Source organism: Lineus longissimus, chromosome 15, assembly GCF_910592395.1.
Source record: "Lineus longissimus chromosome 15, tnLinLong1.2, whole genome shotgun sequence".
NCBI lineage: Eukaryota > Metazoa > Nemertea > Pilidiophora > Heteronemertea > Lineidae > Lineus > Lineus longissimus.
In genome coordinates, this window is record NC_088322.1 from 2,941,815 (window position 1) to 3,013,903 (window position 72,089).

Consider the following 72,089-nt stretch of genomic DNA (forward strand, 5'->3'; position numbering starts at 1 on the left):
AGACCCCTGCTGATTGGACAGTTTTCGAGATCTGAGCACTTTTATGCCCGCCTACCCCCCTCGACCTGGGCCGATTTTCGACCGGGGATGGCTTCACACAAAAGGTAAAAGATGTCCCCGAGGTTTTACGACGGATTATTATGCTCAGACTACATGCCTATCACCTCCAAGTGTGCTAGACCCCTGCTGATTGGACAGTTTTCGAGATCTGAGCACTTTTATGCCCGCCTACCCCACTCGACCGGGGCCGATTTTCGACTCGGGGATGGGCTTCACGCAAAAGGTAAAAGATGTTCCATAGGTTTTACGACGGATTATTATGCTCAGACTACATGCCTATCACCTCCAAGTGTGCTAGACCCCTGCTGATTGGACAGTTTTCGAGATCTGAGCACTTTTATGCCCGCCTACCCCCCTCGACCGGGGCCGATTTTCGACTCGGGGATGGGCTTCACGCAAAAGGTAAAATATGTCCCCGAGGTTTTACGACGGATTATAATGCTCAGACTACATGCCTATCACCTCCAAGTGTGCTAGACCCCTGCTGATTGGACAGTTTTCGAGATCTGAGCACTTTTATGCCCGCCTACCCCCCTCGACCTGGGCCGATTTTCGACCCGGGGATGGCTTCACACAAAAGGTAAAAGATGTCCCCGAGGTTTTACGACGGATTATTATGCTCAGACTACATGCCTATCACCTCCAAGTGTGCTAGACCCCTGCTGATTGGACAGTTTTCGAGATCTGAGCACTTTTATGCCCGCCTACCCCACTCGACCGAGGCCGATTTTCGACTCGGGGATGGGCTTCACGCAAAAGGTAAAAGATGTCCCCGAGGTTTTACGACGGATTATTATGCTCAGACTACATGCCTATCACCTCCAAGTGTGCTAGACCCCTGCTGATTGGACAGTTTTCGAGATCTGAGCACTTTTATGCCCGCCTACCCCCCTCGACCGGGGCCGATTTTCGACTCGGGGATGGGCTTCACGCAAAAGGTAAAAGATGTCCCCGAGGTTTTACGACGGATTATTATGCTCAGACTACATGCCTATCACCTCCAAGTTTGCTAGACCCCTGCTGATTGGACAGTTTTCGAGATCTGAGCACTTTTATGCCCGCCTACCCCCCTCGACCGGGGCCGATTTTCGACTCGGGGATGGGCTTCACGCAAAAGGTAAAATATGTCCCCGAGGTTTTACGACGGATTATTATGCTCAGACTACATGCCTATCACCTCCAAGTGTGCTAGACCCCTGCTGATTGGACAGTTTTCGAGATCTGAGCACTTTTATGCCCGCCTACCCCCCTCGACCGGGGCCGATTTTCGACTCGGGGATGGGCTTCACGCAAAAGGTAAAAGATGTCCCCGAGGTTTTACGACGGATTATTATGCTCAGACTACATGCCTATCACCTCCAAGTGTGCTAGACCCCTGCTGATTGGACAGTTTTCGAGATCTGAGCACTTTTATGCCCGCCTACCCCCCTCGACCTGGGCCGATTTTCGACTCGGGGATGGCTTCACGCAAAAGGTAAAAGATGTCCCCGAGGTTTTACGACGGATTATTATGCTCAGACTACATGCCTATCACCTCCAAGTGTGCTAGACCCCTGCTGATTGGACAGTTTTCGAGATCTGAGCACTTTTATGCCCGCCTACCCCACTCGACCGGGGCCGATTTTCGACTCGGGGATGGGCTTCACGCAAAAGGTAAAAGATGTCCCCGAGGTTTTACGACGGATTATTATGCTCAGACTACATGCCTATCACCTCCAAGTGTGCTAGACCCCTGCTGATTGGACAGTTTTCGAGATCTGAGCACTTTTATGCCCGCCTACCCCCCTCGACCGGGGCCGATTTTCGACTCGGGGATGGGCTTCACGCAAAAGGTAAAAGATGTCCCCGAGGTTTTACGACGGATTATTATGCTCTGACTACATGCCTATCACCTCCAAGTGTGCTAGACCCCTGCTGATTGGACAGTTTTCGAGATCTGAGCACTTTTATGCCCGCCTACCCCACTCGACCGGGGCCGATTTTCGACTCGGGGATGGGCTTCACGCAAAAGGTAAAATATGTCCCCGAGGTTTTACGACGGATTATTATGCTCAGACTACATGCCTATCACCTCCAAGTGTGCTAGACCCCTGCTGATTGGACAGTTTTCGAGATCTGAGCACTTTTATGCCCGCCTACCCCCCTCGACCGGGGCCGATTTTCGACTCGGGGATGGGCTGCACGCAAAAGGTAAAAGATGTCCCCGAGTTTTTACGACGGATTATTATGCTCAGACTACATGCCTATCACCTCCAAGTGTCCTAGACCCCTGCTGATTGGACAGTTTTCGAGATCTGAACACTTTTATGCCCGCCTACCCCCCTCGACCGGGGCCGATTTTCGACTCGGGGACGGGCTTCACGCAAAAGGTAAAAGATGTCCCCGAGGTTTTACGACAGATTATTATGCTCAGACTACATGCCTATCACCTCCAAGTGTGCTAGACCCCTGCTGATTGGACAGTTTTCGAGATCTGAGCACTTTTATGCCCGCCTACCCCCCCTCGACCTGGGCCGATTTTCGACTCGGGGATGGGCTTCACGCAAAAGGTAAAAGATGTCCCCGAGGTTTTACGACGGTTATTATGCTCACACTACATGCCTATCACCTCCAAGTGTGCTAGACCCCTGCTGATTGGACAGTTCTCGAGATCTGAACACTTTTATGAAAGCCTACCCCACTCGACCGGGGCCGATTTTCGACTCGGGGATGGGCTTCACGCAAAAGGTAAAAGATGTCCCCGAGGTTTTACGACGGATTATTATGCTCAGACTACATGCCTATCACCTCCAAGTGTGCTAGACCCCTGCTGATTGGACAGTTTTCGAGATCTGAGCACTTTTATGCCCGCCGACCCTCCTCGACCGGGGCCGATTTTCGACTCGGGGATGGGCTTCACGCAAAAGGTAAAAGATGTCCCCGAGGTTTTACGACGGTTATTATGCTCACACTACATGCCTATCACCTCCAGGTGTGCTAGACCCCTGCTGATTGGACAGTTTTCGAGATCTGAGCACTTTTATGCCCGCCTACCCCCTCGACCGGGGCCGATTTTCGACTCAGGGATGGGCTTCACGCAAAAGGTAAAAGATGTCCCCGAGGTTTTACGACGGATTATTATGCTCAGACTACATGCCTATCACCTCCAAGTGTGCTAGACCCCTGCTGATTGGACAGTTTTCGAGATCTGAACACTTTTATGCCCGCCTACCCCCCCCCTCGACCGGGGCCGATTTTCGACTCGGGGATGGGCTTCACGCAAAAGGTAAAAGATGTCCCCGAGGTTTTACGACGGATTATTATGCTCAGACTACATGCCTATCACCTCCAAGTGTGCTAGACCCCTGCTGATTGGACAGTTTTCGAGATCTGAACACTTTTATGCCCGCCTACCCCCCTCGACCTGGGCCGATTTTCGACTCGGGGATGGGCTTCACGCAAAAGGTAAAATATGTCCCCGAGGTTTTACGACGGATTATTATGCTCAGACAAAATGCCTATCACCTCCAAGTGTGCTAGACCCCTGCTGATTGGACAGTTTTCGAGATCTGAGCACTTTTATGCCCGCCTACCCTCCTCGACCGGGGCCGATTTTCGACTCGGGGATGGGCTTCACGCAAAAGGTAAAAGATGTCCCCGAGGTTTTACGACGGTTATTATGCTCACACTACATGCCTATCACCTCCAAGTGTGCTAGACCCCTGCTGATTGGACAGTTCTCGAGATCTGAACACTTTTATGAAAGCCTACCCCACTCGACCGGGGCCGATTTTTGACTCGGGGATTGGCTTCACGCAAAAGGTAAAAGATGTCCCCGAGGTTTTACGACGGATTATTATGCTCAGACTACATGCCTATCACCTCCAAGTGTGCTAGACCCCTGCTGATTGGACAGTTTTCGAGATCTGAGCACTTTTATGCCCGCCGACCCTCCTCGACCGGGGCCGATTTTCGACTCGGGGATGGGCTTCACGCAAAAGGTAAAAGATGTCCCCGAGGTTTTACGACGGTTATTATGCTCACACTACATGCCTATCACCTCCAGGTGTGCTAGACCCCTGCTGATTGGACAGTTCTCGAGATCTGAACACTTTTATGAAAGCCTACCCCACTCGACCGGGGCCGATTTTCGACTCGGGGATGGGCTTCACGCAAAAGGTAAAAGATGTCCCCGAGGTTTTACGACGGATAATTATGCTCAGACTACATGCCTATCACCTCCAAGTGTGCTCGACCCCTGCTGATTGGACAGTTTTCGAGATCTGAGCACTTTTATGCCCGCCTACCCCCCTCGACCGGGGCCGATTTTCGACTCGGGGATGGGCTTCACGCAAAAGGTAAAAGATGTCCCCGAGGTTTTACGACGGTTATTATGCTCACACTACATGCCTATCACCTCCAAGTGTGCTAGACCCCTGCTGATTGGACAGTTCTCGAGATCTGAACACTTTTATGAAAGCCTACCCCACTCGACCGGGGCCGATTTTCGACCCGGGGATGGGCTTCACGCAAAAGGTAAAAGATGTCCCCGAGGTTTTACGACGGATTATTATGCTCAGACTACATGCCTATCACCTCCAAGTGTGCTAGACCCCTGCTGATTGGACAGTTTTCGAGATCTGAGCACTTTTATGCCCGCTGACCCTCCTCGACCGGGGCCGATTTTCGACTCGGGGATGGGCTTCACGCAAAAGGTAAAAGATGTCCCCGAGGTTTTACGACGGTTATTATGCTCACACTACATGCCTATCACCTCCAGGTGTGCTAGACCCCTGCTGATTGGACAGTTTTCGAGATCTGAACACTTTTATGCCCGCCTACCCCGCCCTCGACCGGGGCCGATTTTCGACTCGGGGATGGGCTTCACGCAAAAGGTAAAAGATGTCCCCGAGGTTTTACGACGGATTATTATGCTCAGACTACATGCCTATCACCTCCAAGTGTGCTAGACCCCTGCTGATTGGACAGTTTTCGAGATCTGAACACTTTTATGCCCGCCTCCCCCCCCCCCCCCCTCGACCGGGGCCGATTTTCGACTCGGGGATGGGCTTCACGCAAAAGGTAAAAGATGTCCCCGAGGTTTTACGACGGATTATTATGCTCAGACTACATGCCTATCACCTCCAAGTGTGCTAGACCCCTGCTGATTGGACAGTTTTCGAGATCTGAACACTTTTATGCCCGCCTACCCCCCTCGACCTGGGCCGATTTTCGACTCGGGGATGGGCTTCACGCAAAAGGTAAAAGATGTCCCCGAGGTTTTACGACGGATTATTATGCTCAGACTACATGCCTATCACCTCCAAGTGTGCTAGACCCCTGCTGATTGGACAGTTTTCGAGATCTGAACACTTTTATGCCCGCCTACCCCACTCGACCGGGGCCGATTTTCGACTCGGGGATGGCTTCACGCAAAAGGTAAAAGATGTCCCCGAGGTTTTACGACGGATTATTATGCTCAGACTACATGCCTATCACCTCCAAGTGTGCTAGACCCCTGCTGATTGGACAGTTTTCGAGATCTGAGCACTTTTATGCCCGCCTACCCCCCTCGACCGGGGCCGATTTTCGACTCGGGGATGGGCTTCACGCAAAAGGTAAAAGATGTCCCCGAGGTTTTACGACGGATTATTATGCTCAGACTACATGCCTATCACCTCCAAGTGTGCTAGACCCCTGCTGATTGGACAGTTTTCGAGATCTGAGCACTTTTATGCCCGCCTACCCCCCTCGACCGGGGCCGATTTTCGACTCGGGGATGGGCTTCACGCAAAAGGTAAAAGATGTCCCCGAGGTTTTACGACGGATTATTATGCTCAGACTACATGCCTATCACCTCCAAGTGTGCTAGACCCCTGCTGATTGGACAGTTTTCGAGATCTGAGCACTTTTATGCCCGCCTACCCCACTCGACCGGGGCCGATTTTCGACTCGGGGATGGGCTTCACGCAAAAGGTAAAATATGTCCCCGAGGTTTTACGACGGATTATTATGCTCAGACTACATGCCTATCACCTCCAAGTGTGCTAGACCCCTGCTGATTGGACAGTTTTCGAGATCTGAGCACTTTTATGCCCGCCTACCCCCCTCGACCGGGGCCGATTTTCGACTCGGGGATGGGCTTCACGCAAAAGGTAAAAGATGTCCCCGAGGTTTTACGACGGTTATTATGCTCACACTACATGCCTATCACCTCCAAGTGTGCTAGACCCCTGCTGATTGGACAGTTTTCGAGATCTGAGCACTTTTATGCCCGCCTACCCCCCTCGACCTGGGCCGATTTTCGACTCGGGGATGGGCTTCACGCAAAAGGTAAAAGATGTCCCCGAGGTTTTACGACGGTTATTATGCTCACACTACATGCCTATCACCTCCAAGTGTGCTAGACCCCTGCTGATGGGACAGTTTTCGAGATCTGAGCACTTTTATGCCCGCCTACCCCCCTCGACCGGGGCCGATTTTCGACTCGGGGATGGGCTTCACGCAAAAGGTAAAATATGTCCCCGAGGTTTTACGACGGATTATAATGCTCAGACTACATGCCTATCACCTCCAAGTGTGCTAGACCCCTGCTGATTGGACAGTTTTCGAGATCTGAGCACTTTTATGCCCGCCTACCCCCCTCGACCGGGGCCAATTTTCGACTCGGGGATGGGCTTCACGCAAAAGGTAAAAGATGTCCCCGAGGTTTTACGACGGATTATTATGCTCAGACTACATGCCTATCACCTCCAAGTGTGCTAGACCCCTGCTGATTGGACAGTTTTCGAGATCTGAACACTTTTATGCCCGCCTACCCCCCTCGACCGGGGCCGATTTTCGACTCGGGGATGGGCTTCAGCAAAAGGTAAAAGATGTCCCCGAGGTTTTACGACGGATTATTATGCTCAGACTACATGCCTATCACCTCCAAGTGTGCTAGACCCCTGCTGATTGGACAGTTTTCGAGATCTGAACACTTTTATGCCCGCCTACCCCCCTCGACCGGGGCCGATTTTCGACTCGGGGATGGGCTTCACGCAAAAGGTAAAAGATGTCCCCGAGGTTTTACGACGGTTATTATGCTCACACTACATGCCTATCACCTCCAAGTGTGCTAGACCCCTGCTGATTGGACAGTTTTCGAGATCTGAGCACTTTTATGCCCGCCTACCCCCCTCGACCTGGGCCGATTTTCGACTCGGGGATGGGCTTCACGCAAAAGGTAAAAGATGTCCCCGAGGTTTTACGACGGTTATTATGCTCACACTACATGCCTATCACCTCCAAGTGTGCTAGACCCCTGCTGATTGGACAGTTTTCGAGATCTGAACACTTTTATGAAAGCCTACCCCACTCGACCGGGGCCGATTTTCGACTCGGGGATGGGCTTCACGCAAAAGGTAAAAGATGTCCCCGAGGTTTTACGACGGATTATTATGCTCAGACTACATGCCTATCACCTCCAAGTGTGTTAGACCCCTGCTGATTGGACAGTTTTCGAGATCTGAACACTTTTATGCCCGCCTACCCCCCCCCCCTCGACCGGGGCCGATTTTCGACTCGGGGATGGGCTTCACGCAAAAGGTAAAAGATGTCCCCGAGGTTTTACGACGGATTATTATGCTCAGACTACATGCCTATCACCTCCAAGTGTGCTAGACCCCTGCTGATTGGACAGTTTTCGAGATCTGAACACTTTTATGCCCGCCTACCCCCCTCGACCTGGGCCGATTTTCGACTCGGGGATGGGCTTCACGCAAAAGGTTAAAGATGTCCCCGAGGTTTTACGACGGATTATTATGCTCAGACTAAATGCCTATCACCTCCAAGTGTGCTAGACCCCTGCTGATTGGACAGTTTTCGAGATCTGAGCACTTTTATGCCCGCCTACCCCCCTCGACCGGGGCCGATTTTCGACTCGGGGATGGGCTTCACGCAAAAGGTAAAAGATGTCCCCGAGGTTTTACGACGGATTATTATGCTCAGACTACATGCCTATCACCTCCAAGTGTGCTAGACCCCTGCTGATTGGACAGTTTTCGAGATCTGAACACTTTTATGCCCGCCTACCCCCCTCGACCGGGGCCGATTTTCGACTCGGGGATGGGCTTCACGCAAAAGGTAAAAGATGTCCCCGAGGTTTTACGACGGTTATTATGCTCACACTACATGCCTATCACCTCCAAGTGTGCTAGACCCCTGCTGATTGGACAGTTTTCGAGATCTGAACACTTTTATGCCCGCCTACCCCCCTCGACCGGGGCCGATTTTCGACTCGGGGATGGGCTTCACGCAAAAGGTAAAAGATGTCCCCGAGGTTTTACGACGGATTATTATGCTCAGACTACATGCCTATCACCTCCAAGTGTGCTAGACCCCTGCTGATTGGACAGTTTTCGAGATCTGAGCACTTTTATGCCCGCCTACCCCCCTCGACCGGGGCCGATTTTCGACTCGGGGATGGGCTTCACGCAAAAGGTAAAATATGTCCCCGAGGTTTTACGACGGATTATTATGCTCAGACTACATGCCTATCACCTCCAAGTGTACTAGACCCCTGCTGATTGGACAGTTTTCGAGATCTGAGCACTTTTATGCCCGCCTACCCCCCTCGACCGGGGCCGATTTTCGACTCGGGGATGGGCTTCACGCAAAAGGTAAAAGATGTCCCCGAGGTTTTACGACGGATTATTATGCTCAGACTACATGCCTATCACCTCCAAGTGTGCTAGACCCCTGCTGATTTGAGAGTTTTCGAGATCTGAGCACTTTTATGCCCGCCTACCCCCCTCGACCGGGGCCGATTTTCGACTCGGGGATGGGCTTCACGCAAAAGGTAAAAGATGTCCCCGAGGTTTTACGACGGATTATTATGCTCAGACTACATGCCTATCACCTCCAAGTGTGCTAGACCCCTGCTGATTGGACAGTTTTCGAGATCTGAACACTTTTATGCCCGCCTACCCCCCTCGACCTGGGCCGATTTTCGACTCGGGGATGGGCTTCACGCAAAAGGTAAAAGATGTCCCCGAGGTTTTACGACGGATTATTATGCTCAGACTAAATGCCTATCACCTCCAAGTGTGCTAGACCCCTGCTGATTGGACAGTTTTCGAGATCTGAGCACTTTTATGCCCGCCTACCCCTCTCGACCGGGGCCGATTTTCGACTCGGGGATGGGCTTCACGCAAAAGGTAAAAGATGTCCCCGAGGTTTTACGACGGATTATTATGCTCAGACTACATGCCTATCACCTCCAAGTGTGCTAGACCCCTGCTGATTGGACAGTTTTCGAGATCTGAGCACTTTTATGCCGGCCTACCCGATTTTCGACTCGGGGATGGGCTTCACGCAAAAGGTAAAAGATGTCCCCGAGGTTTTACGACGGATTATTATGCTCAGACTACATGCCTATCACCTCCAAGTGTGCTAGACCCCTGCTGATTGGACAGTTTTCGAGATCTGAGCACTTTCATGCCCGCCTACCCCCTCGACCGGGGCCGATTTTCGACTCGGGGATGAGAATAATAAAAAAGGGGTGATAGGAATCCTAGGTATTTGAAGCCATTTTGACCAAAGCCCTTACAGGCCTTTTGTCTCAAATTAGCCTCAAATTAGCTTAGAAACCCCTAAGAACCAGCCACCCCATTATTATCATTCTTAGGGAATACTACAGCTCAATGGGTTATTTCCTTAAAATAAATGGCCTTTTTACTGTCTTCATTATCCAAAACTGAAGTTAAAACCAAAGTTAACAGATGGCAGCACTGACGTAATTAATGTTAAACAGGTGTTACCTTAAACAGATGTTACTTTAAAGGTCATATATCAAGGTTTGAAAACATGCTTGATACTCATGAAATATGTTGAGGGTTAAAAAAACAAGATCCCAGACATTAAAAAAATTCTAATAATAAAGTCATTATTTAGTTATTTCAATTTTCAATTTGAAACTATTTGAATTTCCCACCACACACAACTTTAGATTAGTTCCACATGTGGCCGCTAGGGATTTTTTGATGACGTAGGTCGTGTCAGTCAGAACAAAGCAAGATGGCTTCCGCATACAGTTCAGAGAGTGAGAGCAGTGAATTTGAGGATGTTTTGGTCGATACAGAAGGATATTTAAACGTTGAGCCATACATGTTCGAGCCATTGATATCACTAGATCATAATGAGAGTGATCATTCGGACGAAAGTGATGAGGAAGTGGAGGATGAACGCCCTGAACGTGCAGGCAACAGAAAATGGCAAGTTTTGTTTACATTCTCACTCTGTTCTCTATGCACACAGCACTACATCATGACATGCATCCACTACTACTATACACAATTGGACTTTATCTGATGCTCTGGCACTTCTTGGATGGCTTTGTATTGGTTCAATGGTTGTATGTATTTGAACAGTCTCTGAAGGACATTTGCCATCTGCCATGTCATGGACTCGGCCTCATCATCACTGAGACTGAGGGAAGCCAAGGAGGGCAACTGGCAACTGGTCTAGTGTTAATCATCATTTTTTGTAAATATGTAAACGTTTATCATTTCAGGTGTGACTGTGGAAACTGCACAGCTCAAATCACTGGAACAGAGTCGATGTGCTGCAGTGACTATTCCCCAGTTCTGGCCAAGAAGGAAAGTTATGAGCCAGATGGAGTTGCCTGCATAACTCTGCATCCCGGATTCGCAAGCAACTGCCTTGACCGATATGTCCTGGAAAGTGCCATGTATGAATTTATCCAAGATCAAGGGCCAATAGGAAATGATCAGCCAATGCACAAGTAAGTTGAAATAAGTAAAATAACAGAAACTTGTACATGTACACTTCCTATTTATTTACAAAACAGAAACAACTGCTTTCAGCACAAAGGATTCATGACCATACTACATTGTATGCATTATGTTTCATCTGAACTCAAATTTTCTCTCAAACTGTCTTTTCAGGTTATGGAGATACCTTGCATACCGCAGATTTGTGCGCTGGTGCTGGCAACGTTTGGGCAAAAAGCAAAGACTTCCTCTTCCAGTCTGTGCTCGTGACAAGATTCGCTCTACCTGGCCCTCAGATGAGTACACTGGCTTTCGTTATCCAAAGAGTTGAGCGTCCGATTAAATCGAGTCTTCCGGCTATCCACGACCTCAAGTTTGGTTTGACGTTTCGTGTATTTCGTACAGACTGGCTTGGGTGTAGACTTGATGCGATCTTCGCTATTGGCCAATGCAGTGCTGTACGAGGGCATTTTCTCTCGAAGTCTCAATACCTCATTCAGTAGAAGTTCAATGTATTCTGAAAAGGAACGAATATTTTGATTTTTTTTGAACAATAAATATTTTGTATTTATAGGATGTCCTGTTTGTTTTTGGTGACACAAGATCATCTCCATGAAATACCTCTGGAAATTGAAATGGTGTTCACAGTCAAGTGGAACCTCTCTAAAGGGACCATCTCAAAATTGACTGATGCCAAAATAGAAGAACAGTGTTAGTCTCTCTGTGAACACTGAGCACCTAGAAAACTCCCCCCAGACAAACACTGTTCCTCTTTTTTTGCATCAGTAAATTTTGAGATGGTCCCTAAGGACACCCATGGGACTGACAAGTGCTCTCCTTAATAGAGTACACTCCCACCGCAGTGGTATGTCCCGCCCCTGGTTTCATATACCGTGCCAACCACTGCTAGGCGAGAGTCTTTATCAGCGGCTAGGAAGACGACTGCAACAACACTACTTTGGCACTCTGCCAAGCAATCGGATGTTGTCACCCTTTCTATATATGGCCATTTTCAAGGAGCATCCTCAACCTACATGTATGATATAGAAGTACTTTTTTGAAAAGGTTCCTACCATAAGTCACTGGTACTTTCACTTCCCTTGCCACAGGTTCACCCTTCTTTGCCTTCGGATAGGAGACTGACCATCGCTTAGTCCCATCTTTGTTCGCTGCTTGGGCACGTTTGGAATTCTCGTTGAAGTGCAATGCAGCTAGGAAGAGCCTGGAACAAATCGCAAAACCATAGTTAAAATACATGTAGGTTGTCAGCTATTGCAATGCATTATTAAGTTCAATCCCATAGATCCGGCCTATAGTCCCACTTTTAACTGCAGTTTTTACTTCTTTAATTTTAGATTAGAATTTAAAACAAGACTCGTCAGGGTCTTGATTGTGATACCTAGCACTGAGTTCCACTCTGTTTCAAAGAATAGATGAAAAAGAACTTGCCTTGCTTTCATTCCTTCATATCCGAAATGTAGAGACTTGGGAGCAAAGTGGCAGCATATGTTGTGATAGGACTCCAGCGAGGATGTCTGTTCTGCTGGGGACAACTGTTTGATGTCACGGATCAATGCTGCTTGTTCGAGGATCAGCTTCAGTTCAAGATGAGCTTTAGAGCCTGAAATGGAGACGGTGATATACTGTATGTTAAAAATTACTCCACCAAGACCACCTAAATCTAAAAAGATGAAAATAAATATCACCTTTTCAACAACTGCAGGTTGCCGTTTGTCTGGTTCAACTTCTGTGGAAGCCTCAGGGAATGCAGCATCAATCCCCACATCAAAATGATCATCATCATCTTCAGGTGCAGTGGCAGGGAGGTCACTGGCTGCATCTACATGGACTTCGGGTTGCTGTAGGCCTAAACGAGGGTCTTGGACGGCAGCTCGGAGTGCCTGAAAGTCAAAAGTTAATAAATTAGAATTTGTGGTTAATCAATTTGCATGGCAGACCTGCCGATATAGCAAAGAAGACATTGATAGATGGTTGCAGATGCATAACATGTATGATTTTTGAACAGACTAATGTTGCACAATATTGTTTCGCCTCGTCTGTGTTGTATCGCCAGTTATGTCATGACGCTGAACTACTATTGAAAAGTGACGGTATTATGCACAATCATCTTGACATGACGATATAATGCCGTGCAACGTTAGATAGGCCTAGATGTCAGATGACAATAATCTGTCATTGACAGTGGCTGTCACTGACACTGACCTGTGTCGCTGTCACCTTGCTAATGCTATGGCTGGAACACAAGAAGACACTATGCGGTATCACAGGCCCCAATAGGGCCTACACATTATGTATAACAACCGACCTCAGCAGCCTCACTTCTTGATGTTTACGTTTTTTGGCTAACGAACGTTCCTTTGGAGGCTGTCGCATGTAAGTGGGGTTGGTCAAATCGAATACAGATGGAACAGCTGTTTTTAACAAGTGGCATTTAATATTCAGTTGGATGCAGATATCCCGCTTCATGTGATAATCCGTATCGATAAAGTGATCACTGCAAAGTTTGGCCGAAGGCCCAGGCTTCCAACACTCCAAACGTTTGCACTTCCGAATCCACAGCTTCCTCCTCTCTCGTTCAACTGGCTTTGGAAATTCATGAAAATGGGTCCCATCCGTCATTCGATTGTTCTTTGTGCTAACCTTGACACAATTCGGAGCCACACAATACACCATAGTGAATGAAACACATTACTTCCAGGTGTGCATAACTAATTAAGGCCCTCCTGCTTTTATGATTGCATGACATGATCTACATCACAACTTTTGCTGAACCCGCCGCCTGGCTCTAACAAGCCAGTTGCTAGCCTGATCAGGTAATCAAGTTGTCAAACACATAATTGGCTATATCTTCAAAATGGATGGAGCTAATTGCATTTGGTTTTCTGTATTGTATAAAGTGTTAGGTACACTTTTGAAATCGTCTTACAGCAGAAAATGGCAAAAAACCTTGATATATGACCTTTAAATAGGCATAAATGTTATTGATCTAATAGAAAGTTCAATATCCGAGTGTGTAAAGCATGGAGCTTCCACACATGAGGTTGTGTTTCGGCGTGGGTTCGTTTCCCGGTGAAGGCAACATATGAAAACTGGCCTATGCCAAGCTTGTTTACTGCGTCGGTTGTTTAGTTACATGTTACAATGAAAAATGTCGCTGACTATCGGTTGCCAAGGATGACAACTTCCTGTTGAGATTGTTGAGATTGTTGTCATTGTACAACTAGCAAACAAGTGTTTGCCGGTTGCTATCAAAACAAACTGTCATCGTTTGCGCATGTCTGTTGCCAAGATGACAGGAATTATGGGTAATGACGTGTATGTATGTTCAGCAGGGTGTAAGACAGCACGGATAATGCATGTGCTGCATTTAAGGGATCAATGTGTGATTTACCAGTGTAGTAAGTGGAATGATGTACCAGTTTGACACCATGTGGCGCCACTGTAGTATTGCTCTTTACTGTGGAACCAAGTGTTTTTTAGAGGCCTGCTCTTGGAACTATTATTAATTTTACGAGTAAATAAATACAAGATGGCCACTGGATATTTATTAAATACAGATAGAGCACATAGAATTCCACTCGGTTTGAAAGCTGAGAGGCAGCATCACATCATTACTCATAATCCCTCTTCTGCTAATCCCAAAGAAACTTTGTATGTTAGAATACCGGCATTGAGGGAGAATACATTTTTTGTACCTAAATCTCTTTATTTGTCTGCTGATGTAACCATTTCTGGTGATTCTAAAAATAGTGTTGTAAATAATCTTGGTAGAAATCTAATCTCAAAGATGGTGGTTAAGTGGGGAACAGAGCAGATATTTGACCTTGACGAATACAGCCATTTTTCTACATTTAAAGATCTGTGGCTAACTGGAGAAGAAAGGAATGACAGGGTTTTTCAGGGTATTCAATCAGAAAATCTTAGAGAATTAAGATCGGGAGTAGCTGAAGCTGATGTCACTGGTGAAACAGCTAATGAAAAGACACTAAAGGAAGTGTTTGATAAGAAGTACAAAATACCATTAGATTTTGAATTATTCCACCATCATGCTTCATTTTACAAGTTTCCAATTCAAGAAGATGTGATCATCGAGATTACTTTAGCACCAAAGGAGGAAATCATAGTCACCGCAACCACAGCTAGCATGGGCTACAAACTTGAAAATATTTGTTTTGATTACGACACGGTTACTAATAAGATGATTGCAAATCAACTGAGCAACAAGTACAACTCTGGTTTCTCGATATTTTATGATTGGGTAGACCATTTTAAAACAGTTAATGTTACTGCTAATGAAACACTGATTAATGAGAACATCAACTTTCCAAGAATGTCAATTAAAGGATTATTGTTATTATTTGTGTCTGACTATGCAGATGGAGCTAGAGATTCAGAGAAGTTTGAAAACCCTAACATAAGTAAAGTACAAATCACAATTGAGGGTGTTGCCAATCAGGTGTTCCCAGAAGGAATGAGAATGATGGATCAATGGGAGGAGATCAAGAAACACTTCATGTCTGAAGATTTGAAGAAAACTCATGACTGTAACATGACAATGGAGAAATACTATGGTGATTCTAATCACTATGGTTTATGGTTGGACCTGAGAACTACTGAAGACAATAGATTACACGGATCAGGAAAGAAGCTCCAGAACACAAAAGATGGTATTCAATTATCTATTACAAAGAAATCTGGAAAGGGACCATACAAAATGCACATATTCGTGGTTTCTGATGCCCAGGTAAACATCCAGAATTCTCAGATTGCTTCACTCCAGCACTAAGGTGCTGAAAGAAACAAAGTTCGCTACAACATTAGATTTTCATCCTAATTAAATGGATACACCTGGAAAGAAAGATATCATAAATACACTGTATCAAAGTTTACTGTTGGCATCAACAACAATATTGGTTACTCTATGTTACTGAAAAGGTTCTTGAGAATCAATATCGGTCCCCCAAGTCAGGCCAACCTAGAGGAAATTATTAAACTGGGTGGAACTGTAGCTATTAGTAATGGAACATTAGAGTACCTTTACGATCAAGGAATCCTACCCAGAAATATTATGAAGTAAGAATAATTTACTTAACTAAATGGTAACTGTAATGAACATCGATTCCAGCGACTACCCGGATCAGAGTTCAAGTGATTTAACAGTCAATCTCAAGACTGAAATTCAAGATGCATGTAGCATCACTTTAACTTTTGCAGTAATACCTTGTACATTTTACAACATCAGTGCGGCCAGGGAGAATAACCGAATCAAAGTTAAGGGGTTTGATGTGGCAGAGATTACGCTACCAGATGGTCTCTATGACCTACAGAGCTTTTCAAAAGTATTTGCGGAGAATTTGAAAGAAAATAGTATGAGTCGAGGTGCTGTCAGATTTGACCTTGAAGAACCAACAGGTAAGGCAATATTAAAGTTCCTAAAGAGAAAAAATGAGGAGCATTATCAGATCTATTTTATTGGTAAAAGCAATGAGTTATTTGGCATGAAAACAGAATGGCCTTACCCTTTAGACAATAAAAGTAAGGATGATGTTGTAAGCGAGAAACCCATCAATTTTAGACCAATTAACCATTTTGTTTTTCACTGTGACATAGTCGAATCTACTAGTGTATTAAGTAATGGTGAAACATCTGATGTGCTAACTACAAGACCAATGAAATAAGCTAATTTTGGGGATTTAATAGCATACACCTTTGAGAAACCAATAGCAATTCCCTGTAAACCAAGATTCAATAAGCTGAATATTCGCTTAACGGATGAAAAAGGTGACATCATCGATCTTAATGGTCATAATGTACAGTACCAATTGGTATTAACTCGAGCTATGCTCTCAGGGACACATCATTGAAATTAAAATTCATTGGAATTAAATGGCTTTTGATGTGAAAGAGTAAATCCAAATGGATGTTGTAGTCTAATGATCAGTTTTGATCCTTTTTTCATCTTAAGTTCTTCTATGTAGTACTGTCTTTTCTCCTTAGGAATAACACTGTTTTCTTCTAAGGCATCTTTCATGGCTGATTCATCCTTATTAAAAAATAATACTAAAATTCTTATGTTCTCTCTGTAGTCCTTGACAACTGAATTGTACTTCTGAACTAGTAACCAAACAGTAAGATTGTAGTGCCTGCCAGAAAAGGCAAGATTACATAACTCGGACACCTTCTTTTTTGTGTCTCTCAAATTAGCACAGTCATCAATTAGGAATAATGTGTTAGAACCAGCAAAGGTCAGAGTAGCAAATTGAAGCACAAGGTCCAAATTACTGGCCACCGCTTCGGGATTAACTATGTAGACGCTCTTGTCTTGGTAAATCCATTTCCTGTCATATGTCTTATTGTTGAAATATGTTGGACAGAAAATGACTATGTTTTGGAATTTGTGTCGATACTCCTTTTCTAAGAGGTCAAGGGCAAAATATGTCTTACCACAATTGGTGACACCAGAAATTAGCATGTTATGTGGCTCGTAAATAAATACGTCACCCATTTAAATGGATGTAAAGGATGACACACAGCAGTATCTAAGGGATTTGTACTACAACCCCGAGAGTCCCGTGGCTTACAGTTCTTTGAGTAAGATGTGGAAACAGGTCAAGGAAGATGGTAAACTTATTAAACAAAAAGAAGTTAAAGAATTTCTAGAAACACTACCAACTCACCAACTACACAAACCGGCCATTAAGAAATTCACCTTCAGGAAAACAATGGTATCGTACATCGATCAACAGTGGCAAGCCGACCTGGTTGACATGCAGAAATTCGAGAGTAAGAATAAAGGTTTCAGATTCATTTTAACAGTCATAGATCTATTCAGTCGTTTTTCTTGGGTTCTAGCTGTTAAGAGTAAGAGGGGAGAAGAAATCAGAGACGCATTCAAATTGATTTTCAGGACTTCGTCCAAGGAGCAAAGCTCTAGAGAAGCAAAACCAGAAAAGATCCAGTTTGATGACGGTACAGAATTCTACAACAAACACTTCAAGGAACTCTTAACAGAAAATGACATAGAATGGTTCTCTACAAAATCTGATAAGAAGGCAGCGGTAGTAGAAAGATTCAACAGGACTCTTAAAGAAAAAATGTGGCGTTATTTCACTGCTAAGGAGACAGACAAGTGGATTGATGTTCTGGATGACTTGGTCAGTGGCTACAACAACACATTTCACTCATCAATAGGTATAAAACCTGTAGACGCCAGAAAGATGGAAAACGAAGGAGCTGTGTGGTACAATCTTTACGGTCTTCACCTCAAAAAAACCTTTGGTGATACAAAGTACAAAGTAGGTGACAGTGTAAGAATTTCAAAGTACAAGTCCATTTTCGGTAAAGGTTACATGCCCAACTTCACTGAGGAAGTATTCCAAATCAAACATATCATCTTCACTCACCCTATCGTCTACAAACTTGAAGATTATCATAAAGAGGAAAATCAAGGATATTTCTATGAAGAGGAATTGAGTTATGTTCCTAATCCTGACCAGCTAGAGTACAAGATCGAGAAAATCTTGAGGTACAAGACCAGTAAAGGCAAGAAATATGGATTAGTGAAGTGGAAGGGATACAGTGATAAATTCAATGAATGGTTACCAGTTTCTGATATCAAATCATTGAAATGAAATAAAGTCTCTAAAGTTACTTAAGTCACAAGAACAAGTTCGAAAAACGCAATTAAAAAAAATGTCCTACTAAATAAAGAAAGAAATGGAGGGAGAAATATTTAATGCTACTGTCAATGTGTATCAGCAACAACCTATGTATCAGCAGCAACCTATGTTTCAGCAGCAACCTATGTATCAGCCACAACCAGTAATTTCAGGACCTACTGTGTTTTGTGTTAAATGCTACGAAAAGAAACCTGAAATTAAATTTGGAAAGAACAGACGTAATAAACTACTTGATTACTGTAAAGAATGTGGTTCAACTGAAATCAAGGGATGTAATAAATGTTATGAAAATAAATTACTAAGTGATGGTGAATTTGGTAAAAATGGAAATAGAGGTAACTGCAGATCATGTTTTAATTCATATTACAAAAAGGATTACCTTGACCAAAATGGTAATAGAGACAGACACAAAATTAGGGTTGGTCTTAACCGCATTTCTAAGGGAGAGTGTACTGGTAATTCATCATTCAATCTAGGATGTACAGACAGTTTCTTCTCACAGTGGTTAGAGTACCAGAGGAGTCTATCTCCAATAGTAGAAGAAGAGTTGGATCATGTCTTACCAATCAAGGAATTCAAAGATAAACCTGAACTGTGCTTTGCTTGGTTTAACATGAGACCAATGGAAAAGACAGAAAACATACAGAAGAGTGCTACAGTAGACTACACACTATTTAAGGATCAATTGGATAGGTCAATGGATTTCATGGAAAAAATGAGAAGTGAAAACTGGTTTGTCTCTCGAGACAAGAATGTGATACCAGATTGGAAAACAGTGATATCACAGCATTTCGGGGATTATCTTTGTGATGAAAATATGATTTTGCTTAATAAATTATCTAATTTGAATAACAACATGATAATGAACCAGAACATTAACATATGTAGTATGACAGAAATGATAAACGAGATGATTAAGTTGAGTAATAGACTTAATAGAAATTTACTCTTTGCAGTGAATTGATTTGACTTTGTCTTTTGACTTAATTAAATGAGCATAACATGGGGTTACACTAAAAGACCAAAGAATTGGAAAGATAGGTTAGAACACTTTTACAAAAAACTAGATGAGCTTGACAAGCAAGACGTGGAGAATCCACCAGTTGTGGAGAATCCACCTTCTAGGCCTAGGAGATCTACTTCAGGCAGTACTTTGTCCTCAGCAAAAGAGTTGAGCTTTGATCCAAAGATAAAGCCCTCTAATGCTAATAGTAATAAACTTATTTCTGGTGTTGATTCTAGTTTTTCACATTAGTTTTTTAAACTTAATTAAATGGAAGACAGAAGTAGGCTTTATCCTGATTTGAGTAATGAACAGAATACCGGGACAGTAAACCCGGACTACGTCCAGAGAGTTCAACCAGACCCTCAGTCTTTCAGGCTTAATGCAATTAGTGATGTTAAGAAGTTCTTTGAGTGCGAAATTGAATGCAGGAGAAAGATATTTTTAAAATACAAAAAAGCTTTTGATGTGATTACTGGCATAAGCCATTTCCTTAATTTTGCCAGCATTGCAGCTGGCTCTGTTGGTGTTTCCGCTCTAGCTGGTGTCATCACGGCTCCGATAGGTTTAGCTCTGGGTGGCGTAACAATAGGTAGTGCCATTATTTCATCGGCCATAGGCTGGGAGAAAAAGAATATTCTAAGGAAAATTGAAAAACATGAGAAGATAAGCATGTTGGCCATTTCCAAACTGAACTCAATCAATGATTTGGTCAGTAAAGCCTTAACCGATTCTCACATATCTACAGAGGAATTCGGTTTAATACTCAAGGAGAAGGAGAAATACATTTCGATGAAAAATGCCATTAGGAAAAAACAAAGGGAGACCAATTCCAATGTCGATGTAGAGTCTCTCAAAAAAACCTTTTTAGAACAAGGAAAAAAGATAGCTCAGACAGAGATGCTAGAAAAACTAAAAGTTCAGTAAATCAAACAGGACTAAATAGTCCTAATCCTAATGTGGTGTATCACTATCACTATCACCATGACTTCGGTGTTAGGGGTGAATTTCCGCCAGTGCCACTACCATCAGCGCCACCATATTCATTAGTTTAATAAAGATTTTGCACTCAAGCGAAGTTTGAAACGCTGTAATCTATGTAGCCTTCATAATACATTCCAAATGGTAACGTTCTTATTCCATCTTCAAGTATGAACCTCTTATCATCAATAGGACTGAGGCTTTTTTGTCAACTTCTTCCAAATAGATTTGGTGTTTATCTGATCTTAAGTGTCTCATCTTGTGGTAAAATGACATACTCTTTTCAAGACAATCAACATAGTCATCAAATGAAATATTTCTCTTTACTACATTCTTGGCAATACCCTTTAATTTCTTAGAATCGTAATCTTTTGTCCTGTAAGCATACATCTTACTTCTCAGGGCAATGAATTCAGTCATCTCGACTCCTCCTAACTCATCCTTGAAATAAGCTGGCACCTTCTTCTTACTGGTGTCATAGAGTGGATGATCTTTTGGATAATTACTGAAGTCAAAATAGTGTTTCAACTCCTTTAAGTCTTTAGTTAAGTCATCAGTATTAATGTTAAGTACAAAGGAATCTGTATCTAGATACAGTAGTTCAATATTTTTCTCACCAAAGTACGGTTGAAGAACTTCATAATAGAATTCATACATTAATAATTTAGACAATTCAAGTACTGAAGCTCCTATGTAGATTGGTTTGTTGAATTTCATTGATGTTTTCCTCATGCTAATAGCAGCATTCTGTTCGTCAAATACGCATATCGATGAAAACCTGGGATTGGCCATTACACTCCTGGCTCTCTCCCCGTCCGTTACCAATTCTATTTCCACCCTGTTCCTTACATTCTCACAAGTCTTTCCGTAGAAAGCATTATTCATGAGCTTGAAATAGTCTTTCTCAAAATCAGTCTTAGAATCCATACGTCTTTTAGTATTAAAATCAATGTATGGTGCTAACCACTTTGATTGTTTAAAACATATCACCGAATGAACCCTCTTAAGTACCATTCCGTGCTTGAGGTAAAATTGTAGCATTCTGTAATGCACTACTATATAATTAGTTTTATCCTTTTGTGTTAGTATTAGTTACTCTACGTTTGATCTTTTATCATCGCCCAGTAACTCTCTCTAGTAAGGACTTAATTCATCATCTTCAATAAAGAGAGATTCGGGACAGAATGGAAAGTTCCTTGACTTAAATTTAATATTTCCTGGATACTCCAAATCCACCTCTAAGAAGTAGCCTACTTCACTATCACTTGGAATTGCCATAATCTGCTCTTTACTAATAACATTCATGTTAAGTGGATCAATATCTATCATTTCAAAACTACCATAGGGTTGAGGTTCCATCATGGCCCATCCGTAAAGATTGTTTGCGTCTACGTAGAGTAGTTTGTGGTGTTCATCTGCCTTGACATGTCTTGTTCCCATAACACCCGAAATTCCACCTCGTATTGCTTTCTCAAAAGTAAGTAAGATGTTGGTATCAGTCAGTAGTTCTAGGTTTATTCCTGTGTACTTCAAACCAGCTTGCCAGGTTAGGCCTGGTGCCGAGTAACAGTGACATGGATCTATCTGAAAGTAGTTCAAATTGACATCCCTGAATTTCTCAAATAAATCAGCTAAAAGGATCACATCAGTTTTGAGGTAGAGGTCAATGAACTCACCGTGATTCCTGATCTTGAAATGATCCCATATTACCTTAGCCTCATCATAGGCAGAATCAGGTGTCATTTCATTTTTCAATTCGTGAAAAAACATAGACTTTTCTAGGTAAGTGACATTGTAGCTTTCATGTGATGTGTAAAAAGAGTAAGGTACTGAACCCTTCTTCCTCAATAGTTTAAAATCAATGGTATTTGGGAACTTCTGTCTCGTAATTTTAAAGTCATCATCCAGCATTGATTTGGTTATGTTGTCTAAACTGGACTGCATGAATCTGTACGAGTCCAAAAACCTGAAACAACCGAACTGAAATGACATGTATTCCTCTGCTGTTTTGGCAAGTAATTTCAGTTTCTTGTACTTCGGTAGTTTAGTCATTAAGTCTTTAATAAACAGGTGTGAATCATAATTACTAAGATTGTGAAAAAATACTGGAACGAACATGGCTTTATTTTCATTCAAATTGCATGAGCTGTGAGCAGCACCTCGATATCTACCACTGTAGTGATCGTGATCCTTGACCTTGTCATATCCTAAAGGTTGATTACAGTAATAACATTGTGTTTCTAATTGATATTTCTGCCAGTCTTCATCTGTCATTGTTAGAGGAAAGTTACAGTTCAATAAATTAGAGAATTGTTCTTCCAGCCTGATTAACCAGTTACAGAACACATCTACAACATCAGCACCCCTGTGAGACACATACTGGCTACTGTAAAGTTGTGGGTAGTCTGAGTGAACATAAACACCAACAGCTGATTCATGATGTTTGAATAGCTTCTTTGAACTCGGTTCTTTCATCATAGGTGGCTCTACTGATACTACTGGCTCGCTTATTGATTCAAAATCAGCATAGATTACAAATGGAACTCTATTTTTAAATGAGTGTTTTTTTCAAATTTAAGCTGTGACCATTTACTGTTAGGTGGAGGCAGACTGATCTTACAGTAATCGTGTTCTCCACATTTCTTTTTATGATTGTCTAGTGTAGACTTCCTGTAAAAGTAATTCATGCATCTCCTGCAAAGATACACTCTATGAGCGAGTGACCTGAAGAAAAGATTGATGTCTCTTATGTACATGAAATGGTCCTTGAAATAGAGCAGATCAATGACATCATCATCGTCATAATTCTTGGACAGGTAGAGAGGTTCTAGTTTTGCGGCATAAATGCTTTTAGCCCATTCGTTCTCTAACTTGAACACATTAATTTTGAGATTATTATCACTCTCTATCTTAGGGATATCTTTTTGAATACATACAGGAAATGATTCTATTTTGATATCAGTAGTTTTCGAACTCTGTTCTCGTGACGAAGTCATTTCTAGCATGTCAGTAGTGATATTAAATGTACTCTCAGGATTTTCCTTTAGATATTTAGCGGCCAATAAAGACCAGAGAAAACATTTATTGTCATTGGACTCCACATTAATTGCAGCTTTTGTTTTAAATGGTAATTTAGTGTAATGACCACCTTTACACCTCTTGTAAGAACAGATGGTCATGTTACAAGACTCTATTTTATTTAAAGTAAGTCCAGACCCTTGAAAGTACCTTTCCTCAATCTGTGTCTTAATGTAGTTTAACTGGTTGGTTATGGCATAAATTGCCTGGTTCCTTGAAATTATGCTTTCCATTGGAGACTGTATGGGGTGTGTCGAGCTATGCTCTCTGGACGTAGTCCGGGTTACACTTTCACCCTGACGATCAATGCTCTGCTCTTCGACCAAAGGTCGATCAAACTGAGCAAATACTGATATGCTAATTTTGTGATGGTAATCATTGAGTTGAAATAATACCTCCTCTAATTTATCTCTGTATTCATACACTTGTTTAGCTTCTCTGTCAATCTTCAAACTAATGGTGACAACAGGCTTGCCAAATTGTTTTACTATTTCTACTCCACTCACTTTCTTTATGCCATCTAGCTCATTTTCCTCAAATGCAAGTTTCTTATCCATACTTTTAGTGATCAGTGATGGGGCTCGGGGTTGAGCAATAGGGACATAATCCGGATTTAATTTGGTCAGGTGACCTTTGGTTCTCCTGTGAATGGCCATATTATTGTATGATATGTACTTGTCACATGTAGTGCAAAGTATTTTTCTGATTCTTATCAGTCATTCTATTTATTAGACTAAAATTTATTAATTCAATAAATCTCTTGAATTAAATAGAAATGGACTTCATAATCAGTGAACAAGAATGTAATGAAGCCAAATTTGAGTACTACTTAACAGACCAATTAGACATAAAATCCATTACTTTGAAATCGATAACCTTTTACAATTCATGGTGGACAGGTGATTTTCTACCATAGGGATTCAGGATGTTCTCATTTCTAGTCGAAATAACCAGAATTACAACAAATGAGCCCTTAGATAAACAATTATGGTGTATGGATGAATTTAGGACATTATTTGCTCCTGGACTTGAAACAGATGCACTTGAAAAGGAAGTCATGAAAGTTTGCGAACGGTATTTGGAAAATGAATCTACCACAACTAAAGACACCATTACTAAATACCCATTTCCATACTCTCGACATTTTAGTTTAAGTTCGTTTTGTGAGGTATGGCAAACATACATAAAAGAAAACGGAATAAGCCATGTGAAAATTTACTGTGATAACAATAATTACATAACCCTTGAACTTACAGAGGATAAAGAGTACCCTCTGAAAGTAGACAAGTTAGATAAAAATGAAAAAATCAAGATTGAGAGAAACACAGAAGGTTTTCAAATAAGCAAAACCATAAGAGAGGTGATAGAAAAACAGCTCACAGTGGTGAATGAGTGGTTTGGCTTTAAGCAAACTAAATTCACCAAGAAAGGAAAATACTCCAAGAAAGGAAAATACTACTCCACAAGACCACTCAACTTTTACAGGAAATATCTATTCCTGCAAGCTAATTTGGTTGACAAAGCTAAGACCCTCTACAACAATAAACCATCTGACATTTTCTGCATCATACCTGTAGAAGATGGTGACCAAATAAAAATGCAGCGATACGAACCGAATTGTAAGAAAACGATAAATAAGTGTACTAATCACATAAAATTCGAAATCACTGATGAGAATGGTAAGCTAGTTAATTTCAGAGGAACAGAGGTTTCTTTAGAGTTAAGAATAGAGTTAAACTCTTGTGGTGAAGACAAGCACCTCGGACCACCTGATGAGATCATTCCATTAAAGGAAGAGTACATTTCTTCTCTTTAACTACAGGTTTAACAAGAGGGCTAATTGACCCCTTCCTGAGTGATCCCTTCATGACTGCTTCATTCAAGCCTGATCGCTGCTCTTTACTTACTTTTTTAGGAAGTTTCTGAAACATAAGAAATGCTGCTAAAATAATTGCACCTAAACCTACATAGACATAGGTATTACTGGTAGATTCACGCAGTGATACATCAGTATTTTGAGATTGTGGTTCTTCTTCCTCTACTTCTTCTTCCTCCTTTTCCACAACTCTGTTGTTTGGGGAGGAGTACTGTACTTTAAATGTCATCTTATCCTTTTTTATCCTCTTAAATTCCTGAGATCTTCTACCCAGTTCTCTAGACCATGCTAATTGTTTCTCTGATCGAGGTTTCTTAGACACTGAAACTTTAGTAGTATCAGTTACAGTTTCAAGTTCCATTTATCTTGGCCGAATAAATTCGAACTATGTTCTCATGACCAGGTTAATTTAGTCTTCTCTACCTGTAATATTTAGACTTTCATCTATTAGTTTGTCACATTCAGAGACAGTCATATTTGGTGTATTCATATTTGGTGTATTCATACCCGATGTATTCATTGATGATTCCTCATGACAATGGCCTAAAGTAATAAGTGTTGTTGAAGCAAGTGCCGTCAATGGTCCCATTTTGATACTAAACCATCCAAGCCATTTGTCAAGTTCATTGGTAACGATGTAATCATTTCTGAGGTCATGGTAAAGATCATCCTCGTCATCTATTGGTAATAACCACCTTGATAATTTAGTGTAAGCTTTAAGTACTGTCTTACCCAAAGAATCATTAAGTCTGGCAGCCATCTTTGTCTGGTAGATTCTGTGGTGTTTTAAGAGTTCCTTTTCTGTCATATTATCTAAGTCATTTAAAGTTAGTTGTTTATTAAGTAAATACTTGCTTTTCCCAGTTGCAACTAAAATTTCTAAGTCTTGTTTGGCTTTAAGGCCACTATCAGTCAAATAGTTCAAATTTTGTTGATTGCTACTTGAACCTTGTTGATTGCTAGTTGATCCTAGTTGGCAACTAGAATTGACTATTCCTTGACTGGGAGTAACTAAATTTGAACTATTCAACTTCTTGTTTGAAACTTGTTGATTTGTAGTGCAGTTCTGTTGAAAGTTAGTACTGTTCTGTTGGTAACTACCAGTGTTCTGTTGGTAACTACCAGTGTTCTGTTGGTTAGAAGCCCCGACTCGAGCTATGCTCTCAGGACTGAGTCCGACTGGGTTTTGATTGATAACACCAATATGTTTCATTTGTTGTTCAATTACAGATGATGTCTGACTATTCATTTGCTGACTGTTCATTTAAAATAATAGAAACATGAGTGTTAAGTGCAAAATGCTGTTTTCACAAGTTTATTGCACTTAACACTAGCTGGTGCTAACTTAATACTACTGATGCAGTTAATGTCTCGACCTGCACTAGCACTCAATAAAACGTCAAACTGCTTGTCAATATCCTGGTCATATTCCTTCTCAACCTTGTAATTCTGGAAGAAAATACTTTGAGTGAAATCATACCATAATCTCTCCAAATCATTAACTCGCTCCTTGTTGGTTAAAAAAGGTCTAAATATTACATAATCAATTTTCATCGTTTTAAAGGCTTGGTGTAAAAATACCTTGTAGTTATTGTGACCTTCACACCACAGTAAAGCAGAAATCTAAGGAAAGCATAGTAGACTAGTCTAAGGTCAGTGATATTCTCATCTGTTAATTGGGGTTTACCAATAGCCCTGTTGATAAATTCAATGGCAAGAAACCAGTCATATTCCCCACAGTGAAATTCAACAAGTATGGCCTCGCCATGTAACCCCTTTTCCCGTAACTTAGAGGGGAGAGTGGCAATACCCATTTTTAAAGCTAAGTGGACTGTACTTTCATATCTCTGCTTACTAAGACATTTTCTGTGACTTGAAAAGTAGCATTGTAAATACACTTCCACAAGGTCCTTTAAATATTTGAGAACCGATTCAGACAAACGTCTCCATCCAAGCTTTCTAAGAATAATGTCAAAATAACGAATCTTGTTGTCAATCTTGATCTCAAGAGTCTTAAAATCATCATCGTAACTGGTTGCATTACAAACAATGCAGAATTGATACTTCACAGGTTTAGCGGCGTTCCTGGCTAAATTTAAATTTTTTGGTACTCAAAAAGTGTCCAACGTTTGCAATTACGGCAGAATTGGGCATTAGTGTTGGTACTGACGTCATATTCTTTCATTCTTGGCAGGACTACTTTGTGTGTCTCAGTAGGCTTATCAAATTTCCCACTGTCATAATTCTTGCTGTCATTTTCTTCACTGAAATTTCTATCCATGGCCCTAGGACGAATGAATCCTTTAAGATTCTCATTGTTCCACTCACTAGAATAATAATCTTTTAATGAGATGTATTTATTCATATTTACATGATAATTATTTTTTTAAACATTGTTTTTGATAGAAGGTCACATAAGACCTTTTACGTGATTTTAACCTTTTACGTGATTTTAAGGCTAATTAAACCATAGATTATGGAGCTCACAATAGCAATAACTGCTATGATCAGATGTTCAGCTAGAAAGCCAACAACTGCACCAATTGTTTTCAGGAGAAATGAAACTAAAGACCCTATTATTCCAGGTAAAGCTGCAGCTGATTTCTTAGCTAGTTCTTTTAGCCATTCAGCAAACTTCTTGAGACCTTCTTTTACTTTATCTGGTATTGATGGTTTTGGTCCTGGCCCAGGTTCTGGTGTAGGTCCTGGAGTTGGGTCTGGTCATGGAGTTGGGTCTGGTCCTGGAGTTGGTTTTACAGATTTAGTGGCACCACTTAAAGCACTACTGATACTGAGACCTAGAGTTGTAAATGTCATTACAACAGCTGTTATTATGGTTACACCATACGTCTTAAAAAGTAACTTTATTCTGTCCTTTAGAGGAATAGTTGAATTGGTTTCTTTAGAACATCAACAATTAAACGTTTAATTCTTCTAGTTTGTGACTCCCTGTCATTGTCTAACCTCCATACCTTTGACATTTCCTCATGCAATTTGTCATTTAGTTCATCTATTTGCTTTTTCAACTCCCCCGTATCTTTAGCATCTTCTTCTACAGACTTTACATAGTCTCTTGTTAAATTATGAAGTTGATTTTCTAATTCCTCTATTTGCATGTCCTTATCCCTCTTTACTGCAGCTAGATCATCACCAGCCTGTTTTAACCCTCTAAGTTCTCTCAAGGCAGATTCAGTAAAACCCAGTGTTTTAAGTTCATCATCATTAGAATCTATCAGTTTATCTATTGGTTGGTTTGAACTGTTTACCTCATTAATTAGTGACTGTGTTTCAACAGCTTGAGTTGATACCGGTTGTGGTTGACTTACTGGTTCCGGGCCTTCCATAGGTGCCATTCTAGGTCCTTCCATAGGTGCTGGTTCATCAGGTGCAATCATACCTCTAATCATGTCAGCAAATCTAGTACCAAACTTATTCTTTAATATGCTTTCAGTAAAGAATTTACCATTATCTTTAAGTAAAGGAATGATCCAGTATTTCTGTTTATTTAAAGGATCAGTGAATAGTTTAATTTTTTTCTTTTGTTGTTCTGTAAAGTTTGCGAGTTCTTCATTTGTTGGAAAGAAGTAAGGATCGTTGTTGTACAAATAAATACGTGATGCTAGATTACTCAGTTTGTTAGGGTCATATTTCCATCCCGTCCCTTTCAATGCTTCTGCAAGTTTATCCTCTTTAAATAGTAGCCAACTCTTCTCTTGCTCTAGTTGCGGATCAATACCTCTTGCTCTTTCTGGAGTTGTAGTGAATGAAGTTTCAGTAGTAAGATTTGTATTACCTGTGTTGTATGTTGTGCCGTCATCTTGAAAAATTCTATACTTTCTCCAATCAGGAAGATCATCCACATCAGGATCGAAATTAGGATCGTAATCATCCATTTCATAATCTTCACCTCCTTCAGCCATAATTACTTATTTATCTAACCATAAAAACAATCAATGTACCAACAACTGAGTAAAGCATGAATTTAATTGTTTCATGAGTATCATCCTCCCTCTCAACTTTGGTGTCCCGTTTAGTAGTAGGAGTATTCTTTGATGTTTCAGTTGTTTTTGGTGCATCAACATTACTCTTTGGTGTATGACTGGTCTTGACAGTATCAACACTACTCTCAACTCTTATTTTCTTAGAACTATTTCCTTCCATCAGTGGTGGTGGTAAGGTCTTTTTGTGGTTAATGTCATTCTTACCAGGTTTAGCATTTTTTGGTGCTATTAAAATGTTATTATTGTAGTTATCCAGCTTACCAATAACGAGTACCATATTTGACCCTATGACATACAGTCCTGGTGCTATTACATAATCTAGTCTTGTATGAGTGTCACTCACTGTTTTTTGGTATCTTTGAATTGAAGTGGGAATATCAGGATGTTGATTAATCGAGTCCTTTAATAGTTTGTTAAATTCCTTCTGAGCATCCAATTCTGTACCCGGTACTCCAATTATTGGTGTTCTGGTCAACGCCTGAGCACCCAGAATACAGTAAACATATGTTCTTATTGTGTCATTCAACCTCTCTATTCCAGGATTAGAGAAACCATTTGATTTAAATATCAGGAATTGTTGATAGGTTTGACATTAATTTTGTGTAATTACATCAAATACATTCTTGTGTTGTTTCACATGATACTTAATGAAAGTATCTGGATATTTGAAATTAGCCATTCCAGCATCCCAGTCTTTACTGAACATCGGTGGCATTCTATTTTCATGAACTTGCATGAGGAAGAAATTGATTTTTAGAATCATTGATGTAATATCCGGGATCAGTTATGTTCGGGTTGTAATCCGGTACACTCCATGACCTCCAACCACCGTTATTTTCAAACACTGAGAAATCATATTCGTCTTTTAAACCAAATTCACTCAATAACCCTCCTAGTTTCCTACGGTTAATGTTATTGTTTGTCTCATTGAAATCACTTTCACCTGGAATTGGTATCTCTAGATTCTTCATGATCTTCAATATTTGATAGTAAACATGAAATCTGTAAATTGACCTTATCAATGGGTCACTGTGATTCAAGTGATCATCTATTGAAATACCACAACCGGTAGTAGCAAACCAAACAGCCATGTTAAATTGGTTCTGGTAAAACGATAATGGATTCTTTTCCAGTCGCAGACAGTTTTTCTTATTTTTCAGGCTCAAAAACTCAGGTGTTATCTTAGTTTCTTGTAGTCTGAAGAAATTGTTACTGGTAACAGTTACTTCTAAATTAAAGAAGTCATAGGTGAAGTTACTTTTATGTTGAGTTGCTATTGGATAATACTTTATTACTCCAGAAGCTGATGAATAATTATGTTTGGTTTTAACTTCAGTTTTGGATAATGAAGACAGTAAAAAGGCCATTTATTTTAAGGAAATAACCCATTGAGCTATAGTATTCCCTAAGAATAATAATAATGGGGTGGCTGGTTCTTAGGGGTTTCTAAGCTAATTTGAAGCCTTTTTGAGACCAAAGGCCTGTAAGGGCTTTGGTCAAAATGGCTTCAAAATACCTAGGATTCCTATCAACCCATTATTATTATTCTCTTGCTGAACGGTTCAGTTCATTTTTCAGTGAGAAGGTGCAACTCATCAGAGACAAGTTTCCAGCGTCAGTTTCGAATGAATCATTAGATGAACATTATTCACTGACTTCATACCTTGATGTATTTAAGCCTGTAACTGAACACGGGCTACTCAAACTCATTAGTGACATGAAACCAATACAGTGTGCATTAGACCCACTCCCAACATCTTTGCTTAGGAAGTGCCTACCAGGAGACATTATGCGCCTGATTTGCAAGATAGTCAATTCCTCATTGGAAAGTGGCATGGTGCCAAGCTCTTTCAAACGAGCTATTCTTAATCCCTTGATTTAGAAGCCATCCTTAGATGCTGACACACTCAAAAACTACAGGCCTGTCTCTAACCTGTCCTTCCTTTCAAAGGTTTTGGAGAGGGTGGTTTGCAATCAGTTATCAAGCCATATTGCTGAAAACGGTGCTCTTGACAAGTTTCAATCTGCTTCCAAACCACTTCACAGTGTTGAAACGGCACTATTGCGAGTACACAATGACATAATTCATGCACTTGATGAAAAGAAGTGTGTACTCCTTGTATTACTCGACATGAGCGCCGCATTTGACACTGTGGACCATTCCAGACTACTTCAGAGACTTGCTGCTATGGGTGTTACTGGCACAGCACTGGCATGGGTTTCGTCTTATCTTGATAACAGATCACGAGAGGTATGCATTGACGGCAAATTGTCAAGACCTAGTCCTATCAAGTTCGGTGTTCCCCAGGGTTCTATACTGGGACCAGTACTTTTTACTGTCTACACTACCCCAGTTGGTGGAATCATCCGTAAGCATGCCATTATGTACCACTTATATGCTGTTGACAGTCAATTGTATGTGGCCTTCACTATAACTGAGATTAGTACCACCTGCTCCAAGATCTCTAATGCTGTCCACGATTTAAATCTCTGGTTGGTCGACAACTTTCTTAGCTGTAATGGCGACAAGACCGAGATTCTGCTAATCTGTTCCCGCAGGTTCAGCAGCACTATTAATCTCCCCGCCATCCGTGTCATTGATGCAAATGTATATTCTTCTGTTTCTGCAAGAGATTTGGGTGTGATCTTGGACCATGATTTCAATTTCAAAGAACACATTAACACATGTGTACGGGCCACCAATTTTCACATTCGTAACATCGGGAAAATCAAAAAATATCTAACTCCAAATACCACCAGGTTATATGTCCAGGCTCTTGTAATATCTCGCCTGGATTTCTGTAATTCCCTTTTCCTTGGTTGTCCCAATTCAACAATTATACCCCTACAGAAGGTACAAAATTCTGCCGCTCGCCTAATTACCAAGACCAAGAAACGATCTTCCATTTCCCCAGTACTCAGGTCTCTACATTGGCTTCCTGTGCAACAGCGCATCAAGTACAAGGTTCTCCTTCTTACTTACAAGTGTCTTCACCAACTTGCTCCCCAATACCTTTCAGAACTTCTCTCCGTTCATACCGTTTCTCGAACTCTGCGCTCTTCATCGGCCGTTCTTCTGTCTATCCCAAAGACCAATGTCATGTCAGTCGGTGGTAGAGCATTTTCAATTGGAGCCCCTCAGCTGTGGAACAAACTTCCTTCAACTGTTAGGAACTGCAGCTCTCTGCTATCTTTCAAGGGACAACTGAAACATTTGCTTTTTAAAGAGGCCTTTCAAGCGCTTTGAGCGGCCAGTTAATGGTTGGATACTGCGCTGTATAAGACTCGTATTATTATTATTATTATATAATTGTCCATATGTCATGATGGGAGACCATGGAACTATAGCTTAACTGTAAAATTCAATTGGAGAACATAGATAATCTCGTGATAAACCACAAAATCTGTATGGCAAGTGATCCTACACTGGACAGCACAACTGTTTATCTCTGGATACCATCAACTGCCTTGAGATGTAGCCAGGGCTGATGTAGATAGGTGCACTGCGAGATCAATGTGACCTCGCTGTCCCAGAATTGCCAATTAATCCTGCATTCGATATTAGGATATGTGCATGATACTTGCATAAAGCCAGAAACTATTTGTGTTTTTACAACCATTATAACGGCACCTGTTATTGGAGTTAAAACTGATACATAGCTCTACTTGGGTTGGTTGGTAAAGACTTTTAGTTTTACCCACCTTCTTGTCAATCCATGGTCTTATTACATTTCTTGTTTCACTTCAGGAAAATGCATGGGTTCGTTATACCCTTTCTGTTGCGCCTATTGAGTGTGAAGTTCACCAGTTCTGTGAGGAAAAGTATTTGAAGAAAATCATAGTTGTTGATTCAAAAGGTAAATGTAAATCCTGCTATTTTAATTTAAGGTTGCTTATTATAAAAAGATTGACCAAGTATCTTGACGTTGCTTGGTATGTGCGGAAATTACATAACATTGCATCATGACATGTCCAATAGTTATCACAGGAGAGAAACTCTTTTGTGTGTTAACTGGTTAAAAATTTATTTCTTTGTCCAGATTGAAAGAAAAGGTTGTAATACATGTATATTTTCAGGGCGTCATCATTTTGTGATGTTTCAATTCTGTCGTTGTGAATGCGAGTCCATCACTCTTATAAGACACCACCTTTGGCCAGCATCCCCAATCAAACCAAAGATCTGCTTCAGTTTCCATATTATGGAAATGCTGCGTGTATTGTACCTGATGGTTCCAGTGCCTGTCCGAGATTTCTGCGAAGCCTTGAAATTCATTTATCATCCTTTTGTTCAGATGGAAAATCCGGTGAGAGCCTTTTTCTGCTCCGTCTCGTATTTCAGCAAATATACTGGCTTGTATCTCACCACATCGACATCATGATTGAACCAGTTTTGTGCATGCAGAAAATAGTCACAATCTTACATAATATAAAAGAACAGATGAATGGCTGGACGAATTAGCCTAAGGCCAACCATTTGTGTAATATTTGTTAAAGATGATTTAGGTCTCATAAATGTTCTGTTTTCTTGATTACTGATGTATTCTGTGCTCCTGTTACATTTCTATAATTCAATTCTAGTGACTCTGGTCACACTCGCAACAACCCAGATGGAGTTTGTTACATTATTTCTTGACCATTTTGTGTGATCAATACATCCTGGACTTATTTATTTTAAATCATTATTTGAATTTTCCTTATTGTATTCATTTTTTGGGCATTGAAGAAGTGTTAACCTACTATTTTACAGGTTTTCCAAGACATCTATAAGGTGTTGATTAACGAGTCTTTTGAGGAGTATCGTTATTTTATCCATCAAATGGAAACACTAGCTCCATTGTGTTCAGGGATTGAGTACTCAAAGTGTCCAGCATGCCCACAGGTAAGAAGAGCTCTTTTAGCAGACTCTTTGTGTCCCAAATCTGTCACGTTTCAATCCAAATGAACTCGGTTAGCAAAAATTGATGGAAATGATGTTCTGTATGTTGTTCAGTTGTTCTGTAATCAAAGCACAAACAGTTACATTGTAAGTTTTGAAGATGATGGTTCTGGCAGTGATGATCATGGTGCTGCAGATGATGATATTTGAGCATGAATTTCTTTGAATGTTTTTAGAAAAATGAGTACCAACGAATCATTTCCATTGATGCAAATATGGGTCTTGTAAGGAAGAAGTCATCTGGCAGCAGTGTGGCTAAACCAAAACATGACCTCTACTTCATTGACCAAAGTGGTGTAGATAAATTTGTGGCTGCAAATTCAAAGGCTCAACCGTCAAAGGAAGTGGTATGTACCCTGGTCTCGTGTCATATTGGGCACTTGACCTATAATACAGTAGCCCTAATTAGGCAGCATTTGTGAGGCTGTTTTCATTCACAATTGGCATTGGAGAGATGGTGGCAAATTTGATGTCTAAATTGATAATAATGAGCTTAAAGGTACAATAATACTTGACATCCGGCTAAGGAAGGAGGTCAGAAGTCGAGTCCCTTGTTCACATTGCACACTCCTGAACTCGCGGAAACCATTGGTGGATGTCAAAATTGATGCATTTGTATTTTTTTCAGGATTGCAGTGATTTCAAAGCTGGCAGTATGCGCTCCAAAGGAAGGCACGCAAAACTGGATGAAACTGCTGTTTTTGGTGCAGCTTGTAGACATGACTTTCCTCAGCTCATGTTCAGCTTGAAGCATGGTGAAAGGTATGACAATTGATGAGGAAATTTGCTCTGTTGTGAAGTTCACATGAAAGCATGTTGTCAATTTTTAAAATTGGTGTTGAGGCATTGCTTCATTACTTTTGATGCAGTAATATATTCTGGCTTATCTCCTTGCTTGCTGACAAGGCAGGCTCACCATCAGGCATCAGGCGAAGGAAGCTAGGTACACTCCACTTTATGAATAACGTGGGAGTGCGGATGGCTTGTTACCAAAATCATTCAGAGGAAATTATAACGATGATGAAAAACTAATCTGATAACTTGTGTCTGTATAAAATGTGTCTTGTGTCTGCTAGTGTCTGTATGAAATTTACCAATCATGTATGTATATAGTGTATTTTCTTATTTTCATGACAATCATGTTTTGCAGGTTGGCCTACCCAGTGTATCTCATCCAGGAGTTGCTGAGAAGACATGGGGAACCAACGTCTATTTCATGTATGATATTGCATGTATGCTGGATAATCACGTCAAGGTAATTGTTTTGATCATTTTGGTCTGATTCTTGTCAATAAGAGTATTGATATCTGCCTCATAGCCTCGAGGTGTACACTGCTGGCTACCACCCAATAGGGCCGGCTCTGAACCCTGTAAAGCTCAAAACTAAAGGATTTTAATTCTCAGTAGTAAAAAAGGAAGCAGTTGGGACAATCGCCCGTGCAGTTCACCTTAATTTGATAGCTTCAGTTTTATAGCATTGAATCTAATTACATGTGCAAATATTTGTCTCTCAGGATAATGTTGTTGTAATTTCTTTTGCAGAAACATTATCCTGATATGTCGTTGGACTCAAAGAAGTTTGCCATTCCTATATTCCATTCCTATGGTCACAAGTTCGACTGTCAGGTATTTTTGTTTTCTATTTGTTGGCAGATAAGTATGGCCACTTGATGCAAGGCTATTTATGACAGTTCTTTGAATTTGTTATTGCACCACAGGTTCACCATGTTTTTGCCTGTGCTGACATGGGTACCTCATGACCTGTTAGCAGCAACAAATCTAGTTAATATTTCATCCTGGCGATACATGTACATTTTGGTGATATCACATTTACCAAGGAGGTTCTACAATTTGAATAAAACTGATGTGGCACACATACAGATCCTGGCAAGGAAATGTCGTAGAAGTGATGGTCACTGGCATCTGCTTCAGTTATTTGGAGATTTTTTGTTATTATTGTTTTATTCAACCAAGCACGTTCATGTAATACAGAAATGTTAGCGAGTATGCAATGTCTGTTGACATGTATGCTTTGTGGTAAACTGTCAGTACATGTAACAATCAATCTTGGACTATATTGTTTTAACGACGAAATTCGGTGAATTTGACCTGTTTCAATCTTCATGCAGACATTTCATTCACACATGTACTTTTTCAATTTTCAACTAACCTTTGCAGGTTCAGTACAGTCCAAGACGAAATGCTGGATTTGCATTGACAGATGGAGAATGTTTAGAGCGTCTCTGGTCATACCTGAGGAATTTTTCAAAGATTACCAAGGAAATGACACCAAGTCATCGTGTTGATACCCTGACAGATGCCCTGATTCATTATGCCAACAGGAATTATTTGAAGATCGGTAAATATATTTTCTTACAAACTGTAATTTGATTGGTGAATTGTTTGCAATAGCTATTAATTGATCTGATTGGTGGTTTTCAGCTGACTCAATCTGAATGAGCAACTCGTCTGAGGTCTGCTTTTAAGGTTTCAGGATTAACCAGGCTTAAATTTAGCAGTCAGATTTTGATCTTAACAATGATTTTGATCAGACTTGCTGCTTGATATTATTTACATGTAATTTGATGATACAGAGAGTCGCAGCATACAATACATGCATGCAAGTAGTGTCATTGTTCGGGATATAATATGTATAATGGAGATGCCTCAGTAATGATCATGACATTGAGGTGATTCATGTGGAGCATCAGGATCTTGCATACCACTTCTTATCCTGATAAAATTAGGCTTGCAAAAACGAATATCAGCTTGGGAGAGTTAGGGCTGGTGCCGCCAAGACCAATACCTTATTGGCCCAATACATGTATATGTACGCAATGTTGTCTGACACCTCTGGCAGAATGTCAGTTTTGTGTGATACTTGAAAAGTGCAATGACGTGCTCATGACTAATAGGTGGTGGCATTTTGTTTTTGTCATTCTCTGAGAGTCTTTTTACTTTGGTGTGTTTACCTGATATACGTAGACGTATGGTCAACAAATAGAGGTTGAAAGAGACTTACCAGATACTTTCCATGTTCATATATTTCATCTGAGCATCAGGCCCTTCGGCCTGTTGTTATTTTGAAAATGTTAGGTGGTTCCCCTAGCAAGAATACATGATGTATGGTACCAGTTATTGAAAAGGCCTCACTTTCAAGGTCACATGTGTCAATTGGAGCAAATTAGCTGTGCCGCTAGGCTGAGTAATTTGGGCACATATCTTAACCAATATGTCTGTTCATCTTAAATCAAACCTGCATACATGTACGTACATGTACGCCCTGTTATCTTGGGATGGTATTTATATTGAATCGATTCACCATCTGTGAACCTGAATACTAGTACCTTCATGATTCCTTTACTGCCAGTTGCCCTGAATAATGATATCATAAGTTTATCTATGAAGCACTGCACAAGATATTTCACAAACATGTTGGATTTCACTTGTCTTTCAAGGTCACACATTTCTAATAACATAACTTTTTGTAACACTTGCTCATTTTTCAGCTTAAGTCCAACCGGAGAACACAATGGCACTTGGCTGTTTCTTGAACAATTTGTTTTCAGTTGGCGTGTCGTTTGGTCAACTTTATGTACATGATTGTGACTTAAAATAAAATCTTGTATTCATTGTTTAACTTTGTAGGAACATTCCTTAGTTCCAAAATGGAGAAGGCCAAAGATGTCGCGATGACTTCATCAAAAGAACTGACCATCCTCCTTTCAACTATGCAAGGTACAACTCACGTCAGAACCAGAAACTGTGGGGCTGCTCTCTCACATAGTTGTCATGCATCAAAGACAATACGTCTTGGTAGCCTTGATCTATTCATCCTGATGTTTCCACTATTTAAATTTCTCCAATGGAACTGAGCTACCCAGTCTCTCACACCACAACATGGTGTTGTGGTCCCAAGAAATATTTCTATACCAAGCAACGGCACACCAGCTGGGATATACGATCCTGGATTGTTGGAACGCCCACTATCAAGATTGTGCACAATTCGCATCTTTCCAATGGAGTTTCTTTCTGTGTTGAGAATTTTTTGGCAGTGATTTTTTAAACTTTTATCTTTCTTTTAGCAACTACGGCTGATGTGCGAAATTGGATGTTCGAAGAAAGATCCGCAGCGTACAAGAGACATGAAAATTGTCCAGGTATGTGTATTGAAAATTGGATAATCTCTTCTCTTTTTCCCAGGACAGGCTACCTAGCAATTTGAAAAGAATATAAGTGATATTGAGTCTGTCGCGGAACTGTTTCTCCATTGTGTGCTTGCTCTCACAAACAGTAACCTTACAGAGTATTCCAAGTACTTGTACATGTAGTCAAGTAAAATTTTGACACTGCCTTTGAAATTCCTTTTCTCATTACCGTACATGTATATAATTTCAGCGAAATCAGGAAAAGACAAACTTTTGCCTCTTCTCCATCAACACTGCACTGAAAGAAAAATTCTGTTGGAAATGATGAATAAATATGCAGGTAATAATGGCTTTTTGGTGCTGTGTCCAAATTCATTTGTCAGATGTTGCCTGCTGACGAGTGTGATTGTGGGAGCCGGGGGTCAAGTGTAGAACACGTCTCAAAAACGAACAACCGAACACATTGTTGTAAATGAAACGGTTTACTGAAATCAAGAAGTAGACATCAGTACAAAACAGTAGCACAAAAATATGCAAAGAAAATACAATCAAACGCAATCACGACAATGAAAATACCAGACAAAAACCCAATTCCTCACAATGTGTCCCAAATAGGCAATAAACTACAGTATAAATGAAGTGACAGAATCAGCTGGAGCCCAATGCTCAATAGAATAAGACAGAGACAGTATACTATAATATAAATCAGTGTAGGCCCAATGCCAAGTAAAACTGCACTCAAGTCAAACCAAAGATAAGATTCTTCAAAACATTCAATAACGGCAATCATAAAACCAACCAAGCATGACACAACTCAAAACAGGAGGACATAATGGTATTACATGTTAAACGATCAATAAAGACAAACACATAATGATGAAATAATACTATATAGTACATATTGTACACCCTATGCATGGGGAAAATAACCAGCACATGTGGATCTCCACAGCATGGACTGAAAAATGGTCTCAAAGACAACAAAAATGTTTACTCACAAGACAAATTAGACTCCCTAGCTCGTCCCTGAATCCCACTTTACGATTACAATGAAAATGAACACAAATAGTAACATCCAAGATACAGATGCGGACAGATAAAAACACTGAAACCAAGATAACTGGTCTTGGTCCCAGACCTCCATCGGCAAGAAGGGAAAAGGAACCCCCAAATGACCTATGCAAATTAGAGGTCAACATGTATAAATAAAACTTTTGAACAAATATTTAGGCGGGAAAGTTTAAACACAAAATGGCCTTCACACGCCCGGTCCCTAATTGACCAAGTTAACAACGACAACGACTCAATTACAAAACCAAATATCAAATAGAAGGCCAGCATAACTTGCTTTCAAATAGATCAAAATACACAAATGAAACACACTAAACTAGACCAGTTCTAAACTTTGAACTTAGTTCCTATCCTAAGAATGAATGTCTACTCGACATGGTGTCAAAAACCAAACTTTCCAGGATTTGGCACTGAAAATTTGTGACACAAGATATATTTAGTCCAATACTGTCCATTGGCAAATATATTGAATAAATTGCAATGTAAAAATGTTAGATAAACACCGGATTATAACAAACACACAAACTAGAATAACTAGAATAATTGAGATTGTCCTCGGTACACACACTGGCACACAGTTCATGTGACTATGACAAACAGTTTAGTCTTGCTGAGGTTCATCCATTTCTAGTAACAGACACAGTTTGTGGACAGGTCTATCCAGTACAGTTCCAGTTGCTGTTCGCAACCTTACACGTCTGACAAAACCCCTTTTGTCAGGAAAAGTCTCAACAATCTTGGCCATTGGCCAAGCACCTCGCGGGGAACTCTGATCCACAATCAAACAAATGTCTCCAGGAACCACGTTCCTCCTGGGAGTGAGCCATTTCTGCCTTGTTTGGAGAAGGGGAAGGTATTCCTGGATCCATCTCTTCCAAAACAAGTCAGCCAGAAATTGGACCTGTCTCCATCTACGCCTTGTGTACAGGTCATTCTTATCAAATGTTCCAACAGGCAAGTACGGTTGTGACTTCAACAACAACAGCTGATTTGGAGTAAGAACTTCCAAATCACTAGGGTCACTTGATGCTCTAGTGAGTGGTCGGTCATTAACCACTGCCTCAACTTCACAAAGCAAAGTACGCAGTCCCTCGTCACTCACAGATTGTTCCTTCAAAATAACCTTCAACTTCCGTTTCACAGTTTGAACCTGGCGCTCCCAAATGCCTCCTTGGTGAGGAGCATAGGGAGTGTTGAACTCCCACACAATGCCTTGCTTCGCCAACATTTGCTGGATCCTACTCTGGTCAATACTGCGAAATGCTAACTTTAGTTCCTTTTCAGATGCAACAAAGTTAGTGCCATTATTCGAGCGCAGCTTTACAACTTGACCTCTACGGGCAACGAATCTTCGAATCGCATTGATACAAGAGTCCGTGTCTAAACTGTCTGCCAATTCAAGGTGTACAGCTCTGACAGTCAAACATGTGAACAACACACCATAGCGCTTTACCGTACCACGACCTCTTTTGACCTCGATTGGACCAAAGTAATCAACTCCTGTCCGAGAGAATGGCGGTTCGTCAGGAATTAACCTGTCCTGCGGCAAGTCTGCCATTTTCTGTTCAATCACCTTTGATCGATGTCTCCTGCAAGTAACACAGTCTGAAATCACCTTTGTGGCAGCTGAATTGGCATTAGTAATCCAAAATCTCTGCCTGAGTTTCGCTATCATATGATTTCTACCACTATGCAGTAAGTTTCTATGGATGTCCTGGAGTATCAGCTGAGAAACATGACAGTTTTTAGGCAAAATCACTGGATGTTTTGCTTTCCTTGGCATAGCTGAATTACTCAACCGACCTCCAACTCTGACCAGACTATCCTCTAGGAATGGATCAAGTTGGTACAATGTACTGGCTCTTTTCACAACATTTCCTGATCCTTCCTCAAGACATTTGATTTCCTCACAAAATGTCTCGCGTTGAGAGAAAACTAGAATGGCTTTCTCAGCTTTTCTCAAGTCGTCAACAGTCAGCGGACTGCAAGTCACATCATGCCTCTGAACATCTAAGTTCTGTTTACGAACTCTGCTGCGGCGCAGAAGCTCTCCACGCACCCTAAGTATCAGCGCTACGCCTCTCTTCAGCCCACTCCAAGATGAGTAGTGATTTATCAGCTTTCTTACAGTTTCAGACGCACTATCCTCTATGTCAACTGAACTAACTGCACCAACTGCAGCACACTTGATCTCAAGATCATCCACGTTGTTTGCTCCAACAAGGTTGGCTATGACGCTGGGGTAAGTCGGCCATTCCTCCATAGGTTTCCACAGAAACTCTAGACCATTGGACCAAGAACTACAGTTCAAGAAGGCGTCTGCCCACAGGCCTCTCGAAGCATGATCTGCTGGGTTACATTTTGTGTCAATGTAACACCACTGGGAAGCATCAGATCCATCATGGATGATTTCTAGTCGATTGGCAACAAATGTTTTGAACCTGGTACCCTTGTTCCTAATGTACTTGATGACAGCGGTACTGTCAGTGAAGAAGATTGACTTGTCGAGGGTTAAGTCTAACTCCTTTCTGAGCATTCTATCAACACGAACAGCTACAGTGGCTGCTGTCAATTCCATTCTTGGAATTGAGATATGTTTGAGCGGTGCAACACGAGATTTGCTAAGTAGCAAGCAGCAGTGGATCCTTCCATCGCCATTCACCAGTCTGAGGTAAGACACTACCCCATATCCAGCTTCACTACTGTCACTGAAGTGAACCAACTGGGAAGAAACTACATTGTTAAAGTCCTTCGGTTTGACACACCTGTCTGTCTTGAAGTTTGAAACCTTAGGTAAATCTGACAACCATCTCTGCCACTTAGCCATATGCTCCTCAGGGATATCATCGTCCCAATCTATTCCAAGGCGGCATAAGTCCTGCAGAATCAACTTAGCTTTCAGAATGAACGGTGAAAGAAAGCCGATCGGATCATACACTGAGCTTGTCACAGATAAGATACCACGGCGCGTTGGCAGCTTATCTTTGTCTATCGTCTTAAAGCCAAACTTGTCTGACTCTGGATCCCATTGGACCCCTAGTGCCCTCTCAAGGGGCAAATTGTCCTTATCCAAATCGATGTCCTTCATGCCTTTGGCCCTGTCTTCAGCTGGAACTGACTCAACTACAGGTCTACTATTACTAGTCCATTGTGTGAGTCTAAATCCACCCTTGGCGCAAAGCTCCACCACATTAGCCACCAAAGGGATGGCACTGGCATCACTGGGCTGGTTTCGAAGACAGTCATCGACGTACATGTGTTTTAGTAGAGTGTCTGTGACATCCTTCTCATACAGGTGTTGATTGTCCAAAGCGGTTTGCCTGAGGGCAAAATTGGCGCAACTTGGTGAAGATGAGGCACCGAACAAATGCACCATCATCTGGTATTCAATGAGCGGACCGGATGTGTCTCCATCTTTCCAGTACAAGAATCTCAAGAAGCTAGCTTGTTCAGGGGGCACGCGAACCTGATAGAACATTGACTCCACGTCACCCATGACTGCAACATTGTCCTGTCTGAATCTCAGAAGTGTACCAACAAGAGTGTTAGTGAGGTTTGGCCCCTGTAGGAGTTGATCATTAAGAGATGTCCCGCCAAATCTTGCCGCACAATCGAACACAACACGCAGCTTCTTCTTCTTCTTCGGGTGGTACACTCCGTGATGTGGTAGGTACCATGTTTTACCATCGCAACGATTCAACTGCTCAGTCGGCACTTCTCGAGCATATCCCTTTGTCAACACATTGTCCATAAAGGCCTTGTACTCCGTATGAAACTCACTATTCCTGGCAAACTTTTTTGCCAATGTAGCTGCACGCTGTTCTGCTTGAGATCTGTTGTTTGGCATGATAACAGAATCACTCTTGAAGGGCAGGCCAAGAACATAATGACCTTCCTCCATGTACACTGAAATTTTGGCAATGTCCAGAAATCGCCGATCATCCTGAGATAACTCTTTCTCGTCATCTGCTAAATGCTCACTAAAGTCCTGATTGAAATACTGGTGTAGCTGTCTCTCCAAAACACTCACTTTGTTCACAGAAACACGAAAGCTACTCAACTCACTTCGTGTCTTGCCAGGTTTCACGGGACCATTGACTGACCAGCCCAATAGAGTCCTAATGACGTAGGGACCACTGTCCCGGCTTTGTACAATCTCATAAGGCTCCATAGCCTTTGGCGCATTCGAACCTATCAGCAAATCAACGTCTGCATCAATCTCTGGAATCTTAACTTTACTGAGATACGGCCATCTATCAATGTCCTCTTGCTTAGGAATGTCATCCTTACTCACGGGTAACTCGGACTGAGTAAACACTTCAGGTAGCTCAGTGAACACACCAGTATCAAGGCCGCTAACTTCCAATCCCTTCAGCAGGTAACCGGTCGATGGCTCAGACTTATCGGACATCGTAGAGATGTTAGTTTTTACCTTCGATCCTCGAAGATTCAGTCGTTCCATCAGTGTCTCAGAACAGAATGTAGCCGAACTTCCTGTGTCGAGAAGGGCATCAGTCTTTATTGCCTTGTCACCACTTACTGACTTCACCAATACGGGCACAACCGGCATAGCGTATTCTGAAATGAGCCCGGACGTGCAACAGTTCCTCAACTCCTGTGCTGCGGTGTCCACTTTCTGTGACCTATGCAAGCAGGTTGGATGTAATCCTGAACACACCTCACATTGAAGCCTGTTAGTACAGTTTTTGCTCACATGACCATCGCTCATCAAGCAGCCAAAACACAACTTCTGCGCTCTTAGAAAGCGGATCCTATCATTGTTTGGCGTGTGCTGTAAACGTCTGCAAACGTCCAAGCCATGAGTACCCTTGCAGTACAGGCATGATTTAACACTATCTGACTTGCCCACATTGTTGACATTGTTCCTATGTTGATCAGAACTTGGCCTCACTGCACTACAAGCGGTTGCAAAGCTAGTCTTTGCTGAAGCAGGTTTTCCATATCTCGCCTTTGGTTTCTCCTGGGAAACCGGTTTACTGTCAACGATTGACCCAAATACTGGATCGTTAAGCAAACGTGATTGCCTGTCAACAAAAGTGACAAAGTCCTCAAATTTGGCTCTTTTGTTCTTGTCTGAAATGTCAAGAGCACGGCTTCTCCATTGAGCCCTCATTTTGAACGGAAGTTTGGAACTCAGCTCCTGGAGGTTTTTGGGGTGGTCAAGTTCCCTCATGTACTCTATGTCCTTCATCGTATTCAGACAACCCAGCAAAAACAAGGCATACTTCTTGATCCCTGCCGCATCCTCTGCCTTGATGCTCGGCCATTTCATCGCTTTCTCAACATAGGCAGTCGAAATGCGGTACTCATCCCCAAAGTTCAACTTTAAGAGCTTCATAGCCCTCTTGTAGCCCTTTGCACGATCCATGTGGATGCAACTTCTCACCAACTCTTGAGGCTCTCCAGAAGTGTATTGCTCAAGGTAGTAAATATGATCCTTGGGACTATCAGTCTTGTCGATAACGCCATGCTCAAAAGCTCTAACAAACAACCTGAACTGCATTGGATCGCCTGAGAAGACAGGAATTGTTCGTGCTGGCAAAGTTGTTTTCAAATTTTGTTTCACTAGCGACTCAGTAATGTCATTATGCCTTCTGATAATGTCCTGAAAGGCCTCCATGGCTTCTGACATTCGCGAACCAATTGACTCATCATCAGACACGTCAGGAACTTGCACCTTAGGTTTACGTGCAAACCTTTATCTAAATACTCCAAGTAGGATCCCCTATGATCACTGCTGACATCATCTTCAGATTCAGAAACGGGCAAATTGGGTTTGGGCCTAACGCTGACAGGCTTTTTACCAGAGTTCTCAAGTCCAGCCAACAGTTCTGCTTTGACAGTGGAGATTTTCACTTGGGTCTCCAAATCGATTAACTCCTTTTTCTGTTGAAGCTCAAATGCCCTCTCCTCTGCTACCTGAGCAAGCTTGAACTCTTCTGCCGCAATTGCTTGTTTTACACGCTCAGCCTCAGCTTTCACCTTCAAAGCCTCAATTTGCAACGTCTTGTTGATGTCCGACAAACTTCTCACACTGAGTTCAGATTCCTCTGCGCTAACTTCTTCGTCACCTAACTCGTCCTCTTCGACATCCTGATCGACTTCTGGCTCAGGACTCTTTGCCTGAGCAAACATAGCCTTTGCCTGCTTTCTGACAGAGGCCCTTCTGGAACCCTGTAAGGCTTGTAACTGGCTTTCAAGGGCCTTTTGAGTAGGCCTACGCTCACGCTCACCCCGACGATTGGGATTTACTGTATGGGGCATTTCGTTAAAGGGAGATCTGAACACAACACACAAACGGAATGTACACAAAGACGTAGGCTTATCAACGCTATTATGTAACCTAAACGAGCCCAACTGACATCGTCTCCAAGTGCTTATGAATCCAGACCAGCCGTACTAGACAACACGAAATTGACTTAACGAAATAACGTTCCTCGATGTAAACCCAGCGAAACTAACGTAATGACGTAATCCTGATAAAGCGTGACGTAACGTATCCTAACTCGTATTGACGTATCACCGTAGTAACAAACGTGAAGTACCAGTTCCTCCTAACAAGGTTCTGCTCCGTCAGCTTGCTGCTCGATCATGGCTTGTATCTTCATCCGTCGATCTTGTCACCTCCAACCATTTGTCTTTAAACCATGTGGGAGCCGGGGGTCAAGTGTAGAACACGTCTCAAAAACGAACAACCGAACACATTGTTGTAAATGAAACGGTTTACTGAAATCAAGAAGTAGACATCAGTACAAAACAGTAGCACAAAAATATGCAAAGAAAATACAATCAAACGCAATCACGACAATGAAAATACCAGACAAAAACCCAATTCCTCACAATGTGTCCCAAATAGGCAATAAACTACAGTATAAATGAAGTGACAGAATCAGCTGGAGCCCAATGCTCAATAGAATAAGACAGAGACAGTATACTATAATATAAATCAGTGTAGGCCCAATGCCAAGTAAAACTGCACTCAAGTCAAACCAAAGATAAGATTCTTCAAAACATTCAATAACGGCAATTATAAAACCAACCAAGCATGACACAACTCAAAACAGGAGGACATAATGGTATTACATGTTAAACGATCAATAAAGACAAACACATAATGATGAAATAATACTATATAGTACATATTGTACACCCTATGCATGGGGAAAATAACCAGCACATGTGGATCTCCACAGCATGGACTGAAAAATGGTCTCAAAGACAACAAAAATGTTTACTCACAAGACAAATTAGACTCCCTAGCTCGTCCCTGAATCCCACTTTACGATTACAATGAAAATGAACACAAATAGTAACATCCAAGATACAGATGCGGACAGATAAAAACACTGAAACCAAGATAACTGGTCTTGGTCCCAGACCTCCATCGGCAAGAAGGGAAAAGGAACCCCCAAATGACCTATGCAAATTAGAGGTCAACATGTATAAATAAAACTTTTGAACAAATATTTAGGCGGGAAAGTTTAAACACAAAATGGCCTTCACAGTGATTGTTTTATGAATAATGCCTTACTCATTGTGTCTTTTTTTGGGTGTTTCTTAAGCACTTGGAGGTGTTAGACTATTTCTGCTCCCAGGCATGATGAGCTTGGTTTTTACGTGCCACTACGTTTAGGCCCCAATGGGGTCCGTCTTCAGTCGGAAGTAGTCCTTTGCAAGACAGTCATGTTTCTTTTACCCTGGTTGAGTCTAGCTTGTCTTGGCATGGTCATTAGATACAAGAAACCTTGGTTTTATATCTTATTTGAAGAACTGCAAGGAGCCAGGCATGTTGAGAAGTGTTTACCTGGCTTCTCGTGGGAGGGCGTTACTGATTTTCATATGTAAAGTTTGCGGTGTTAAGATTCATTGCAGTGATCTAGGCTGTCACAATGTGTACATGGGGACCTCCAATTTTGTGAACCGTCATTTGAAAGTAATTTGGGGATTTTTTTAGGCAAAGCTGTTGCAAAAATAAATTTTGTGATTTCTTTATATTTCCAGTAGGCCAGGCAATTGCCATACGACTGCAGAAGAACATCAATAATTCCAACAAGGCTATTCGATCCTTGATAGCACAGGTGAACAAGGAACTGACTCCACCTCTGACATATGAGGAGGCCATTGAATTCAAGTTTCTCGTGGATTCAGATCGCCCCTACCAAAGGCGAGCTGCCAATGTCCTCAATATGAAGGAGAGAGCTGAGGAAGAGATTGAGCTGCTCAAGAAAGAAATCGCCAATGTTGCCATGGTTATGCGTCGCCAACATGCTACACTCATTTCTTCACTGTCTTCGTGTGACTCCTCGGATTCATTTTCAAGAGGAAGGAACTCTTTGATTGTGTCAAAGATTGTTTTGGTTGAAAGACAGTTTTCAACATTTAAGAATACATGTGCGTATGTTGAGATTCAGCAACTGACGGATTCGTTTAGGGACAGGATTCCTTACACCCTGCTAGAAGTGGACGATATAGGATTTTCTTCAGATGATTTGACCTCCATCCTGGAAGAAATACGGGCACAAGAGGCTGAGGACGATATTGTCTCTGATAATGAAAATGAGGATAAGGAAGATCTTGATGAGGAGTATTCTCAGAACCAATTTGATTATTATGAACATTAGGATTGGGTAGTCTTTCTAATTTCTTCTGCTACTCTGTGCGAACTTTTTTTTAAGAGCAGAAGATGAAACTAGTCTTGTCTCACAGATTCAGTGTCCGTAATAGCAAAGCGCCTAAGAGGTACACATAGTTTGCTCAGTCATAAATTTCCCGGATCATTTCTTTACATAACTTTACATGACCTGTATTGTTTGGGGCTTGTTTGGGGCTTGTTTAGGTTGAAAATTGGAAAGACAAGTTCATTACTCCACATGTAGTTTCAAAGAAGATAGAGTTTAAATACTCATCACGACATCATGGGTTAATCATGACCCCTTCAAAGGACTGTATTAAGAACATAATGATGATAACTAGTTTTTACCGCAGATCAATGCTTCTACATGCAACTAGTACATGTACATGTAATACAATATTGTGTTTGACAAAGTGAGCACTATGCTGCAGCTTCTTGGGCCTTTCCAAAAACCTTCAATTTTTGGGGTTGCAGCTGTCATTTCTCGTACAGAATGGTCCTGCATAACTATGAATGTTTTGTAACAATGTTGCTGTCATTATTTTGGAGCAAGGGGACTTACTGGCTGTCTTGGAATAAGCTTCCTCGTGAATTGAGATCACTGCCAGGAGGCAGCTAAAACATCTGCTTTTGTGGACAGTATTTTGGATAGGTGGTGCTTTATATATATATATATATATAATGTGACGTTATCATGAAAAAGCAAAAGCGCCATATAAATATTCTTTGATTAACTGATTGGTGCTATTTGTTAATTTATCATTTATGTCTGCGACATCAAGGGCTTCGAGCAAGTGATATTTTCAACCATAGAGGGCAGCGAAAACATGAAGTTTATTTAGGGCTTTGCTATTACTAATTGTCTGGGAAAATAGAAATGCAGTTGTACACAATGTCGTAGTGCAGTTATATACGAATTGGTTGAAACTTGGTACATTGTATAATACTGCCCCTCATACACACCCTGCAGTTTTGATCTAAACTTGGGTTAGTACAGTTTTGTTGCAAAATGGTGCTGTAGCGTTACACAACTCTTTTGCTGCAGCAGCCATTTTACGGGCAGCGCCGCCATGTGCTGATAGTGCATACCAGTAGTAAACAATGGCATGTACATGTACAATGACATGATCTTGCTGCCGTGAAAGAGTTTACATTTACATGTACATTAAAAAAATGATCAACTTACTGGCGTTTTTTTCTCAAAATCTTATGGTTGGCCCAAATTCTCTTCAGGAATCAGTGTTGCAGATTGGCGGAGCTCCATTTTGCCAGCAAACAATCTTTCTGCTAAACAAATGTGCAAATGTAATTGAATGTTCTCTAGAAGCTATATTTAGTTTAGATACCAAATTCTATTGCTAAAATCTTTAAGTGTCAGTCCATGATACCACCATGCAGAGGGTGGCAAGGTGGGGGTCAACCGTTTTTGACGAGATTAGGTATGCAAGATCCTTCCACTAAGACATCATTACACAGCAATTGATGACTCTCAAAAATCACTAGCAACCGAGTTAGGGGCAGGCCTAGTTAGGGGGCTTGTTTTAGCTTTTTTCCCCCTATTTTTTGTGTATTTTTGGGTCAATGTTGGGCACTCCTGCAGAGACTAAAAAAAATAGCTGGATTTCCCCCCTTTGTATGATGGAAGTATTTGATGAGATCTTCCATTCTGCAACAGGTCGTTGAGTAACACTTCATACTTTGGTCGTGCTAGGCCTAGTAATTATGCATACCTAGGGGCAGTGCTTAGGAAGAGCTCTCTATCGACGCTCATATCTCCAACACTGCAGGTCTTTGAATGCTGTGGCTTGCACATGATAAAGGTAATGATACCTACTTTCAAAATCAGAAATAAAATTTCCGGCCGCATTTACTGTTTTCCCAGGATAAACCAAGGAAAAAGTGCTATTTTCCACCAAAATGACACTCATTGGCTAGTGCTGCCACCTTGTGTACACTTGATGAATTATAAAATAAATGCATAATGAACACATAATTTATGCTTGGTGCTGGCCATGAGGATTGGAAGTTACTGTCAACCACCATGATCACCCCCCCCCCCCCCCCATGCCTAGGCCTACTTACCTATTTTAAGTAGGCCTACCGGTAAATAACTCCACTTGCATTTTCCCCCCAAAAAAGAACAAGCTCATCACTACAAATTTGCCCTTGATGAAAGCCCTTTGGGGAATTGGGCCCCATAGGTCCTGAAATGCTGATTTGAATTTCAAATAACATTTCGGCCTTGGCCTACCTGATGGCAACGTAATTGAATAAGCTACATGTAGGCCTTCTTACAGTCCGAAAATCTAAAGAAACCCCCCTGTTGGTGAGGATGCTAATGTTGACCCATTCATTAGCCTGCGTCATGCTGCCAGAGCATGTTGTAAGGGTTAGACCCCCCCCCCCCCCCATGGCTAAGGCACCTGAAGGGCATGTGGTATGACCTACTAATACATCTTTATCAACCCATGCAGGGATCATCCTGTTCCTAAGAACCTTGCAGAAGTGCTCATTTCACATACTAGTAACACCTTCCATTGCTAAGGAGCCAATTGACCAAAGGTGCAGTTCCTACTGTAATTACTGTTTGATGAGGACAACCCTGCAGTTGGCTGCACCGTCAGAGTACTGCTATTGGAAGTTTTTAGCTCCCTGGTTGGCGGTGAAATGTTCTCCTGGAGTTGCTCTAGCATTGGCTAAATTGTACATATACATGTACTGGAATGGAGAAGTTTTTCATGAACTGAGTTACGGTACTGTCCAGTCCCTTAGGAGAGATCACAACTTTCCACATGCTACACTTGTACCTGTCTGCAGAGGACAGTGCTGCCACCTAAGAAGCAGGGACACTTTTTTTTACAAATGGGTGATTTATTTACAAGCTAATATAATGATACATAGAAAAAAGGCTATTTTGCAGACAATAGCCAAACCACTACTAACCACTACTAGGGAGGGACCAATACTAGTAACACCTCATTTACGGTACTACATGTCAGGCCAAAGTGCAGGATAGTATCAGGAGAGAGTCCCACTTTCCAGTAGCAGGCTTGGTTGTTCAAAACTGACATTAGCGCTACTAAGTATACTGACATTAAAAATCTATCTTGGCATTTACAATGTTTACTGAAAGCCAAAGTTCAAATTTATCCCAAGATATCGCTATAAAATCATTTTTTAACCAAGTCCCGCATTTTACCTGATGAACCATCCGCTAGATATACTAGAACATCAGAATATATGTATTGTGGTGGTAGGAATCTAGGTAATTCTAAGCTATTTTAACAAAAGCCCTTACAGGCCTTTTTGTCTCAAATTAGCTTAGAAACCCCTAAGAACCAGACACCACAATACATATATTCTATCATTCATGAAATGGTCAGTGAAGCGTTGCAGTGAAATGGTAAGGGAATACTAGAGTTCAATGGGTTAATGTAATCATGACTTACTGTATTCCAACAGAAAGTACACGTCAATAGCTTTCCAAGGATACATCATTGCAAATATCCGTTAAAAACTAGCAGAGAAATGAACCATTGAAGTTCGCACATCTTGATAGTCCCAGCGTATTCCAATAAATGCTGTAGGCCTACAAGACAGCTGTTACAGTGATTAATCATTGTTGCTTGAATCTATTTAAAATAATGTTGACAGTGTCTGCATGTACATGGTAACATATGTTACCAAACAATACTCACGTCCCAAAGTATTACAAAAGTCTATTGTTCGTTAATGCGTTTATCCGACAGAATTTCCAGACATTATTTTAACGACCGCAAAAATAATTTTCAGCGCTGAAAATATTTTCTAAAATTCTGTCGGATAAACGCATTAAGACACAATAGGCCTTTTCATGTTTTTGACAAGCAAAAATAATTAATGATTGCAACATCTGATATGGCCATTGTAATTTGCAAGCACAAATAATTAATGATTGCAACATCTGATATGGCCATTGTACAACTTAATATCACTATGGTTTAAAGGCAAATGTTATTAACCAAAATTCAAGGAAAAAATTCAAGTAAATTAAATGTATTATCCAATAGCAAATCAACATAAAAGTAAATTCACCTATGACTTCTTTAATTTAGAAGTAACTGTTAATACTAATAACTTCTTCAGACTACAAGAAACTAAGATAACACCTGGGTTTTTGAGCCTGAAAAATAAGAAAGACTGTCTGCTACTGGAAAAGAATCCATTATCGTTTTACCAGAACCAATTTAACATGGCTGTTTGGTTTGCTACAACAGGTTGTGGTATTTCAATAGACGATCACTTGAATCACAGTGACCCATTGTTAAGGTCAATTTACAGGTTTCATGTTTACTATCAAATATTGAAGATCATGAAGAATCTAGAGATACCAATTCCAGGTGAAAGTGATTTTAATGAGACAAACAATAACATTAACCGTAGGAAACTAGGAGGGTTATTGAGTGAATTTGGTTTAAAAGACGAGTACGATTTCTCGGTGTTTGAAAATAACGGTGGTTGGAGGTCATGGAGTGTACCGGATTACAACCCGAACATAACTGATCCCGGATATTACATCAATGATTCTAAAATCAATTTCTTCCTCATGCAAGTTCATGAAAATAGAATGCCACCGATGTTCAGTAAAGACTGGGATGCTGGAATGGCTAATTTCAAATATCCAGATATTTTCATCAAGGATCATGTCAGGAGACACAAGAATGTATTTGATGTAATTACACAAAATGAATGTCAAACCTATCAACAATTCATGATATTTAAATCAAATGGTTTCTCTAATCCTGGAATAGAGAGGTTAAATGATACAATAAGAACATATGTTTACTGTATTCTGGGTGCTCAGGCGTTGACCAGAACACCAATAATTGGAGTACCGGGTACAGAATTGGATGCACAGAAGGAATTTAACAAACTATTAAAGGATTCGATTAATCAACATCCTGATATTCCCACTTCAATTCAAAGATATCAAAAAGCAGTGAGTGACACTCATACAAGACTAGATTATGTAATATCACCAGGATTGTATGTCATAGGATCAAATATGGTACTCGTTATTGGTAAGCTGGATAACTACAATAATAACATTTTAATAGCGCCAAAAAATGCTAAACCCGGTAGGAATGACATTAACCACAAAAAGACCTTACCACCACCACTGATGGAAGGAAATAGCTCTAAGAAAATAAGAGTTAAGAGTAGCGTTGGTACATCAATGACGGACAAAGTCCCGAGAGCAAAGCTCGAGACCAGTAATAAACCAAATAGTAATGTTGATACACCAAAAACAACTGAAACCTCAAAGAATACTCCTACTACTACTAAACTTGACACCAAAGTTGAGAAGGAGGATGATACTCATGAAACAATTAAATTCATGCTTTACTCAGTTGTTGGTACATTGATTGTTTTTATGGTTAGATAAATAAGTAATTATGGCTGAAGGAGGTGAAAATTATGAAATGGATGATTACGATTCACAATCATCATCATCATCATCAGGAACTTTTGAACAAATTCTAGAAATGAGAAAGGATGATTTAATTAATCAATATATTCACGCAAGATACAACACAGGTGAAATCAATAGAACTTTTCAAGATGACGGCACAACATACAACACAGGAGGTGAATATATTCAAATGGATGAGATAGATCCTAATACAGGTGAAATCAATAGAACTTTTCAAGATGACGGCACAACATACAACACAGGAGGTGGAAATCTTACTACTGAAACTTCATTCAGTACACCAGAAAGAGTAAGAGGTATTGTCCCTGAATTGATGGAAAAGGAGTTAAGTTACGATACAATAGAGGATAAACTTGATAAAGCATTGGGAGGATCAATCTGGAATTATGACAAGAAAAAATTGAGTAATCTTTCACCACACATTAGTTACAATGGAAACAAACTTTATTACAATCCGAGAAATTCTGAATTTGATTTGATAAAAGATAAACGAGGAAACAAAAATTTATTTGAATATTCTGATAAAAATGGAGAAAAGATAAAGTTAATTCCTTTAACTAAGGATAATGGAATCTTCTATGCTGAAGGCACATTAAAGACTAAGTTTGGTACTAGATTTGTTGACATGATTGGAGGTATGATTGCACCTGACCCACCAGTAAGGGAACCTACATTAGTAACCCCTGAAACACAGGCAGTAATTAATGAGGTAAACAGTTCAAACAAACCAATAGATAAACTGATAGATTCTAATGATGATGAACTTAAATCACTGGGTTTTACTGAATATGCCTTGAGAGAACTTAGAGGGTTAAAACAGGCTGGTGATAAACTAGCTGCAGTAAAGAGGGATAAGGACATGCAAATACAAGAACTAGAAAATCAACTTCATAATTTAAGAAGAGACTATTTAGAGTCTGTAGAAGAAGGTTCTGAAGACACGGTGGAGTTGAAAAAGCAAATAGATGAACTAAATGACAAATTGTATGAGGAACAGTCAAAGGTATGGAGGTTAGACAATGACAGGGAGTCACAAACTAGAAGAATTAAACGTTTAATTGTTGATGTTCTAAAGAAACCAGATTCAACTATTCCTCTGAAGGACAGAATAAAGTTACTTTTTAAGACGTATGGTGTAACTATTAGCGCCATAATAACAGCTGTTGTAATGACATTTACAACTCTAGGTCTTAGTATCAGTAGTGCTTTAAGTGGTGCCACTAAATCTGTAAAACCAACTCCAGGACCAGACCCAACTCCAGGACCAGACCCAACTCCAGGACCAGACCCAACTCCAGGACCTACACCAGAACCAGGACCAAAACCATCAATACCAGATAAAGTAAAAGAAGGTCTCAAGAAGTTTGCTGAATGGCTAAAAGAACTAGCCAAGAAATCAGCTGCGGCTTTACCGGGAATCATCGGTTCTATCGTATCATTTCTCCTGAAAACAATTGGTGCAGTTGTTGGCTTTCTAGCTGAACATCTGATCATAGCAGTTATTGCTATTGTGAGCTCCATAATTTATGGTTTAATTGGTGGTGTTAAAGCCTTAAAATCACGTAAAACAGTAAAATCACGTAAAAGGTCTTAGGTGACCTTCTATCAAAACAATGTTTAAAAAATAATTATTATGTAAATATGAATAAATACATCTCATTAAAAGACTATTATTCTAGTGAGTCGGACTTCGTCCTGAGAGCAGAGCTCGAGTGGAACAATGAGAATCTTAAAGGATACATTCGTCCTAGGGTTATGGATCGAGCAGAGCTCTCAGGACGAAGTCGGACTAGGACAAAGTCCAGAGAGCATAGCTCGACTGAGACAATCAAAGTAGTCCTGCCAAGAATGAAAGAATATGACGTCAGTACCAACACTAATGCTCAATTCTGCCGTAATTGTAAAAGGTGGACACTTTTTGAGTATCAAAAAAACTTGAATTCAGCAAGGTACGCAGCTAAAACTGTGAAGTATCAATTCTGCACCAATTGCAATTCGACTACTTACGACGATGATTTTAAAACTCTTGAGATCAATATTGACAACAAGACACGTTACTTTGACAGTATTCTAAGGAAACTTGGATGGAGTCGGCTGTCCGAATCGGCAGTTTAGTATTTAAAGGACTTTGTGGAAGGGTATTTACATTGCTACTTTTCAAGTCACAGAAAATGTCTTAGTAAGCAGAGATATGAAAATACTCTTCAGTCAGCCCTAAAAATGGGTATTAACACTCTCCCCTCTAAGTTTTGTAACCAAGGGTTACATGGTGAAGCCATGCTTTTTAAATTTCACTGTGGGGAATATGATTGGTTTCTTGCCATTGAATTTATTAACAGGGCAATTGGTAAACCGCAATTAACCGATGAGAATATCACTGACCTTAGACTAGTTTACTATGCTTTCCTTAGATTTCTGCATTACTGTGGTGTCAAGGTCACCATTAACTACAAGGTATTTTTACACCAAGCCTTTAAAACGCTGAAAATTGATTATGTAATATTTACACCTTTTTTAACCAACAAGGAGCGAGTAAATGATTTGGAGATATTATGGTATGATTTCACTCAAAGTATTTTCTTCCAGAATTACAAGGTTGAGAAGGAATATGACCAGGATATTGACAAGCAGTTTGACGTATTACTGAGTGCCAGTGCAGGTCGAGACATTAACTGCATCAGTAATATTAAGTTTACACCAGCCAGACTTCGTCCTGAGAGCACAGCTCGAGCCGGACTTCGTCCTGAGAGCATAGCTCGAGCTAGTGTTAAGATGCAATAAAGTTGTGAAAACAGCATTTTGCACTTAACAGTCATTTTTCCATAATTTTAAATGAATAATCAGCAAATGAATAGTCAGACATCTGCAGTGATTGAACAACAGATGAAACAGATTGGTGTTATGAGTCCTGAGAGCTTAGCTCGAGTTGGGGCTTCTAACCAACAGAACACTGGTAGTTACCAACAAAACAGAACTAACTTTCAACAGAACTGCTCTACAAATCAACAAGTTTCAAACAAGCAGTTGAATAGTTCAAATTTAGTTAATCCTAGTCAAGGAATAGTTAATCCCAGTCAAGGAATAGTCAATTCTAGTTGCCAACTAGGCTCAACTCGAGCTACGCTCTCAGGACAAAGTCCGACCAGCAATCAACAAAATTTGAACTATTTGACTGATAGTGGCCTTAAAGCCAAACAAGACTTAGAGATTCTAGTTGCAACTGGTAAAAGCAAGGATTTCCTTAATAAACAAATAACTTTTAATGACTTAGATAATATGACTGAAAAAGAAATCTTAAAACACCATAGAATGTATGAAACAAAGATGGCTGCCAGACTTAATGATTCTTTGGGTAAGACAGTAATTAAAGCTTACACTAAATTATCAAGGTGGTTATTACCAATAGATGATGAAGATAATCGTTATCATGATCTTAGAAATGATTATTTGATAACTAACGAGTTGGATAAATGGCTTGGATGGTTGAGTTTGAGAATGGGACCATTAACTGCACTTGCCTCAACAACGCTTATTACTTTAGGTCATTGTCATGAGGAATCATCTATGACTGCATCGAGTATGACTGCATCAAATATGAATACACCAAATATGACTGTCTCTGAATGTGACAAATCAATAGATGAAAGTCTAGATATCACAGGTAGTGATGATAAAGAAGACTAAATTAACCTGGTTATGAGAACATAGTTCGAATTAAATTCGGCCAAGATAAATGGAACTTGAAACTGTAACTGATACTACTAAAGTTTCAGTGTCTAAGAAACCTCGATCAGAGAAACAATTAGCATGGTCTAGAGAACTGGGTAGAAGATCTAAGGAATTTAAGAGGATAAAAAAGGATAAGACGACATTTAAAGTACAGGACTCCTCACCAAACAACAGAGTTGTGGAAAAGGAGGAAGAAGAATTAGAGGAAGAAGAACCACAATCTCAAAATACTGATGTATCACTGCGTGAATCTAGTAGTAATACTTATGTCTATGTACTAGGTTTAGGTGCCGTTATTTTAGCAACATTCATTATGTTTAAGAAACTTCCTAAAAAAGTAAGTAAAGAGCAGCGATCAGGCTCAACTCGAGCTACGCTCTCAGGACAAAGTCCGAATGAAGCAGTCATGAAGGGATCAATTAACCCTCTTGTTAAACCTGTAGTTAAAGAGAAGAAATGTACTATTCCTTTAATGGAATGATCTCATCAGGTGGTCAAGCTTTGCTCTCTGGACTTTGTCCTAGTCCGATTTCGTCTTGAGAGCTCTGCTCGATTCTTAACTCTAAAGAAACCTCTGTTCCTCTGAAATTAACTAGCTTACCATTCTCATCAGTGATTTCGAATTTTATGTGATTAGTACACCTATTTATCGTTTTCTTACAATTCGGTTCGTATCGCTGCATTTTTATTTGGTCACCATCTTCTACAGGTATGATGCAGAAAATGTTAGATGGTTTATTGTTGTAGAGGGTCTTAGCTTTGTCAACCAAATTAGCTTGCAGGAATAGATATTTCCTGTAAAAGTTGAGTGGTCTTGTGGAGTAGTATTTTCCTTTCTTGGTGAATTTAGTTTGCTTAAAGCCAAACCACTCATTCACCACTGTGAGCTGTTTTTCTATCACCTCTCTTATGGTTTTGCTTATTTGAAAACCTTCTGTGTTTCTCTCAATCTTGATTTTTTCATTTTTATCTAACTTGTCTACTTTCAGAGGGTACTCTTTATCCTCTGTAAGTTCAAGGGTTATGTAATTATTGTTATCACAGTAAATTTTCACATGGCTTATTCCAATTTCTTTTATGTATTTTTGCCATACCTCACAAAACTCACTTAAACTAAAATGTCGAGAGTATGGAAATGTGTATTGAGTAATGGTGTCTTTAGTTGTGGTAGAATCATTTTCCAAATGCCGTTCGCAAATTTTCATGACTTCCTTTTCAAGTGTATCTGTTTCAAGTCCAGGAGCAAATAATGTCCTACACCATAATTGTTTATCTAAGGGCTCATGTGTTGTAATTCTGGTTATTTCGACTAGAAATGAGAAAATCCTGACTCCCTCTGGTAGAAAATCACCTGTCCACCATGAATTGTAAAAGGTTATCGATTTCAAAGTAATGGATTTTATGTCTAATTGGTCTGTTAAGTAGTACTCAAATTTGGCTTCATTACATTCTTGTTCATTGATTATGAAGTCCATTTCTATTTAATTCAAGATATTTATTGAATTTAATAAATTTTAATCTAATAAATAGAATGACTGATAAGAATCAGAAAATATTTTGCACTACATGTGACAAGTACATATCCTACAATAATATGGCTATTCACAGGAGAACCAAAGGTCACTTAAGTAAATTAAATCCGGATTATGTGCCTCTTGCTCAACCCCGAGCCCAATCACTGATCTCTAAAACTATGGATAAGAAACTTGCATTTGAGGAAAATGAGCTAGATGGCATAAAGAAAGTGAGTGGAATAGAAATAGTAAAACAATTTGGCAAGCCTGTAGTCACCATTAGTTTGAAGATTGACAGAGAAGCTAAACAAGTGTATGAATACAGAGATAAATTAGAGGAGGTATTATTTCAACTCAATGATTACCATCACAAAATTAGCATATCAGTATTTGCTCAGTTTGATCGACCTTTGGTCGAAGAGCAGAGCATTGATCGTCAGGGTGAAAGTGTAACCCGGACTACGTCCAGAGAGCATAGCTCGACACACCCCATACAGTCTCCAATGGAAAGCATAATTTCAAGGAACCAGGCAATTTATGCCATAACCAACCAGTTAAACTACATTAAGACACAGATTGAGGAAAGGTACTTTCAAGGTTCTGGACTTACTTTAAATAAAATAGAGTCTTGTAACATGACCATCTGTTCTTACAAGAGGTGTAAAGGTGGTCATTACACTAAATTACCATTTAAAACAAAAGCAGTAATAAATGTGGAATCAAATGACAATAAATGTTTTCTCTGGTCTTTATTGGCCGCTAAATATCTGAAAGAAAATCCAGAGACGGACTTTGTCCTGAGAGCAGAGCTCGAGAGTACATTCAATATCACTACCGATATCAAAATCAAATCATTTCCTGTATGTATTCAAAAGGATATCCCTAAGATAGAGAGTGATAATAATCTCAAGATTAATGTGTTCAAGTTAGAGAACGAATGGGCTAAGAGCACCTGTGAGGCAAAACTAGAACCTCTCTACCTGTCCAAGAATTATGATGATGATGATGTCATCGATCTGTTGTATTTCAAGGACCATTTCATGTACATAAGAGACATCAATCTTTTCTTCAGGACACTAGCTCATAGAGTGTATCTTTGCAGGAGATGCATGAATTACTTTTACAGGAAGTCAACACTAGATAAACATAAAAAGAAATGTGGAGAACACGATTACTGTAAGATTACTTTGCCTCCACCTAACAGTAAATGGTCACAAATTAAATTTGAAAAACACTCATTCAAAAATAGAGTTCCGTTTGTGATCTATGCTGATTTCGAAGCGATAAGCGAACCTTGTTCTTCTGCCGAAGGCAACATACCAGTAGTATCAGTAGAGCCACCTATGATGAAAGAACCGAGTTCAAAGAAACTTTTTAAACAAAATGCATCAGCTGTTGGTGTTTATGTTCACTCAGACTACACACACCTTTACAGTAGCCAGTATGGGTCTCACAGGGGTGCTGATGTTGTAGATGTGTTCTGTAATTGGTTAATCAGGATGGAAGAACAATTCTCCAATTTATTGAACTGTAACTTTCCTCTAACAATGACAGATGAAGACTCGAGCTCTGCTCTCAGGACGAAGTCCGACTGGCATAAATATCAATTAGAAACACATTGTTACTATTGTAATCAACCTTTGGGATATGACAAGGTCAAGGATCATGATCACTACTGTGGTAGATATCGAGGTGCTGCTCACAACTCGTGTAATTTGAATGAAAAGAAAGCTATGTTTGTTCCAGTGTTTTTTCACAATCTCAGTAATTACGATTCTCACTTATTTATTAAAGAATTAATGAATAAGCTACCGAAGTACAAGAAACTGAAAATACTTGCCAAAACATCAGAGGAATACATTTCATTTCAGTTCGGTTGTTTCAGGTTTTTGGACTCGTACAGATTCCTGCAGTCCAGTTTAGACAACATAACCAAATCAATGTTGGATGATGATTTTAAAATTACCAGACAGCTGTTCCCAAATACCACTGACTTTAAGCTATTGAGGAAGAAGGGTTCAGTACCTTACTCTTTTTACACATCACATGAAAGCTACAATGTTACTTACCTAGAAAAGTCTATGTTTTTTGACGAATTGAAAAATGAAATGGCACCTGATTCTGCCTATGATGAGGCTAAGGTAATATGGGATCATTTCAAGATCAGGAATCACGGTGAGTTCATTGACCTCTACCTCAAAACTGATGTGATCCTTTTAGCTGATTTATTTGAGAAATTCAGGGATGTCAATTTGAACTACTTTCAGATAGATCCCTGTCACTGTTACTCGGCACCAGGCCTAACCTGGCAAGCTGGTTTGAAGTACACAGGAATAAACCTAGAACTACTGACTGATACCAACATCTTACTTACTTTTGAGAAAGCAATACGAGGTGGAATTTCGGGTGTTATGGGAACAAGACATGTCAAGGCAGATGAACACCACAAACTACTCTACATAGACGCAAATAATCTCTACGGCTGGTCCATGATGGAACCTCAACCCTATGGTAGTTTTGAAATGATAGATATTGATCCACTTAACATGAATGTTATCAGTAAAGAGCAGATTATGGCAATTCCAAGTGATAGTGAAGTAGGCTACTTCTTAGAGGTTGATTTGGAGTATCCAGGAAATATTAAATTTAAGTCAAGGAACTTTCCATTCTGTCCCGAATCTCTCTTTATTGAAGATGATGAATTAAGTCCTTACCAGAGAGAGTTACTGGGCGATGATAAAAGATCAAATGTAGAGAAACTAATACTAACACAAAAGGATAAAACTAATTACATAGTGCATTACAGAATGCTACAATTTTACCTAAAGCACGGAATGGTACTTAAGAGGGTTCATTCAGTGATAAGCTTTAAACAATCAAAGTGGTTAGCACCATACATTGATTTTAACACTAAAAGACGTATGGATTCTAAGACTGATTTTGAGAAAGATTACTTTAAATTAATGAACAATGCGTTCTATGGAAAAACTTGTGAGAATGTAAGGAACAGGGTTGAAATTGAATTTGTATCGGACGGGGAGAGAGCCAGGAATGTAATGGCCAATCCCAGGTTTTCATCGATATGCGTATTTGACGAACATAATGCTGCTATTAGCATGAGGAAAACATCAATGAAATTCAACAAACCAATCTACATAGGAGCTTCAGTACTTGAATTGTCTAAATTATTAATGTATGAATTCTATTATGAAGTTCTTCAACCGTACTTTGGTGAGAAAAATATTGAACTACTGTATCTAGATACAGATTCCTTTGTACTTAACATTAATACTGATGACTTAACTAAAGACTTAAAGGAGTTGAAACACTATTTTGACTTCAGTAATTATCCAAAAGATCATCCACTCTATGATACCAGTAAGAAGAAGGTACCAGGCTACTTTAAGGATGAGCTAGGAGGAGTAGAGATGACTGAATTCATTGCCCTGAGAAGTAAGATGTACGCTTACAGAGCAAAAGATTACGATTCTAAGAAATTGAAGGGTATTGCCAAGAATGTAGTAAGGAGAAATATCTCATTTGATGACTATGTTGATTGTCTTGAAAAGAGTAGGTCATTTTACCACAAGATGAGACACTTAAGATCAGATAAACACCAAATCTATTTGGAAGAAGTTGACAAAAAAAGCCTCAGTCCTTTTGATGACAAGAGGTTCATACTTGAAGATGGAATAAGCACCTTACCATTTGGAATGTATTATGAAGGCTACATAGATTACAGCGATTCAAACTTCGCTTGAGTCGAGCTTTGCTCTCTGGACCTTGTCCTAGTACGACTACGTCCAGAGAACAAAGTTCGATTAGGACTTTGTCCAGAGAGCATAGCTCGATTAGGACTACGTCCAGAGAACAAAGTTCGATTAAACTAATGAATAGGGTGGTGCTGATGGTAGTGTTACTTGGTGAAATTCATCCCTAACACCGAAGTCATGATAATAGTGATAGTGATACACCACATTAGGATTAGGACGTAGTCCGGGTCCGACTTCGTCTTGAGAGCAGAGCTCGAGTCGAACTTTGTTCTCTGGACGTAGTCCGGGTCCTGTTTGATTTACTGAACTTTTAGTTTTTCTAGCATCTCTGTCTGTGCTAGTTTTTTTCCTTCTTCTAAAAAAGTCTTCTTTAAAGACTCTACATCAACAGCTGAACTTGCCTCCCTTTGTTTTTTCCTAATGGCATTTTTCATCGAAATGTATTTCTCCTTCTCCTTGAGAATCAAAGTAAACTCATCTGTAGATATGTGAGAATCTGTTAAGGCTTTACTAACCAAATCATTGATTGTGTTCAGTTTTGAAATTGCCAACATTCTGATATTCTCATGTTTTTCAATTTTCTTAAGAATATTCTTTTTCTCCCAGCCGAAGGCTGATGAAATAATGGCACTACCTATTGTTACGCCACCCAAAGCTAAGCCTATCGGTGCCGTGATGACACCAGCTAGAGCGGAAACACCAACAGATCCGGCTGCAACGCTGGCAAAATTAAGGAAATGGCTAATGCCAGTAATTACGCTAAATGCTTTTTTGTACTTTGAAAATATCTTTCTTCTAAATTCAATCTCGCTTTCTAAGAAACTCTTAACCTCACATATTTGTTGTAGTCTGAAAGCCTGAGAGTTACTTTCTGTATGCTTTTCAGACCTTTCATAGTTCAAATGACTTTCAGAGTTTAAGTTACTTAAATCTGGATAAACCTTATTGTCTCCATCCATTTAATTAGTGGGAATAACTAGAATCAGTTGTTCTGTCATTTCTAGTGTTTAGTGTTGATCCTACAGACACTACAGGTTTTTGAAGTACATTAAATTTTAAAGGTTTTTCTGACCCAACAGGTTTTTCTGACCCAGCAGGTTTTTCTGACCCAGCAGGCACAGCAGGTTTTAAAGGTTTTTCGGGACCAGGCTCCAACTTTGACTCTACTTCTGCCTCTAATTCTCTATGAAATCGTTCTAATCTTTCTTTCCAATTACGTGGTCGTTTTGTGTAACCCCAAGTTCTATTCATTTAATTAAGTAAAATAAAATCAATTCACTGCAAAGAGTAAATTTCTTTCAAGTCTATTATTCAACTTAATCATCTCGTTTATGATTTCTCTCTGACTACATATGTTAATGTTCTGGTTCATTCTCATGTTATTATTTAAATTCGATAATCTATCAAGCAGAATCATATTTTCATCACGAAGATAATCCCCGAAATGCTGTGATATCACTATTTTCCAATTTGGTATTACATCCTGGTCTCGAAAGACAAACCAGTTTTCACTTCTCATTTTTACCATGAAATCCATTGACCTATCCAATTGATCCTTAAATAGTGTGTAGTCTACTTTAGCACTCTTCTGTCTGTTTTGTGTTTTAGACATTGGTCTCATGTTAAACCAAGCAAAGCACAGTTCAGGTTTATCTTTGAATTCCTTGATTGGTAAGACATGATCCAACTCTTCTTCTACTATTCGAACTCTTTTCTCGGGACTTTGTCCTATTGGAGATAGACTCCTCTGGTACTTTAACCACTGTGAGAAGAAACTGTCTGTACATCCTAGATTGAATGATGAATTACCGGTCGGACTTCGTCCTGAGAGCAGAGCTCGAGTACACTCTCCCTTAGAAATGCGGTTTAGACCAACTCTAATTTTGTGTCCGTCTCTATTACCATTTTGGTCAAGGTAATCCTTTTTGTAATATGAATTAAAACATGATCTGCAGTTACCTCTATTTCCGTCTTTACCAAATTCACCATCACTTAGTAATTTATTTTCATAACATTTATTACATCCCTTGATTTTACTTGAACCACATTCTTTACAGTAATCAAGTAGTTTATTACGCCTGTTCTTTTCAAAATTAATTTCAGGTTTCTTTTCACAGCACTTAACACAATAAATTGTAGGTTGATTTTCCATGTTTTGATTCATCATATTATTCTGATTTTCCATATTTTGATTCATCATATTATTCTGATTTATCATATTTTGATTTTCCATGTTTTGATTTAAGATAAACTGATTTATCATATTTTGATTTAACATAACCTGATTTATCAGATTTTGATTTAACATATTATTTTGATGCAAATAATACAAAAACTTCTGAATATTTTGATTCATCATATTATCATGATTCATCATATCATTTTGATTCATCATACCATTTTGATTATCAAATATTGCTCCATCCATTTCTTTATTTATTTAGTAGGACATTTTTTTTTTAAATTACGTTTTTCGAACTTGTTCTTGTGACTTAAGTCACTTTAGAGACTTTATTTCATTTCAATGATTTGATATCAGAAACTGGTAACCATTCATTGAACTTATCACTGTAACCCTTCCACTTCACTAATCCGTATTTCTTGCCTTTACTGGTCTTGTACCTTAGGATTTTCTCGATCTTGTACTCTAGCTGGTCAGGATTAGGAACATAGCTCAATTCCTCTTCATAGAAATATCCTTGAATTTCTTCTTTGTGGTAATCCTCAAGCTTGTAGACGATAGGGTGAGTAAAGATGATATGTTTGATTTGGAACACCTCCTCAGTGTAGTTGGGCATGTAACCTTTACCGAAAATGGACTTGTACTTTGAAATTCTTACACTGTCACCTACTTTGTACTTTGGATCACCAAATGTCTCTTTGAGGTGAAGACCGTAAAGATTGTACCACACTGTTCCTTCGTTTTCCATCTTTCTGGCGTCTACAGGTTTCATACCTGTTCAGGAGATATTGTTGTCTTTGGCCCCGTTACGGCCCTTGTGGAATTGTTCGGAAAGTGTAGAATTAGAAACAACATCATATTTGAAACCACGTTTTGCCTTGCCCATTTTTCCATCAAAATACCCATCTTTGACGACAACGAACCACAAATAATAGAGATCCTCAAGAACATATTGGTATACAGAGCGTAGTTAAGTAGAGTACATTTAGAAGGATGGCCGAAAATAGCGTAGAAACTGTGAACAGTGTTGAAGAAACTCCCGATGAAAACCAGACCGCGATGACCCAGATAAAAAGCCCAATCGATTCGAATCTTTTTCCCCCTGCTAGTAGTAGTATGTGTGCTGGTAGTGGTACTGAGGATGATGCAGCTCGGAGCCACGCTCAGCCTGCTGAGAGCTCCCAACTGAGGTTACGTCCCTCCGGATGGTACGAAAAGAACTTGAGAAAAGAGAAGGCAGGGTTGAAGTCTGCTTTTACCAGGGCCAGGCGGCAGTTGACAGAGTTAATTTCAGATAGTGACACATTGTTTGCAGATAGTCAGTTTATACAGGCAGCAACTAGAAAAGTTGATGAAGCACAGGAAAGAGCTATGGGCAATATGAGTTCACTGGCTGATTTGTATGCGTCTCAAAATAGATTCGAAGACTTTGATAAAGTCACAGCTGAAATGGAGAAGATAGAAGAAGAATTTGCTGATTCTCAGAATGCAGCTGAACAGTATTTCGCAGAAAGAAGAGAAAAGTCGTCAAGCAGTAGATCGACACCTAGCATAATAAGGAATTGGGATTCACTTGCGAATGTTCACCGATCCCAACAATTTGGATCGGCCATAGAAATGATAGAGGAACATGAAGAATCGAGCAGAGGCCTACCTGAACCCGAAGATAGGTCAAAAGACGTCACGACAACAGAAGCTGATCGCACACCTGACAAGCCTGATGGTCGCACACTAGATGATGTTGGGGTACAACAACCAGCAGTTGTCATAGACCATGGTGAGATAGCCATGGGTGAGATTACCATTGGTGATAAAGGCCCTGGCGAGATTGCCATGGGTGAAAACAAGCCTCGCGGCGGAAATGGTGCAGCTTCAGTTGAAGATAAAGGCCCTGGCGAGATTGCCATGGGTGAAAACAAGCCTCACGGCGGAAATGGTGCAGCTTCAGTTGAAGATAAAGGCCCTGGTGAGATTGCCATGGGTGTGCCTGCCATGGATGACAGCAAGCCTAGAGGCGGTAATGGTTCAACTTTAATTGGTGATCAAGGGAGAAGCGATGTCGCTACTGGTACTACAGCCCCTCCACAGCAGAAGAAAGTCGGTCCAGCAGTAACAGTCGTTAAGCAGAAACAGACAACAGATGAAGAAGCAAGACACAGAAACAGACAAGTGGAGGGTCTTAAGAAGGTCCAGTTTTATAGTCCAGCCGCGCCTATTGATAATCGTCAGGTTAAGCCTACCCGTCCACCGGAGCCAATCCAAAATCATCCTGTTGCGCAAAATCGTTTGGTTGCGCCTACTGGAAATGCTAACGTTGAGCTTTCCCACAGCACTCAAGGTGCAGTGCCTGCAGTTAATTGCAGTCAGCCGAGTAAGGACAAGAGCCCACTCCGATTCCAAGGAAAACAGATTGATAGCATTCCTGCATATTCGCCCAACAGTTATGGAGCAAATAGTCAGCCTACCCGTATGCCTAACACGATTAAAGCTGACTGGTCACAACCATACAACACTATACAATATTATGGCACAGGGGGCCAAGAACCAAGTAACCAGCAGTTCACACAGGACAACAACATTGGTCAGCCTTCAATGCTTGAGAAGGACATGTGGCGACAGCTGAAGAGAGTTTCCATACCGGTGTTTTCCGGAGACCTGAAGTCTTATGAAAGTTGGAAAGCAGCCTTTGTAGCATGCATCGACAAGGCACCAGCCACTGCAGAATTCAAGCTTTTGCATTTGAGGGAGCATCTGAGAGGTGAAGCGTTGAAAGTGATTGAAAATCTTGGGCATTCAGCAACAGCATATCAAGCGGCAAAGGATAGATTGGATCGGAAATATGGTGGATATAGGAGACAGGTGGCGCTTCACTTCGAGGAAATCCACAACTTTCGTCCAATACGACCTGGAAAGCTGAAAGAAGATGTAGAAAAGTTCGCTGATTTGTTGGACCTTACAGTCATAAACCTAAAAGAGTCCGGCCTTTACAGTGACCTCGACAGTCGTCTGTTGTACTCTGTTCTGATGAAGAAAATGACTGAAAAGATGGTTGCCGAGTATCATCGTTGGCTAGATGACTACCAGTATAAGGAATCGATTGAAGTTCTTCATGCCTGGATCATAAAGGAAGCACAAGTCCGAATCGTAGCTCATGAAGCTGTTCGTGGGTTTGCCGATGGTACAGGAGATGATAGAAAGAATGGACAAAGCACAGATGACGACAGGAGGCACCGATCAGATGATAACTACAAGAAGAAAAAGAGCTTTTTCACATCCGGGTCAGCAGGAGCAGCAAAACCAGAATTTAAAAGGGACTGTCCTCTTTCATCATGCCAAGAGCAACATGGCATATGGAGTTGCGACAAGTTTAAAGGACTTGAGATTGACAAGAGATGGGATATGGCGAAGGAGCTAAAACTTTGCTATAGATGTCTGGCTAACAGTAATCACCGTGGTGTTGACTGCAAACGTAGTCGTGTGTGCGGAATCGAAGGATGTAAAGAAACACACAATCGCTTACTGCATCGATCCCCATTGCCAAAAGAAAGTCTTTCAGCCACGAAAGGGGAGAATAAGAAAGAGAAAGGGCCTGCAGCAAGTGGTGAGAAACCTAGAAGCCAAAACTATGGAAGTCTTACAACCACATCTGATGACAAAGAAGAGTCTGAATACATCGCTCTCCGCACTGTTCCAGTAATTGTGAAGAACGGGAGGAAACGTTTGAAAATCAACGTACTGTTAGATGATGGAAGTACGACAACCTATATCAACACAGAAATGGCTGAAGAGTTGGGACTTAAAGGAGAAGTAATGAAGACCACAGTCAGCGTGCTCAATGGAATGGTAGAATCTTTCGAGACCACACCTGTTGAGGTTGGATTAGAGAGTTTGGACAAGCGAATCGATATGATGATCACTGCAAGAACTACCGATAATGTCACCGGAGATATGAAAGCCATCGACTGGAGAGATTATGCGGATAAGTTTGAACATCTGAAAGACATTGCATTCCCGAAACACGGAAAGAGAGAAACCATAGATATGTTGATCGGCGTTGACTACCCGGAGTTACACTTCTCACTAAAAGAGGTTGCAGGAAAGGATGGCAGGCCAATTGCCAGAAAGACTAGACTTGGATGGACATGTGTAGGGTGTCCACAAAAAGAGATGAAGAAAGAGAGGAATTTCTTTGTTAATCGGAAGAATACTGTCTTAGAGGAGATTAATGCTACCATGAAGCAGTTTTGGGAGATAGACAGCTCAGGAGCCAAAACCGAGAACCATGGAAGTAGTCACATGTCACTGGAGGACAAAGCAGTTTGCACAGTGATACAGAAGGAGATGGTGTATAAGGACAACCGTTATGAAGTTCCATTGCCATGGAGAGAAGGCAGACCTGAACTGCCCGATAATAGTCAGATGGCGGTGCAGAGACTTGCAAGCACGGAACGAAGATTGCTACGTGAGCCAGAAGTTGCGAAGGCTTACACCGCTACCATCAAGCAGTATCTTGAGAAGAACTACGTACGCAAGGTTCCACCAGCTGAAGAGCAGCCACCGTCAAAGTGGTACTTACCGCATTTCCCAGTTGTCAGGCCTGACAAGTCTACAACGAAAACCCGCATCGTATTTGACGCTTCTGCCAAGTTTGAAGGAGTATCCTTAAATGACACACTTCATCAGGGTCCTAAGTTGCAGAAAGACCTAGTCGATGTCTTACTACGATTTAGAAAAGAGCCAGTTGCTCTCGTCGGAGATATTCAACAGATGTACTTGCAACTAGAAGTTGAAGCCAAGGATAGACCTTTCCAGCGGTTCCTATGGAGAGATCTAGACACAACCAGAGCCCCAGAAGAATATGAGTTCAACAGAGTGGTGTTTGGAATCAATTCGTTGCCGTTCCTCGCACAGTTTGTCGCCCAAGAGGATGCCAAACGCCATAGATCAATCTTCCCTTTAGCCTCGGACACCATACTCAAGTCGACTTTCATGGATGACTCGATGGATTCTGTACTGAACGATACAGAGGGTGTGAAGCTGTATCATGAGTTGGATGAACTCTGGCACAAGGCTGGGATGTACTGCAGAAAATGGCTGTCGAACTCCTTAACCGTGTTAGCTGAGATTCCAGAAGAAGACAGGGCAGCTGAAATAAGTTTAGACGAAGGGGAGCTTCCTTCCACGAAGACTCTTGGTGTTCTCTGGCAGGCGAAAGAAGATCAGTTCAGCTTCACTGCCACACCAGTCGAAGACAACTTCACCTTAACTAAGAGGACATTCCTGCAAAAGTTGGCCAAAGTCTTTGACCCAATGGGTTTCATATCGCCCTACATCATACGCGGAAAGATACTTATGCAAGAGATTTGGACGACTGGAGTTGGATGGGACGATAGGAATCTTGAATGCCTTGAGCAGAAGGCACAGTGCTGGTTTGATGATCTTCGAGATTTAGGACTCATAAAGATCCCGAGATGCCTCAGACTGGATTCAACTGAGAAGCTGTTGAGCATCGAAGTCCATGCATTCTCTGATGCGTCGCAGGATGCTTATGGTGCTGTACTTTATGAGAGAACAACCTACGAGGGAGGACTAATCATATCACATTTTATAGTTTCGAAGACTAGAGTTGCCCCATTGGCTGCAACCAGCATTCCGAGACTTGAGCTGATGGGAGCGACACTCGCCTTGCATTTGACTATGTCCGTAATCGCAGCCTTGCAGCTACCAATGCAGGACGTAACCTTTTGGAGCGATAGTGCTAATGTTCTGTGGTGGATTAGGGGTAGGAGCAGACAGTTTAAACCGTTTGTCGCACACCGTATCGGAGAGATACAGACTCAGACCTGCCCAGATCAGTGGAAGCACGTGCCAACAAAGATGAATCCTGCTGACATCTTAACAAGAGGAGCAAAAGTCAAGGAGTTATCAGACAATACTCTTTGGTGGAACGGGCCGGAATTCCTGCTGAAAGATCATTCTAAATGGCCAGAACAGAACTTCGGAGAAGACAAGTCGCCATCAAGTGAGCGGAAGAAAAGCTCAAATGGAGTTTTTGTTACATTGCAGAAGGAACCACAACCGCAAGATAAGGAGAAAGACAAGCAAGATGTTGATGAAGGAGTTGCTCAAGACTGGCGTTTAAACCCAGAGCGCTTCTCTAGCTGGGTCAGATTAACCAGAGTTTCTGCTTGGGTCCACCGTTTTGTAGAAAACTGCCAGCAGCCAGTAGGGCAAAGGAGACATGGCGAACTCGATGCAGAGGAGATCCACGACGCCGAACATCAGTTCATAAGACAAGCCCAGCTGGAGACCTTTCCGGCCGAGTACAAGGCCCTACAGAAGAATAAAGCTTTACCAGTTGCCAGTAGGATTCAGGGACTACGGCCGATGATCGATCAAGATGGTATCCTCAGGAGCAACGGCAGACTTGAGAAGGCTGAATTCCTTGCCTATGATGTGCGTTACCCTGTGATACTGCCACGAAAGAGTTGGGTGACAACGCTGATCATAAGGTTTCATCATGAACAAGCTAACCATGCAGCCGGAGTCAATCACATCTTAGCGTCATTGTCTGCAAAGTATTGGATACCAGCAGGAAGAGAAGCTATCCGAGAGTTCGAGAAGTCATGCTACGAATGCAGAAGAAGAAAAGCTAAAGCAGCAACACAACTGATGGCGCCACTCCCAAGAGTTAGACTAAGGCTACCACTCCGAGCCTTTGCTCGAACATCCGTGGATTTCGGTGGCCCTTACTTGACGAAGCAGGGCCGTGGCAGGATCCGAACCAAGCGCTACTTATGCTTGTTTACTTGCTTGCTGTCCAGAGCCGTACACCTCGAAATGGCGTTTAGCCTTGACACGGACTCGTTCCTGCATTGTTTCAACCGGATGATGAACCGAAGAGGAGTGCCGTTGGAGATGTACTCGGATAATGGTACAAATTTCGTCAGTGGAGAAAGGGAGCTGCGGGAATTGGTCGAGCAGTTTGACGAAGACATGATTGAGAGACACGGAGCAGTCAGAGGGATCAAGTGGACGTTCAACCCTCCCCTCGGGCCACATTTTGGAGGAGTCCACGAGATCATGATTAAAGCCGCTAAGAAAGCCACTGCAGCAATCCTGGGGAACGCCGACATAAACGATGAAGAGTTGATGACTGC

At 40.8% G+C, this 72,089-nt stretch overlaps 2 protein-coding genes and 1 long non-coding RNA gene across 3 annotated transcripts; 2 read left to right on the forward strand and 1 right to left on the reverse strand.

The window, feature by feature from the left end:
- The first annotated feature begins 9,864 nt into the window (after positions 1-9,864).
- On the forward strand, positions 9,865-11,241 carry LOC135499789 (uncharacterized). The gene is made up of 3 exons (XM_064790744.1): positions 9,865-10,292; positions 10,592-10,822; positions 10,986-11,241. The coding sequence occupies exons 1-3, from the start codon at positions 10,096-10,098 to the stop codon at positions 11,140-11,142; spliced, it is 585 nt and encodes a 194-aa protein (XP_064646814.1). The 5' UTR covers positions 9,865-10,095; the 3' UTR covers positions 11,143-11,241.
- A 25,389-nt stretch (positions 11,242-36,630) lies between these two features.
- LOC135499630 (uncharacterized) lies at positions 36,631-38,485 on the forward strand. The gene is made up of 3 exons (XR_010449317.1): positions 36,631-36,745; positions 38,035-38,124; positions 38,472-38,485. It is a non-coding gene; the product is annotated as an uncharacterized LOC135499630 (long non-coding RNA).
- Positions 38,486-40,206: 1,721 nt separating this feature from the next.
- LOC135499332 (uncharacterized) lies at positions 40,207-45,890 on the reverse strand. The gene is made up of 2 exons (XM_064790077.1): positions 45,323-45,890; positions 40,207-45,137 (listed from the first exon to the last, which is right to left on the reverse strand). The coding sequence occupies exons 1-2, from the start codon at positions 45,888-45,890 to the stop codon at positions 40,207-40,209; spliced, it is 5,499 nt and encodes a 1,832-aa protein (XP_064646147.1).
- Between the last annotated feature and the right edge of the window lie 26,199 nt (positions 45,891-72,089).

What these genes read in the sequence shown, in the direction of transcription:
- LOC135499789 (XM_064790744.1), top strand. Translation starts at nt 10,096, where the DNA reads ATGGCTTCCGCATACAGTTCAGAGAGTGAGAGCAGTGAATTTGAGGAT. An exon ending in CGTGCAGGCAACAGAAAATG is followed by an intron (nt 10,293 to 10,591) that starts GCAAGTTTTGTT and finishes TTATCATTTCAG; the next exon opens with GTGTGACTGTGGAAACTGCA. An exon ending in AATGATCAGCCAATGCACAA is followed by an intron (nt 10,823 to 10,985) that starts GTAAGTTGAAAT and finishes CTGTCTTTTCAG; the next exon opens with GTTATGGAGATACCTTGCAT.
- LOC135499332 (XM_064790077.1), bottom strand. Translation starts at nt 45,890, where the DNA reads ATGCCCCATACAGTAAATCCCAATCGTCGGGGTGAGCGTGAGCGTAGG. An exon ending in CTTGGAGTATTTAGATAAAG is followed by an intron (nt 45,138 to 45,322) that starts GTTTGCACGTAA and finishes CTGTCTTCTCAG; the next exon opens with GCGATCCAATGCAGTTCAGG.